This window comes from Coffea arabica, chromosome 8c (genome assembly GCF_036785885.1).
Source record: "Coffea arabica cultivar ET-39 chromosome 8c, Coffea Arabica ET-39 HiFi, whole genome shotgun sequence".
Lineage (NCBI taxonomy): Eukaryota > Viridiplantae > Streptophyta > Magnoliopsida > Gentianales > Rubiaceae > Coffea > Coffea arabica.
The window spans coordinates 33839184-33910107 of record NC_092325.1 but is presented as its reverse complement, the minus strand read 5'-3'; the positions used below and the strand labels follow the sequence as shown (position 1 = coordinate 33910107).

Genomic DNA, 70924 nt, shown 5'->3' with positions numbered 1-70924 from the left:
TATCTGTCTTGTCGAGGAAGAGGATTCAAATTATGACCATGCATTGCATATGCTAGAAGTAGTTAAGCCAAGCGCTACTGATGTTTTAGTGTTGAGCCTGTAGCACGTCTATACCTTTAAGTATTGAACATGATTATGACCAGTGAGGAAGTTAAGTTTCATAAAGATCAAAGCTTAAACATTAGCTATCTTTGCAGGAAAATAAAGTAAACAAGCATGAAAGCTGAAAATAGGAAACATCATTTTCCAAAGGACTTGATTATCCATATTCTTGGTAGTAAAGTATGATATTCAGTTACTTTTTGGCAAGCTGGACCTGGAGCTCATGATGCCAATTTTACAAGGCTTGCACAAGACTTCCAGGGGCTTTGCCTTGGGCATGGTTAGGCTAACATACTCCATCATTTTAATCTCGTATTCACCAACTTTTTTCCACTCAAAGGACTAGATCAAGGCTCCCAGAGTTGAGGCTATTACTCGCCTACCAAGTGCCCATGTCAGCCCGAGGACAAGCTCGCATTCCAGCACCAAAAGGATGCATTTTATATCCTTCACCTTCCTTTCCATCAAATCTCTTTAGCTTGAATTTGTCTGGCTCATCCCGCAGCTTTGGATCCCTTTGGATTGTCCATAAATTGGTTAATACCATGGCGCCTTTAGTATCTCATATCCAAAAACAAAACAATCTCTGGCTGAGGTATGAGGTAGAAGAAGAGGAATAGGAGGATATGGCCTTAATGTTTCTTTGATGATATTGTTCATATAATTCAGTTTTGATAGGTTAGTTTCATACAACATTCGATCTTTTCCAATACATGTCTCTATCTCAGCCAATGCTTGCTTCATTGCTTCGGGATTGTTAAGCAGAAGTGACATTGCCCACTCCAAGTATTTGATGTGGTTTCAGTCCCACCGGTGAGTAGTGACTACAAATTAAAGATCATCATTATATGAAGCAGTACTTCAATATACAATGTTCGCTTTTTTCCCAACCTTTCTAGTTTGATAATCTCTAATGGATATTGCACACATTATCAAGCATAAGATAGAAGCAAACATTACCAGTATTATAGATTTGATAGTGATATGAGTAAGAAATTCTGGTTCAGTATCTAGTAATGGTATCAAAATATCAATCAATGTGTTTGTAGTTTCTTTCTTTTGGCTAGAGGCATCAGATGACTGAATTGATCCACTCCTAATTTTGTGGCACTCATCAAGATCGCCATCCTTTTCTTCAGTCCTTTAATGTGTAACCAATTAAAAGACTGGAAGGTAATCTTCCAAATGCACAATTCCATGAAACTCCACAAGCTCAGAATTCACTTCTTGAAACCGTCATGTTTCCTTTTTCATCACATTTTTTTTTTCATAATAGCACTTCCCAGCTATCATTCTCATCATCATGATATTCAGAGTAAGGTTCGAGAACTTTTCCCTTACCTTGATGGGCTTCAAGTCATGCGATTCTTCGGACAATTCCTTCAACAAGAAAAGGACTACTTCTTATTGGATATTTATAAACTTTGCAAGGCGGATTTGGGAAAAAATCACTAGTGTTGTGATGTGCCTTATATTTCTCCAGTGGTCACCATAAGAAGATAAAATAACTATCAAAGAGTTGTAACTCCGCATCTAAGCTGCAACCATTTGAGGTCAATTAGCTAAAATAACATCATTTCTCATGAAGCATTCTTCTGCTGCCTTTGGCGATGAAACCACCACCACTTTACGTACTCCAAACTGTAGAAACATGACATCTCCGTACTTATTGGAGGGTTCATGCAGAGTTTTGTGAAGTGGTCTTTTCAAGAGATGGAGATGACCTATGATAGGAAGAGCCTTTGGACCTGGTGGTAGATTTCTAGACTTTATGCTTCCAAGCAATGTGAAACTACTGATCAAAACAATGAACAATATGCCTAAACATTGAAGCCAATTGAAGTACAGATTGATGTCGATCTTTCCCTACTCTGAGCATCACTAGCAAGTCATAGATGATTTTATGAATTCATCCTAGACCTAATGGTCTGTTGAAACATCATCTTGGCCGGCTTCACTAGTAAGTCCTTGACTACTTTATATATTCATCCTAGGTTAAAACTGTTAGAATTTCAAGAGTAGGACGTTGGTTTGATTTGTAAATTAAAATTTAGACATAATTCGAAGAGTAGCATGGAATTTGATAACAGCAGCATGCTGTTAGCACAGTATGTAACACGTATACATACCACTTGTATGTATATATATATGTAACACATGTACACATATATAATTCGAAGATATGTGTGTATATATAATACTTATACATATATATTAATATATAAATGTTACAGAATAGCAGTCTTTAAAGATGAAAGCAAAAAGATTTTATGGACATATGGCATAGAAATTAAAAGCCGTATTACCAAAATATTCACCTGCGCTAGGATATAGGAAGCTCGTTGCCGTAAAACTCACTAACGATGTAAATTTGCTTAACTTCAACTTTGTCTGGCGCCTTCAAGTAGGAAGAAACCATGCGTTTATAAGCAATTCATGGTATAGACTAGACAATTCTCAGAGGCTACAGCTATGAATGGACACGATGGACTGGATTTGAATAAGCCTATAAATAGTACATCGCTTGTCCTTTACCACTGAGTAGACGTATTTAACCAAATAAATGGACAAGCAAAAAGGCTGCCAAACTTATCTCTATCATGTCACTATTGCCTTATATTGTATACATATAAATATCTTTGAACAAAAAAAGGTACCAAATTGATATCCTTAGGCACTAGTGCTCCTAAATTAACCTATGACAGATGAAAATTTTGCTTGGCCAATATTTCAATGAAGGCAACGGTGATACATACTGTGTTGAGCACATCGGAGAAACAAAAAGCTACCAAGTTCATTCCCTCAAACAAAGACCCATGTGCATTTCCAATATATATGTATTTGTATATATATATATATTAATATATATGTAAAAGTATTATATATATGTATATATATATTTGAATATATATATAAATATATACATATGTAGGCACATGTATATTACCTTGGGAAAATGTTTAGAACATATCCAATATATCAAAGCTTGGCAGATATATATATATATATAAAGATTTTATTCTTGATATACTAAAATTCATAGATACACACACATATACAGACATATGTATACATATATATGTATGTATTTGGGGCATTTGGCTTAATATATGTATAAATTTATATGCATAAAATTTTTAGAACTTCATCTTCTAAGGGCATTTCGCTTAAGAAAACAATAGCATGAGATATTTGTACTGTCATTAGGTATTCAAGTTTGAGGAAATATCGCTTAAGTCAAAAAGCCAATGACATTCCTAAGAAGGTTGTGGATCCTCAATGAAGCCTAATAAAAGAATCAATCACAATTCACTTTCTTTATACATACCACTTACAACGCATGTAAATCAGCTTCACGTGCCACTTCCTAAAGGTTGTAAAAAGCAAGCCACAACCAATCACAATAGGGATGCGGATCTACATAAATAGTTGGTGTCTAGTTTTAATGAAATGCAGATGAATCCCTGCTTGAGGAAATGAACTTGGCAACTTTTTGCTTCCCTCATGTGTTCAATACAGTATATATCACTACTACCTTCATTGAAAAATTGGCCGAGCAACGTTTTCATCTATCGTAAGTTAATCTAGGAGCAGTAGTACCTGAGGATATCAATTTGGTACCTTTTTTTGTTCAAAGATATTTATATGTGCATAGTATAAGGTGTTGGAAACTTTTCAAAATTTGTGTGATGTACATACATGTAATTAATGTATATTCATTCATGTTTTGGTATATGTATAGTATTGTAAATGTTTATAAAATGTACATTCATTTATGAATGTGTTCATGTATATGGGAATCTTTGAATGAAAGGATAGATTCATGATTTGATCTTTAAGATTATGAGATGCATGAATTAAAGTGCATGAATTTATACACAATATTTTGAATCTATTCATACAAGTATTTAATGAGTTCCTTTGTTTCTTAAACAATCTTCCTATATAAAGAGGTCAAATAGAGAGTGGTTTGCTGCAGAAAATCACTTTTCTATTACTGTATATTCTCTCAAAAGCACTCCTTAGTTCAAAAGGGTTTGTCTTGCTTTGTGCAAGAGTGTAAGACAAACAAACTTCATCTTATCCTAAAGGATATTTGTCCAAGGTTTTTGAACGTCATACTGGACAAATAAAGCCTAAAGGAATGTGATCTTCTATCACGATTTGAAGCCAATTTTTGTCACAACATTTGCCAGTTCGTTGCAATTATTCCCAACATAAGGCAGCAGTGACATGATAGAGATTAGCTTGGCAGCATTTTCCCTCGTCCATTTATTTGGTTACTTACGTCTACTCACTGATAAAGGACAAGCAATGTACTATTTATAGGCAAATTCAAAGCCAACTCGTCGTGTCTATTCATAGCTGTAGCCTCTAAGAACTGTCTACACCATGAAATGTTTAGGGATAATTTCATAAGCCTCCTCTGAGGTTTTATGAAATATCACCTAGCTCCCTTGAGGTTTTCAAAATCTCACTTAGCACCTTTTGAATTGACATTTTGGTAACATTGGAAGCTCTTCTAACCAAAAGTAATATTAAAAAATTCATGTTTGAGGAGAAAGATTATTTTAGTGCCTTTAATACCCTTAGGCTATAAAAAAATGAACATTTTACAAACCAAGGAAAAAAGCTACTAAATTGGAACCATCTTAAAAATGAAGAGATGAAAATTGGTAAGATTTTATGTTACAGTCAATAGTCATTGCTACAATAGGAAGAGATAGTAAAAGCAAATAATATTTTTTAAACCATTTCTACAAATAGAACCTTTCATAGCGTTGAAGGTAATTAGCACGTAAAATCATATATTTGAGCAAAAAAAACTTAGTAATAGATGAAATTTAAAAAATTTACTCAAAATAGACAGACTTTTTTTATGGGTGTGAAATATGAAAATTTTATTATAGAAAAAGTCAGAATTTGAAAAACTATTTGGAGTTTCAATTACTTTATTTCTCTTGCGCTCTACAGGAATAGGAATAAATAAATAAATAAATAAAGTTGTGAAACACCAAAAAAGAGAAAAAAAAAAAGAACTTGCAGTTATTCTTCTCTAAATGCATTGAATATTTCATTGACATTTGCAATTCAATTATACATACATATATATATGTATGTATGTATGTATGTATGTATAGACATTGTTAAAGAAAAGTAGGAAATTTAGAGTAAGAAAAACAAGTTCAGAAAATTTAAATATGAGGGTATTATTGACAATTCATCACCTTTGATATTAGTATATGACCCTCTTATCACTTCAAGGGTGCTAAGTGAGATTTTGAAAAGTTTAGGGGAGTTAGGTGATATTTCATGAAACCTCAAGGGAGGTTTCTGAAATTATCCCAAATGTTATAAACTCATGGTTGCTTCCTACCTGAAGACGCCAAACAAAGTTGAAGTTAAGCAAATTCATATCGCCAACGGACCTTAGGACAACGGGCTTCCCATATCCTAGCGCAGGTGAATAATTTGATAATACCGCTTTTAATTTCTATGCCATATGTTTGTAAAATCTTTTTGCTTTCATCTTTAAAGGCAACCATTCTGTAACTATAAGGAAAAGATTCTACAAATACAATCCAATGCACATGCTTCTAGAAAGAGTTTGTTTTCATCTTTTCATAATTTAAAGGAGACAATTTATGTGTTTTGTGAACATTACGGTAATTTACTGTCGAAATAACATTACAAGGGCACATTTTGAATTTAAGCTTTGTTTCAACTACACAAAAACATTATTGATCAAAGAGAATACGTGACTTTAAGATAAAGGTCGAATGTTAGTGAAGTCCTTGTGCACTTAAAGTTCAAATTTATGTTGGACTGCGCAAATATAAGTCTAGTTGTGAACCTTTATTGCTTGAAGGTTACAAATACACAAATAATTCTTCTAGCTGTTAATTTTTTTTAGGCATGTTCTTGTTGTTAATCTTTTTTTTTTTGGTAGGTTCTAGTTGTTAATCTTTTTTAGCGAGAAATCTTATCTTGGTCCAGACTAACTATTTGGTAAAATAAAATTGTGGATTCATTCTGTAACCATAGCTACTCCCTTAATAAATTATACTGCAGGTTTCATTTATTGTAACATCAAAAGCATGGATGGCAATTGGAATACTTGGAGATCCTCATCAAATTATGATGATGATAACAACTACTAGCAACTAATCCAATGGGCAATGATTATACTATTCAACCCTATGGCTGAATGAGTTGTTGGATATATATTGCCTCTATCATGTAGAAATAGCATGCTACAAGGAAGAGATTATGTGTAAGAAGTGATTCACGGCCATCCAACAAGAGTACTAGAGAACTGAAAGATCACATTGGATTCTTTCATGCGTTTATGTGAAATTCTTATCAGTGGGGGATATGTCCCGCAACACCCCCAGAAAAGAATCCTTATAGAAGAGGCAATGTGTATGATCTTAGTTTTGTTAAACCACAACTATTGTATGCGTTGCCTTGCTGAGCGATTCCAGCATTCCCCGAAGAATATATACAGGAACATTCATGACATACTATAGGGGTTTTGTGAGTTAGGGAAACATCTCATTCATCCAAATGTCAGAACAAGATTTATTCAAAGATTTACACGGATCAGAGATTCGCCCAGTGATTTGTGGTAGTTTAATTTTACATTAATTTATAATAGTAAAATACAATATTACTATTGGATAGAGCAAGAATATATTCTAGGTGTTCAAGCACATATATACAATTATATACATTGCAACTAACCCATATATCAAATCTATAGAACGCTATACGTGCTATGGATAGTACATATGTTCCAGCACATCTTTCACCTAGAGAGCAAGTGACATACATGAATAGGCATGGGCAAGAACTCAAAATATATTAGTCATTTGTGATTTTCATATATTTATGCTGGCTGTGAAGAGAGTGCTCACGATACATATGTCTTGGATGAAATACTAACAGGACCTATACTTTTTTTGATGTCTCCACCAGGTACACTCGTTTTTTTCTCAATGTTTTGTGCAAATATAGTATGTGAATAAATGAGGTCTAAAGTCAAGTCATTTTTTCTGTCCTTCAATACTTGTGTTCACAGAAAATTACTACCTAGTGGACCCAGCATACAGAAACATTCCTGGATTTCTTGCAACATATCGTGGAACATCTCGACAAGCTGCACAAGGTCAACGTGGATTTTCCTCACCACAACAACTATTCAATGGTCGGCATTCATCGATTCAAAACGTAATTGAAAGATGCTTTGAGGTGCTAAAACAGAGATTTATCGTCTTACGCGGTCCTATATCCAATTTTTATATGAGTGCACACATAAATATGGTCACAGCTTGCTGCACTCTACACAACTTTATCAATATAAGTAGATAAAGAGCAAACTAGATTTAGCCAAATTCTTTCGTCGTCCTTCCACATGCTGCACACGTCGCTCGCCCCTTTTTTTTAATATGTTATGTTCTTTGCACAAGGTGCAGAGCTTAGGGTTTTTTTAACACGTTATGTTCCTGCTCTACTTTGGAGCTCCGCAGCCTCCGCTTCCTTTTCTTTCCTTGCCTCTTCTTCTCTACGGAACAGAAAACTTGATTATTTCCTTCTTCTCGACTACCACTCCTCAGATCCCCCAATTCCCCCAAACCACTAACAATAACAACCACTACCACCTCCACCTCGATCATCCCTCCTACACAAATATCATTTTCAGCCCGCTCAACAGTACCACTGAAGCCAACAACCAAGTCCCAACTAACACTTAGAATACTTGGCTTCATCTTTTTCGAGATCTTCCTCTTCCAGATTCGTCTTCGTTCTCATCAATCATAAGAAGATTGTTGTTAGGAGATTGATTGACTAGGGTTTGAGGTATTGACCCAAAACTTTCCTCCGCTCCCTCCTTTCCCTTTCTCTTCTCGGGTTTGTCACCGCTTCAGCCTCACTTGCACTTGGTATTTCTATTCCTCCTTTGCTTTCAAGCCATTGCATAGATCATTTTCGGCTTTATTTTGGGACCATTTCCTTAGGTTAACCATCTCATTGCTTTTGTTCTTATATTCTTTTTCCATTCTGATTTTTGCAATCTTTTTACTGGAATTTGGCTCGTCAGTAAGAAGATTGCTGCTATAATCCCTATGTGTTTCAAGTTGCCTATTGTTTGTTCATCGTTTGTTCTTGGTAGGGATATCTTTGATTATGCTAATTTGGCGTTATTGCCTTTTAAGCCTTCGATAAAATTTGGGAGGATTCATCTTCTCATGTCTATTGTGGTTTCATATCGTTAAATGTGATTTTCTCCTTTCTTTTTCTTAACCTTTAAAAGACTAACCTGAACATTGTTTTTGGTGAAGAATATTACAGATTTTTGTGAACCAATTTTCTTTATTCTTGCATCTATTTTGTGAGGCAAAATAAGTTCTCCCCTGAATTACTCTGATTTTGGAACTATTTGCGTAGGGTAAATATTTCTTACTTCCCTTTTCATTTTGATATTTGCAATTGTTTTTCTTTATTTTTTCAGGATTTTTTCCTTACCTTTTTATCTCATCTGGCCCTTTGGATTTGGGTCAACCAAAACAGAGGCACCATAATAGAATGCATTACATTTTTTTATTAGTTCTTTAGCTTCTTATGCATTTATTTTTTTCCTTGCCTGCTGATTTTTTTCATGGTGTCATGTCTATTGTGGTTTGGTAACGCTAAATGCCATTTTGTCCTTCCTTTTTGGTAAAATAGCCAACCTTAACAATACTTCTATGTATTAGGCGAGAAAGTGAAGAATATTATAGATTTTTTAAATCCCCTTTTCTTTATTTTTTTTTTCATTACCTTAGCTAATATAAATTGGCCCCTTGGTTTTCAATCAACCAAAATAAAAGCACCATAATGGAAATATATAGCTTTTTGTTTTGCTTGGTTCTTTAGCTTCTTATGCTTTATTTTTTTTGCCCTACCTACTGATTTTTTAAAATTATTTTTTACTCTTTATTTAACCTTTTTACCTTGGCTAATAATAATTGAAGCCTTGATTATACTGTTTTTCTACCATTGTTTTGGGTCAAACAAGATGAAGTATCTTGTTTCTGCCAATAATATACAATTTCCTTACTTAGTGGTTTGGATTCTCATGTACTTGATTTTGTGCTTTTTTTTCTGCTAACTTTGCCTTTTAGTATTTTGCATTTTGCTTGTAGTAGAAAGTGATTCCTTGTATGTGAAGCAATTTTTACAGTTTGTGCTTTCCAAATTGACAGAACTTGTGGATGTACTAAATATGCTTTTAAAAGCTTTACTAAAGTGTAATTCTTCAATTAACTTTAGAATGTTTTAGTCTTAAGGTTCACTGAGGATTGGTGTATATTGGGACTAAGAAGACACTAAACTTTAAAATAAATTTTTTTATAATTCTAGGAGGTGAATATTATTTGTGGACTTTATGTCATATTCTTGGTTAAATTGTGTAACTGGAGAATCAATGTTTCTAAACCATCCCATTGAAGGAAGTGTGAGGCAAAGAAAGGGAAAAATTGGATTAAATAGCACCGAGTATTTATGCTAGTACAGATCTAAGCTTCATTTGCATTTTCCCATTGCATTTTCTCTTTATGATGTTAGAAGTTGTGAGAGCATACTCCTTATGTACAAGTAGTTGAAAGATTAGTACTCATTTCAAAGCTGATTGCTATTTGCGCATCTTTTGTTTATAGGACTATATAAGAGATTGCATAGAATGATTTTCTCTTAACTAGAGAGTTCATTTATCCTCCATCAATCGTGGTAAATTTTCTAGAACTACTAGAATATCCACTGCCCTTTTTTTCCTTTTAACTATTTGACTTTTGTAATATTAGTTCACTATAAATGAAACTTTTACCGCAAAAGGTAGTTTTGGATGAAGAAAGTTGTAGACCTGAATGCAAGATGGAAGAAATTGAATATTTTGAGCCAACAGAGGTGCAGCAGCAAGACTTCATGCTCAGGTCAATATGCTTCTTTAAATGAAAAATTGTGGAAAATGGTTTTGCATTTGCTGTGTTGTTCAAACTTTTAATAGTTTAATAATGTTCAAACCGTTAATAGCTCATTATTAAGTGTATTTCAAGAGTATTTGGATAATTTTGTTTGTTGCATGTTTATAAGAACTAAGGTCATGCTTTTCATTCATCATTGGTCATAGTGTTCCTCTAATCAATTAGTCAGTTATATGGATATTTGCACCTGTCATTGCCCTTGTTTGTCTTCTGCAAAGTCCTTTTTTGTTAAGAAATTAGTAAACATATGTTTTTATTTAAAAATGTCGTTTGGTTGTATTTGATTTATTTTCTTGAACTGCAGTAGATACTTACCATAATTTAGTTTGAGATAATGATCCGAAATTAAGACAAAACAAATTTTTCATCTAGGAAGATTCATGTAAGAAAAGGTCCCTGCAGAATTCCAGATGACGACATTTGGTTGTTCATTGGCTAAGCACCGCAAATCTGCCACATTCTTCTACATTTGGGTTAGTTTTGGAATTCCATTCATGGTGGTTGATCAAATGCAAGTTTTAATATTCTGTCAATGCTTTCATTCAAAAAGAAACTGGAATATGACTTTCCTGGGATTCAGTGGAGATGAGATTATGATAGTATCATGGTATGTGGGCACGCCAACAATGGTTCGAGTGACCGAGGGGCTGAGGATCGCGTACTTGCTCGAAGCGGATCCATTACTAGGGCTTGCGCAAAGAGACTTTGTGAGCAACTCAATGTACTTATTCAGGCCATACACAAGTCCTTTGAAGGATTCATACACTCAAGTGAAGGTGATCGCGGTCCGGTAATGAGCATTGAAGCCACACCTGAGGATTAGGGTTTTCGTTTTAGCATCATAGTCAGTTATTTTCACATTAGTTGAATAACTTGAATAATTGGCTAAGTGCATGTTGCACGTAGAATCGCCAAGGGTAGGATTGCTATATTGTTCATTATTATTCGCTAGAGTGGGCTGCCCAGGAAGGAAAGCCCACGTGAGGCTCAACCCGTTGAGGGTCGAGCCCGTAGCTTCCGTTTCCATTTTGTCACTTATTAGGGCCCATATCCACCGCACCTTTAGTCCTTTTCCTTACTAGATTAGGGTTTCTTACTTGTAGCCTATATAAGGCACTACATTACATCGAGAAAGGTAAACACTTTTATCATAAAAACCTAGTGTGAGAATTTTCTCCATAGCTTTCGAGCAACCCTTGAACAACTTAGAGTTTTACTCTAATGTTCTTGTTTGGCTTATCAATTCAAGAACCACACTTGAATTGTGGCGCCTTCTACACTTGCCTGAGGTTCGTTAATTCGTTTGATTACGGGTTGAGATAATATCAACAAGTTCGTAGTCACGGGGATTAGAGGAGTCGTAGGGTTTCCGCTGCTACCGTTTCTTGCATCCGACATCAACTCCAACAAGCGATCTTGGATCACGAATCTCTTCCCCAACGAGATTCGTATCAGCTGGCATCAAAGCCAGGTTGTTGGTAACATCGCTATCCCTCTTTTCGTGCCTTAATTTGTGTCTGTCTCGGTAGTTTAAAAAAAAATTTGTGTACGTTGCATTCTGGCCGAGAGTTCCTGGCCGCGAGTTTCCTTTGCTTTCAAGTCTGGTCGTCATTGTTTGGTTCTGTCTTGTTGTCATCTTCGATTCCTGGAATTTCTGTAAGTCAAGTGTGTTGTGTTTGGTTTGGTGGTGTGTGATTCCAGCAGTTGTTAAAAAAAAAAAAGAAACCAACCCATACCGCTAGTGTTCTTATTGTCGCTTCCATATTTCTGTGCCTATTGAACCTTGTGCAATCTGTGCCTTGTTTTTGCCAATTTTTGCTGAGTCTCATGTGAATAAATCTAGTCGTGTCTTGCTGATTGTTTTCTCCACCGCTTGGGACCAGCAAATTGAAGAATCAAATGGTGCTAGTAACATCAAGTCATAGGAGTTCGGTCCGTGCCGCACTTGCTTTGACAAGTCTGTCCGAATGGTTCCCTGATTGTTTGTGCGTGTCCATTGTTCAGTTTTTGTGTCTATTGCTTTTGTGATTAAGTCTCAAACCTGAGTCAAAAAAAAAAAACAAAGGGGGGGCAAGAAAATTCTAGTTAGTATTCCTTCCAAGTCGCGGAGTTGCCGTTTTGGTAGTTCCCAATTTCTGCTCGTGTCTCTTTGTCGAGTTGCAGTTCGTTCTAAAGATGTTTTGATCCGTGTCTTAGTTATTCATTTATTTAGGAGAATATTGGTACCTTGTTCTTGAATTTCGTAAGCAAAACTTCACGATTTCTTGGAGTTCTTGAAGTGATTCTTGAACCTTTGAAATCTGGAAAACTTGCAGCGACGTTCTTGAAGCTATTTGCTGGAAATTTTGTGTTTGATTTGCAACTCTTGATTGCTAAAGGTTGGTCTATACCTGGAGCTGAACCTTGACCCGTTTGGGAACCAAAACCTAGCCTACCTATTTACCAAAAAAAAAACCATCAAAACAAGCCGCACTTAAACTCGGACCGACCTGGGAAATTCTGCCCAACGAAAGCCCGTGTTCATCTGAAATTGCTGTTGCGCAAAAAAAAAAAGAAAAAAAACGAACACAGCAGCCAAAGGAACGTTTGTATCTTAGTTATGGTGCCATCCTAGAGCACTTGGGAAGAGGAACATAGTCGACTGAACATCTAGAAAAGCAAAGAAACAAAAAAAAAAAGAGAGAGACAGCCGCTGGAAGACTTCCAATCTTGATTGATTTCTAAATCCAAAGGGGTTTCCATTCTTATTGCTTCCTGATTTGTAGCCCCCACTTACCCATATTGATACCTTGGCATTTGAACCGCACCTCTGCACAACAAACAGACCCCAAAACAGCCCCAACCAGCCGCACTACACCTTGTTATCTAGATAGCCGCACTACAAACCAGCTCCCTAAAACAAAGACCAACCGCCCACTAGCTCTTGTTCCCCACGTCGGTTACCATACCTTGTGAACCATTATCAATTACCATCAAGGAATACCACCTCCCTACACCTGAGCATTCCAAACAAGCACCAATACCCTATAAAACCCCCAGTCCGAACCCAAGGCAGTAGCAAGACCAGATTCCAGCAAGCCAACGTCCATAGTGTCTCATCTAGGCTTCGTAAAATTCAGGCTTGAGTCATTTATTGAGTCGTTTATTGAGCCGTGGTCAGCCTTTGAGTCGTTTATTGAGTCGTTCATTTTCTCCGTTCAACTAACACGCATGTGGTAACCTTGGTTGGTAAGCTGACCGAGGAATACAACACAAGCGAAAGGACCAACTTTCGTGTCGGTTAGAGTCTTCGAGTGTCATTCTTAATTTTTTTATAGCTTTTGTGTCAAGTCTTTCTCCAATGTTTATTCTTGAATATATTCTACCACTCCATTCTTAGTGCCCTAATTTTGTTCTCCAAGAAAAATTTTCACTCTTACGAATCTCAAATTCTAGTGTGAACTTGATTTTTGAACTACACTTGAGCACTTGAGGAATTCTAATTTCTTCAAGATTTGCAAGGGGCTGTGAGAAAATCTTTGGTGAGAACATTAGAGTGATCTGAGTGACCATACACGAGTGTGAGAGTATACACTTAGAGAGTGAAGTGAAAAGAAAAAAGAGGGGAGACAAACATTTCTTCTCTCTTTTCCCTTTCTTTGTTACTAACCCTTGCAGGTACATTCGAGACTCCATGTCTAGTGGAAACGAAGGAGTATCCTGTCCCATGGACTTTAAACAAATGATGGAACAAATGGAGAGGCGTTTCCAACGCATGCTAGAACCCATTCAAGATGAGTTGCTGCAACTCCGAGCATCTGGAACACCATAAACTTCTAAGTCCATGGGAAGGCGAAGAGACGTAGAGGAGTCCGATGGTTCCAACAATGATGATGATGACGAGGAACCTCGCATTCGGCCAAGGTAAAGGAACCCAACTGGACCTACCGATGTATTCAAGGGGATCAAAATGAAAATCCCTGAATTCAAAGGGCGGTCCGATCCCGAGACCTTTCTCGAATGATTATCCAAGATCGAAATGGTCTTCGCTTGGCAAAACTACATCGAGGAGCAAAAGGTACAGTTGGCAACCATGGAATTCACTGGGTACGCGGTGGTTTGTTGGGACCAAATCAAGAAGTCTAGAAGAAGAAATGGGCTACCTGAGCTCGTTCCATGGCCCGAGTTTCGAGCCATGATGCGCACCCGCTTTGTTCCTGGACATTATACTAGGGACTTGTACCACCGATTACAAATCTTAGTTCAGGGCAATCGGAGTGTGGATAAGTACCATAAGGAGATGGAGATCCTGATGCTTAGGGCGGATGTACAAGAGAATCCCGAAACCATCATGGCGAGATTCTTGAACGGGTTAAGACCTGATATTGCTGAACGAGTGGAACTTCAACACTATATGGAGTTGCATGAGCTTGTAGACAAGGTCATTAAGGTCGAGCAAAGGCTCAAGAGAAGGAGTACTACTCGTTCGAATTTCAACGCTACCACCTACTCTACCAATCACCCATTCCAACCACGGAATGATTCTCGGTCTTCGCCAAATACTCCTATGCCAAAGTCGAGATTCGAGAAAAATAAGGTGGGCAATTCTAGTGTTGGTAAACCATCCTCTTCTACTCCAAAATTTGAGGAGCTTAGGGCACAAACTAGAGCGCGTGATACTCGATGTTTCAAATGCCAAGGTAGAGGCCATATTGCTAGTCAATGTCCCAATCAAAGGACTATGATTATGATGCAAAATGACGAGATCGTGAGTGAGGATGAAACTGAGTACGAAAGCATACCACCACTTGAAGGAGGTAGTGATGGTGAGTCACCAAATGAAGAGGAATTTAGTACACCCGACGGTCATTTTGGGACCGCCTTGGTTGCAAGGAGGGCATTAACTGCACGTGTTAAGGAGGGCGAGTTTCAACGGGAGAATATCTTCTACACTAGGTGCTTCATCAACCAAGCACTTTGTAGTGTGATTATCGATAGTGGGAGCTGCACAAATGTAACTAGTTCACTCATGGTGGACAACTTGATGCTGCCTACAAGGAATCACCCGCGACCCTACAAACTCCAGTGGCTCAACAATTCTGGGGAGGTTCGAGTAACCAAAAAGTTTTTATATCCTTCCAAATTCATAAATACTCTGATGAAGTATTATGTAATGTAGTACCTATGCAGGCTAGTCACATTATACTGGTAGGCCGTGGCAGTTTGACAGGCAGGTAACTTTTGATGGTGTGACTAACAAGTATAGTTTCTTGTACAATAGTAAGAAAGTTACCCTATCTCCCGTTTCTCCAAAACAAGTGCATGAGAACCAATTGAAATTGCAACAAGAGTTTGAGAAGTATAGTGTAAAAAAGAAAGAAAATGAGAAAGCCGAGGCAAAAAAAGAGAGGAAAAAGGCTATAGATAGCTCGACAAGTGAGGTAAAATCCGAGGGAAAACAAATGCTCCTGATAAAAGCTAAGAAAGTGAGGAAATGAATGAGGGATGAGCAACCGTTTCTTATGCTTGTTAGCAAGAAAGTAGCTCTGAATGTGCATGAATTTGATACTAACATACCTCTTGAGGTTAAGTCTCTTTTGCAGGAATATGCTGATATCTTTCCCGAGGACGTGCCAAGTGGATTACCACCACTTAGAGGCATTGAGCACCAAATAGACTTCGTCCCTGGAGCTTCGTTGCCAAATCGGCCAGCTCACAAGAGCAACCCGGAGGAAACTAAGGAGTTGCAAAGGTAAGTGGATGAATTGCTTGGCAAAGGATGGGCACGTGAGAGTTTAAACCCATGCGCTGTCCCAATCACTTTGGTGTCCAAGAAAGATGGTACGTGGAGAATGTGCACCGATTGTATAGCCGTAAATGCCATCACGGTAAAGTATCGCCACCCTATACCTCACTTAGATAACATGCTTGATGAGTTACATGGGGTTGTATTTTTTACCAAAATTGATCTCAAAAGTGGATACCATCAAATAAAGATTAAGGAGGGGGATGAATGGAAAACTGCCTTCAAAACTAAGTATGGATTGTATGAGTGGTTAGTGATGCCTTTTGGGCTAACTAATGCATCTAGTACATTCATGAGGTTAATGAACCATGTTCTGCATCCATTCTTAGAAAAATTTGTGGTTATTTACTTTGACAATATCCTAATATATAGAAAATCTTATGATGAACATCCAGAGCATTTTAGGACTGTTATGGATGTACTTCGACGAGAGAAGCTCTATGCCAATCTCAAGAAGTGCAATTTTTGCACTAATGAATTTGTGTTTCTAGGGTTTGTTATAAGTGCGCAGGGAATGAAGGTGGATGACCAAAAGGTGAAAGCTATCCAAGAGTGGCCAACACCAAGATCGGTGGGTGATGTTTGGAGCTTCCATGGACTTGCGGGTTTCTACAGGAGATTCGTGAGGGACTTTAGCACCATTGCTGCGCCCTTAACCGAGTTGATCAAGAAGAATGAGAACTTCCATTGGGGAGATTCTCAAGAGCAGGCTTTTCGCGCTTTAAAGCACAAACTCACACATGCACCTGTACTTGCTTTACCTGACTTTTCTAAAATATTTGAAATTGATTGTGATGCTTCAAGTATTGGGGTTGGAGCTGTGTTGAACCAAGGTGGGAGGCCTATTGCCTACTTTAGTGAGAAACTTAATGGGGCTGCACTGAACTACTCAACTTATGATAAAGAGTTGTATGCCCTCATTCAAGCACTACAAGTGTGGCAGCACTACTTAAGGCCTAAGGAATTCGTGATACACACTGATCATGAGTTCCTTAAATACCTTAAGGCCCAACACAACTTGAACAAAAAGCATGCAAGGTGGATCACTTTCGTGGAGTCCTTTCCATACGTGATTAAATACAAGGCTGGTAAGTCTAATGTGGTTGCGGATGCATTCTCCCGAAGGTACTCTCTACTCACCTCCTTAGATGCTAAGTTGTTAGGGTTTGAGCTGATTAAAGAGCTCTATACCCAGATAGTGACTTTGCTGAGCTTTACACTTCTTGCAAACACACTGGGCAAGGTAAGTTCTTCATTTCCGATGGTTACTTGTTTTGTGCCAATCGGTTTTGCATCCCACATAGATCACTTCGAGAACTCTTGGTAAGGGAATCCCACTCAGGTGAACTTATGGGACACTTTGGGGTTGATAAGACTCTTGCCATACTGCAAGAACACTTCTATTTGCCGCACATGAGGAGAGATGTTGCACAGGTGGTGGAACGATATTTAGCTTGTAAGAAGGCTAAATTCAAGGTATACCCGTATGGCCTTTACACCCCGTTACCTATTTCTAGTGCACCATGGGTCGATATTTCTATAGATTTTATACTTGATTTGTCTAGATCCAAATATGGTCATGACTCCATTTATATGGTAGTTGATAGATTCTCTAAAATGGCACACTTCATTGCTTGTCATAAAACAGATGATGCATCTCATATTGCTAACTTATTCTTTAAAGAGATTGTGATATTGCATGGCATTCCTAGGACCATTGTATCTGATAGAGATGTCAAATTTTTGAGCTATTTTTGGAAGACACTTTGGTCTAAGTTAGGCACCAAATTGCTATTCTCTACTACTAGCCACCCTCAAACTGATGGTCAAACTGAGATGGTGAATCGTACATTAGATACCTTGTTGCGCGCCATCATCAAAAAGAACTTGAAGTCATGGGAAGAGTGTTTACCTCATGTAAAGTTTGCTTATAATAGGGCTGTCCATTCTACTATTGATTTCTCTCCATTTGAATGTGTTTATGGTTTTAATCCGCTAACACCACTTGATCTAGTGCCATTACCTAGTAATGAGCGCGCACATTTGGATGGTAAGAAACGTGCAGAGTTTGTTAAGTAACTGCATGAGAAAGTCAGGGTCAACATTGAGAGAAGAACTACTCAATATGTCAAGCAAGCTAACAAAGGTCGCCAAAAGCTGATTTTTGAGTTCGACGATTGGGTGTGATTGCACATGCGCAAGGAACGTTTCCCTGTTCAAAGGAGAAACAAATTATAACCACGGGGTGATGGTCATTTTCAAGTGTTGGAGCGCATCAATGACAACGCCTACAAACTTGATCTTCCTGGTGAGTATGGAGTTAGTGCTACATTTAATGTTTCTGACTTAGCTTCTTTTGATGCAGATGATGCGTTTGATTTGAGGGCAAATCCTTTTCAAGGGGAGGGGAATGATAGCATCATGGTACGTGGGTACGCCAACAATGGTTCGAGTGACCAAGGGGCTGAGGATCGCGTACTTGCTCCAAGCAGATCCATTACTAGGGCTCGAGCGAAGAGACTTCGTGAGCAACTCAATATATTTATTTAGGCCATACACAAGTCCTTTGAAAGATTCATACACTCAAGTGAAGGTGATAGCGGCCCGGTAATGAGCATTGAAGCCACACCTGAGGATTAAGGTTTCCGTTTTAGTATCATAGTCAGTTATTTTCACATTAGTTGAATAGCTTGAATAATTGGCTAAATACATGTTGCACGTAGAATCGCCAAGGGTAGGATTGCTATATTGTTCATTACTATTCGCTAGAGTGGGCTGCCCAGGAAGGAAAGCTCACGTGAGGCCCAACCCGATGAGGGTTGAGCCCGTAACTTCCGTTTCCATTTTGTCACTTATTAGGGCCCATATCCACCGCACCTTTAGTCCTTTTCCTTACTAGATTAGGGTTTCTTACTTGTAGCCTATATAAGGCACTACATTACATCGAGAAAGGTAGACACTTTTATCATAAAAACCTAGTGTGAGAAATTTCTCCATGACTTTCAAGCAACCCTTGAACAACTTAGAGTTTTACTCTAGTGTTCTTGTTTGGCTTATCAATTCAAGAACCACACTTGAATTGTGGCGCCTTCTACACTTGCTTGAGGTTCGCTAATTTGTTTGATTACGGGTTGAGATAATATCAACAAGTTCGTAGTCACAGGGATTAGAGGTGTCGTAGGGTTTCCGCTGCTACCATTTCTTGCATCCGACGTCAACTCCAACAAGCGATCTTGGATCACGAATCTTCTCCCCAACGAGATTCGTATCAGATTAAGATGTACAAAAGGCCAGTAAAACATTTTGATTGCTCTTTTTGTGCTAGCAGCCTATAACTTATTTTGCCTTTGGAGTTTAACATGAAATATATACACTTCGGTCAAATTTTGGTTTATGATATAGCTTAAGAGCTTTTCTGATGCTAATCATCTTATGGTTTTGCAGTTTATAACTTATTTTGCCTTTGAAGTTTAATATAAAATTTATACACTTTGGTCAAGTTTTGATTTATGATATAGCTTGGAGAGCTTTTCTGATGCTGATCATCTTATGGTTTTGTAGCTTACAAGTGATATTCATAGAGCACAACTTGCAATGGTATGTATTGCTTCATTTTCTATTGTGATTGCAGGCACTTTTCCATGTGTATACATGAATTCACACCGAGAAACAACATTAACTCATATTTTTTTGACAATTCCATCTCCTCTGGCAGATTAAGAAATCAGTTTTGGCAGGTGAGACATTGAATTCTAGGGACTCAACTGGACAAGTGGATGGATATCCTAAGAGTCATTTAGCTAAAGGTCCTACAAGAACCAAGACAAAAGGACGTGAACCTACATGAGCAACCTTTGAATTGCTAGTTCCATGGGTTGGAGTATGTTGTCACTTTTCTTAAGTTTCCTGAGTGAGTCAAACTGTTTCACCACCATGAACCTAACCTTCTAACTAAAAAGGAATCAAGTTTATTTATGCTTCGTGGTGTGATTATTTGGGGATTACATTTTCATTTCTTCTTTATATGATGTGATGTAGCCACATAAAAGTTAGGCATCAACATTAGAATCGTGATTAATTGCCTAAATTGCAACTGTTGGGTATCTTGTCTTGTTATTTTTGCTATCAATAGGTCGATGTATATATTTCTTTCATAATTTAGTCTATATATGGCTACATTGTTATCCTTTGTGTTATTTTTTCTATCTACGAGGTTGTTCATCATTTGATCTTGCTTGACTTCGCTATAAGCAAAACTGTGTCATAAGGAGCTCTAATTGACCATATAAAGTAAATTTAGCTAAACAGGGTCTAATTAACTCAATTTTAATATAGCATTACTCACAAATTATGGAATGTCACTATTAGAAAAAGCTGTTTTTGTGACTTGTTAATGATAGTCATAAAAGGTTCAGAGAGTCACAAAAACTTTTTGTGACTACATTGTGACATGTATATGAAAGTCACGGATTTAATAGTCACAAATTTTTTATGACTTGAATATGAAAGTCACATTATCAATTGTGACTTGTAAAAATACTTTTTATGACTTGCATTTTGAATGTAATAAAAAGTCAAAAAAAACTAGAATTTATTTGTGACATGCAAGTAATAGTCATCAAAGATCTTTTGTGTCATGTTTTGTTGGTCACAAGTTCTATCGGGACCCACTAATTAACCATTAAAAGTGAGACCCAAAAACCTTGTGACTAGCAAAACTGCAAGTCACAAAAGCATCTTCTTTTTTTTTTTTCTCCTTTTCAACCGGTTTTCATATTTTTTTTGAAAGCCCAAAACTAGAAAGAAATCCAACCATAAGCCTCACGTGATGGACAAATAAGAAAAAGACAATTTATTTGCAGCAAAATAAATGGTTGATTATTAATGCCAACCCAACATGGCACTGCATAAATGGTTGGTCTACCATAACAAAACAAACTATACATATCATAACAAAGCAAACACTCAAAAGTCTAACCATCACTCAAAAGTCAGCACCTTGCACTCACTAGAATCTGCAGATAATCATAGTCTATGGTCCTTGGACAAGCAAGAGATTGAAAAGCATCCAACTTTGCTGCCAAAGATTTGGCTGATGTCTCAGTTAAGGCATCTCAAATTGAGTGAAGCTAGTTATTTGCCTAATCCTGAGAAAACAGAAGATAACATGCAGCAATCAGAACATCAAGTTGCAACAGGGTGGTATTCAACAGCAAAGTCATGAAGAAGGGAAGAGAAAATCTAAAAGTACTTACCAAATCTATCACAAGTTTAATCCTCCTTGATTAGTAGACTCAGCTAGACCCTTTAAGATATTAGTTTATATTAGATACGTGGATGAAATGAAATACAAACATGACAACTTTCTGAAACTTCGTTACCTGTCGACTAGGAAAAGCACCAAAAATCCAATCTAGAAGCATGGGTAAGGCATTAACATCCAAATGCGACATTAAGAAACTAATGGTCTTCTGCATATACTCAAATTGTGCACTAAACTCTACTCTTATCTCTTCTCTCGATTCATGTGAGGTCATTCCTCTAACTTGCTGTAATACTTCCTCTCGTACCTCCTCAACAATCTGATTTTTTATTTCTTGGATAATCGCCTTCCTATCATTCATTGGTACATGCCTTTGGCCCACAGAGGTATACTTCTCCACGCGTCTAACGTGACCTCGTGTGTCCAGTCCCCTATGCTCAACCCACACATTGTTCTTGAATGTCTCAGTTTGCTCTTCCTCGGGCACTTGAGACAAGCTGTCTTTAAGTTGTGTCTACAAGCAATTGATTAAAACATGAAATCCATAAGAATAAACAGTGACATTGCTAACCAAAAAAAAAAAGAAAATGATGGCAAAAGAATAGGTAATCTTACAATTAGATTACGTGTATCTTCATCCCTGGTAGGCTCACGTGTAACACAAAAAAGGTTCACAAGAGATGTATCCATACCTTCGGCTTCCACCTAGGCTATTAGCATGAGTTAGAACATCATTTGGAAAATGCATAGAGAACATGAAGACTAAACAACTAACAAGGTACCTTTCTCTTTATATTCTTGAAGCTAGTCCTTCCTGTCCTATGAGGAAAATACAATTTTGTCCTACTATCTTTGTTTCTCCTTGCAATTGCCTACATGATCATCCAATTAAATTAAAGAGTAACCACATTCTTCTCCAAATTATTTCGTTTTAACATGTTTGCAATCATGTACACATAAATTACTTGTTAACAATAGTTGCTTGCATAGACCATAAAAAATTGTCACTTTGTTATCATACTACTAATCATGTACATATTAGCTGTTTACTCTAAAAGGTGAGTCAAAAGCTAAACATTAAAATAACCTGAATTTCCTCCTTTCTCCAATATGAAATCAAGATTCTCCATTGTTGAGGTTCAATCCTTTCATCAGGTAGCTGTGCTATTCTCTCAATATTGTCTTTGTTTGCTAGATACATTTGCTTCACTCGGTATTTCCAATTCTTCCACTTAATGCCAATACTACTCAGAATCAATTCTCTAGCCTCATTTGGCAAATCAGTATTGACCTATATAAATATGTTATTAATATAGATATGTATATAAAGACTTGAAAATTCACACTTTTTTAAAGCAAAAACTAAACTGACTTGCATCTCTCTCCAAAGATCATCTAAAATATTAATAGGCACCTCTGTCCAAGACGGGTAAGTCAAAGGTACCCTATAGTCATTTCGGGTCAAGATTCCAAGGTTACTATATAATGACCCTTTATCTGGTCCTACAATCTCTCCTTCCTCAGTTAAATACACAATATGCTTCTCTTTTGTGTTCTACTTGTTGGACTATTTAGTTGGACCCCTTACACCTTTATTCTCATTCATCTTATTCATTGAGGATGTACTTGCACTTGTGCTAGCTCCTATTTAGTATTTTCAGATTGAACTGTTCACATAGAAGTGAAAAATTTGTGTCAGTTATTTTATATCACACATACTCTAGAAACACAAAAAAAGATGTTGAACCTGATTTGAAACTTGTTTTCATACTTGAATTATTAATGCCATATCTTGATGAGCTCTGGGAAAATGATTGTAATTGGCTATGCAAAAGTCAAACTTGAGATGTAAGCATTTTGGACTGAGACTGAGACCTAATCACATGATGCTGAATAGGTTGAGACATAGAAGTATTGGAGAAAGGTGCACTTCTCTGATTATAGGCAATGACCTATAAAATAATATTTTTTCCAATGCTTCAAACGACAAGACTTAGTGTCCTCTGCACAACGAGGACATGCCTTCTTACCCCATGTACTCCAACCCGATAACATTGAATAATCTAGAAAATCACTTATTGTCCATAAAAGAGCAGCTTTTAACAAGAAAATTTTTCCAGTAGATGCATCATAGTTTTGTATACCAACATCAAACAATTATTTTAATTCCTTGATCAACGGCTGCAAATAAACACCAATCTTGTTTCCAGATCCTTTGGGACTCTCAATAAGCACAGATAATAGGAAAAAAGGTTGCTTCATGCATAACCAAGGGGGCAAATTATAGATTATAAGCATCACTGGCTATGTGTTATATCTCAAATTCATTCTACCATATGGATTGAAGCCATCAGTAGCTAGCCCAAGTCTAACATTCCTAGGATCAGCAGCAAAAGATGGATTTTGTTTATCAAATTTTTTCCAAACTTGAGAATCAGCCGGATGTCTAAAGATCCCATCATCCCTACGTTCGTCTACGTGCCATTTCATCAATGAAGCAGTCTTTGAAGACATGAAAAGTTTTTGAAGTCTTGGTTTTAATGGAAAGTTTCTCATTCGTTTTGCAGCTATCTCTTTACTACCTTCCTTATATCTAGAGCTTTCGCATATGTCACATCTATCTTTCATTTCATCTTCTCCCTTAAACAACATACAATTGTTAGGGCATGCATCATATGTCTTACAAGTGAAACCCAAGTCTTTAGTTATCTAATTAGCCTCCTGATATGAATTTGGTAAGTTAGCCGGCTTTGGAAGAGCTCTCTTGAGCAACCTAAGAAGTGTTGTAAATGACTTGTTGGTCCAATTAGATTCAACCTTCAATTGCATCAAGTGTGTGATGAAAGAGAGTTTTGTAAATTCTTCACAGCCTGGATACAATTCTTTTTCAGAATTTTCTAATAATTCAAGAAACTTTGTCGTATCATTGTTAGGTCCGACATCGTCTCCTAAGGTTTGACTTAAAAATTATCTATCAATATGCATGCCCATTCCCTCCTCAAGCATCCCAACCATATCGTCTTCCGAGTCAAAATGAGACATAGATTCATGGTTTTGATTTTCATGTAGAGATGCATACATTTCCTCATGATATACCCAAATTTTATAAGCCTTATGAAATCCCCAAAGACAACAATGGAACTTCACATCACTTATGCCTTTGAAGTATCTATTTTTACACTTAATGCATGGACAACATATAGTTGAGTTATAATCTGTCAAGTTTTTTTGTAGCAAATTCCAAAAATTTCTCAAATCCAACAACATACTCTTTTGAGCGAATATCTCTTATGTCGATCCAACTTTTATCCATAGAAACTGCCAAAACTGTTATAAACAAATTAATTGAAAGAGAATGAATTTAGCATTCTTGATGGAAAGACAGAAAACCAACGAAGTTATGAAGCAAGCTCACAAAATTAAGTAAAACTCCTCGTATTAATAAGACATTGACAAATATCAGCTACAAATATGTTAGATGTTGATAAATAATCTCTATATTTCATAAAGGCTTTGGCACTTAAGAGAAACATTACAACAGCAATTTCACTTAATTGAAACATTCAATTCTAAGCTAAGTGACACAAAATAAATGCCCAGTAGTTAGTTAGGAATACTTAAAAACATACACATTTAGAGCTGCACAATACATGCTTACAAGGCATCGATATAGTATAAGTTATGCTTTCGAAACAAGGCAACATTACATTTTGCCTTTCACGTCACTACTCTTAAACATGTCAAGAACTGATCCATAGGGTAGGCCATCATGTTGTTTGTTTAAAGTTTAATACTGTACTGGCAAGCATCTTTTGATGATTTGAAAGAAATGTTCTGTACAAGAAATAGCTTGTAGCCAGAACAAGGTGTTCCACAGAAGTATTCTTTTTTGACAATTTGCTACTGCTTCCTTTAAATCATAAAGTCAAACAATTGTTTATCAAGCAACTTCAACATTACTATCATGGATTAAAATAGTAGTTTAGTAAAGAATGGGCCAAGCTAAATTAAAGAATGAGGATTTTGCCAATGTACAAGCAGGAATATGCTAAGCCCGAGATATGCTAAATTTTCAATATATCCAATAGTTATTTTTCAGAGCTCCATTTATTTGATGAATAGTCAAAGTCTGATCCTCAAGGCTTTGCTGAAATTAAGCCTGACCAAAGTGACAGAGTTTAAGGTAACCTGAAAATATAGCTACTTAATTTTATGGAAAAGAAAAAAATTACCTGAAACGCTTACTAAAACTTCACCTCCAAATCTAGAGTACGCAAAGAGTAGTGTAAGCATTTTATAATATGAGATGCAATGTGGTTCAAGCAGAGCTCATGTGGCAAAAAAATTATAGTAAGTGCTAAAGATTGAATTAGAATTTCAACAATTCCAATGATAGATTAGATAAGCTGTACACTAGGCATAACTCAAAACCCTGGAAGAAATCTCTTTAAGAAGCTCTTGCATAGGGAAACTTGCATCTGAGATCACCTTGAAAAGTAGAGATCTGGTTCTGTACTTAATTCACAAAAACTATGATTCTAAATCTTTGATACTTACTAATGGAAGCTAGAATATGAATGTAAACATCAGCAGTATGGAAGCATAGCATGCCAGGGAAAGTGCAGAAAAAATCTTACGGTCATAGGCCTCTTAAGCAAACCAGCACTAAATCTTCAATGCAAATCTCACAATGCTCCTGCAACCAACATCGCATATATGAAATACAAAGAAAGTTAAGAATATCTTTGATAGTTTTGGAGTCAATTCTATCAAATGAAGGTTATTACTACTGGTAATAACAAATTCCTATTTTACAAATTTACAGTGTGATCAAAAGTAAAGAAAAACAATTGAAATTCAAGGAAAAAATAGAAAAAACAAACAAAAAAAAGATTAATAAAAATGAGCTTAAAAACCTAAAGAATCTCGTTCCGTATCCAGATTCAGGAAAATTTTCAGCTCAACTCCCAAGCGTCCACTGCAATGGTTTCAGTTCAACTCAAAGTGAAATCGATCAAAGGAAAGTTGAAAAACTCTCAGAGTTGATACAGAGGAAAATTGGAAAAGGTTAAGAGGAAAAAAGAGAAAATTTGAAAGACGGAATGGTCGTGCTTTATCTCTGTTGTGCTGGATACTTACCGTGCTTTTTTTTTGAATAGAGGGAAAGGGAGATGTGGAGATTGATACGGCAATTGAAAGAAGGAATGGCAAAATGCAAATGAGAAATTGAAAGAGGGGAAAAGAAAGGCAGAACATTTTCTATTTTATTTGGTAAGGGGAAAATATGATAAGTGAAACTTTAATGCTTTATTTTTGTCGTTGGATTTTTTTTTTGACTTAGCAAAGAAATAAGATAATGTTGGGTTTTTTATGACCTGAATGGGTATTAGTCACAAAAACTTGCTAAACTACGTAGTTTTGTTCCTCCTTATGTGACATGCTTAGTGGTGTCATAAAAGATTTTGTATTTATGACCCTCATAATATTACAAGTCACAAAAGGCCATCTTTACGTGTAGTGTGTGAGGTGCAATTGATCATTTTATCTTGACTGATAATTGCTTATTATTTGTTAATTGGCATACTCTTTCAAAGTATGCCGACCCCAAGACTATGGGAAAGTAAGATTCCAACTATTGATGATGCAATTAGGCACAAGATATATAGCCTTGGAATGGGTAGAAGAAAATTTGACCAGAACTTGAATAGATTTGCCACTGATCACAAACGTTGAAGTGCTGAAACACTTCTTCTAATTCCAGAATCCAAGATTTCTTTAGGCATTATCATCTTTAGCCAAAAAGGAATTGAAAGAATGGAATACATGGCATTTCAATTTCAATATTTAAATTGTCTTTCAAGACTTTGGTCATTGTGCTACTCATAATTTCAATTCATGAGCTTTTTTTTTTTTGGAACTTTAATTAACCTTGTCCTTCAAGATATTTATTCTTTTCTCTTGTAAACTTTAATTAGTAGATTGTTCGCTAAGTGTTAGTAGTAATCTCTTGACAGACTTCTTCAAAGTATGCCGTCCCAAAACTATAGTAAAGCAAGATTCCAACTATTGATGATGCGATTGGGTACAAGACATATAGCCTTGGAATAGCTAGAAGAAAATTTGACCAAAAGTTGAAGAGATTTGTTACTGATCACAAACGTTGAAGTGGTGAAACACTTCTTCTAATTCCATAATCCAAGATTTCTTTGGGCATTATCATCTTTAGCCAAAAAGGAATTGAAAGAATGGATACATGGCGCTTCAATTTCAATATTTAAATTGTCTTTCAAGACATTGGTCATTGTGCTACTCGTAGTTTCAATTCATGAGCTTTTTTTTTTGGAACTTAATTAAACATGTCCTTCAAGATATTTGTTCTTTTCTCGTGTAAACTTTAATTAGTAGATTGTTCGCTAAGTGCTAGTAGTAATCTCTTGATTCTTCTAGTCTTGCGTTACATTTTTTTACTCCAGTTTCTTATGTTTCAAATAATAGTAATGTCTTTAGATATATAGGTATCTCACAGCTATTTATGCTAAATTGGGCATACACATTTTGTGCAATTTATACCTCCTAGTACAAGATGAATTGCTGGAGGATGACATCATCAATGATCATGAACAAGAGATGAAGGTCGAGGGAGAAGGTAGGGTGCCACCAATGCTAGAAATTTAACCCCTAACTACCTCCCAAGAAGAGGTCAATGAATGGTATGAAATGAGGGATGAACTGGCAAATGGAAAGTGGAATGCGTATCGAAGTGCGAGACGAAGACAGTAGGATGAAATTTGTGACCGTTGTGTTTTAATTTTAGTGTGATGTGAATAAGGTTAATGTATTCAATACAGTTGTATTTTAAATCAACTACTTTGCTTGTTTCCGTCATGTATGGATATGCTTAATTGGTCCAGGTTTGGTGTGCCAGTGTGTGACCAATTCTTTGTATTGAATGTAGTTAAGTCGTGAGAAATGAATTCTTTTTTTTTTTAATAACACTTTAGGCAGCGGGAAATTATATGCACTTAGCGTAGTTGTTGGTTGACTGAGATTGAAATTTTATTACAAGGTGATGTGACAAATTATGGTGGTGAACTAAAATAAATTAATAGTTGCAAGTATAGAATATACAATCCAAACGGGAATCCTAGATAGTATTCTCACAAAATTGACTATCCAAACGAGATTGGGTTGTTTTAAAACGATCAATAGCTTTGACCAAATAACAAATAATTATTCATTAGAATACTACTATTCCAAACATAGTCAGTGCTACCTGACTCAACATCATATTATCCTTAAAGAACATCAAGTCAGACCAACGATATCATTTGAAAACTAATTGTGGGTTTGTAAAAATCTCACAATAGAAGAACAAATGAACCATTGGAGTGCATGACAACTAGCATATGATATAATTGAAGAAAATGAAACTCGTTCACAATGGCCTCCAATTGCACTAGAAGATGATTTTCAGAATATAATTTGTGGATGAAAATTTCTTGACATAATATTCTTACAAAGAATTCAATTAGAAGATTTGGTAAATTTTCAAACAAAAAAATTGATCAAGAAATTCAAGGTCCATACATAGATGAAGACTACAATGAAGAGGAATAAGGATTAGTAGACATCATTAAAAACGATGAGATGTATAATCTAGAAAACATGCTTGATTAGTAAAAAAAAAAAAATCAATCATTCAATCAGAATCAGTTGATAGTCACCAAATTGACCGAAACCACAATAAACTATAAAGCCACAATAATGCTTAATAATGCCTGAGGGGACATCATGGACCCACAGCAATTATTAGACAAACCAACAAATAACATGGAAGTAATGACTGACTTAGCCAGTAACCATGTTAGGAAACCTTATGAGGAAAAGAAAGAAACAATAATTCTAGTAAGCAATAGGAAAATTCTAGCAACTATATAAAAGGGAGCTAGAAAGTGAAAAAGGACATAAGCCCTGAGAGAGAATTAAAAGTAGAGGTGATAAAATGGGCGGAATAGGTTGGATCTGTTTGGATTTGAAATGGAACCGAGTTATATAAATTTAGGTCCAACCTTACCCATATGTGTTTTGGAACTAATTTGGATGGAATCATTTTGGGATGGGTTTAAATTGAACCCGCCCAATACTTAAATCTATTTCCTGTATTCTTTTTTCCTTTAATTCTTTTATATTTTTTAAATAATTTTAATATTTTTATTTATTAAATTTTGCTTGATCTTATTGTGAATTCATATTTTTTTGAATTCTTTTATTTCTTTTCAATGTATATATATTTTTTTAATCTTTGATTTCCGATATTGCTAAATTTTAGTTGAGAAAAAATAGTCCTATAAGAACTTAAGAGGACTTGTATTTATGATTATAAAAAAAAATGCCATTGTATGGACTTGTATTTAATGCTACTGAATCTTGTGGAAAAGCATGACTAGTGAAATTAGTTGTAATCCAACAATAAGGTGCAAGGATGAAAGTTTAGTTACATTAAAACTTTTCACATATGTTCTAGAGACACATAAACCACATAAACCTGAATGCTTTATGCTACTGGAGCATATGGAAAAAGCATGGTTAGTAAAGTTAGTTGTAGTCCACCAATAGATGCAAGAATGAAATTTTAGTTGCATTAAGGGAAATTCATTCAAAACATCCCTCACATTTTGCAAATGACTTTTTTTATCCCTCACTTTCAAAAGTATAATTTTACGTCTTTTACAAATTCACATTGATCAAATTTCGTCCCTACTTAGATTTTTATTAGTTTTTATCGAAATTTATCACATGCCTTGCACGTAATCATTTTTAAGGGTAAAATTGTCAAATCAAATTTTACATAATTCGATTCATAGTCCCTCACATTTCACAAAATGAATTTTTTCGGCCCTAACATTTTACAAAATGAATAGTTTCATCTCTCATATTTTACAAAATGAATATTTTCATCCATCAAATTTTTTAAAATAGATTTTTCATCCCTCATTGATCATGTGCACGAATAATTTTTTTTCATTAAACTTATGTTTATACCTATTTGATTTCACCTGAATAGCACGAATAGCATATAATATATTTCTATTTGATTTCACCTAAATAAACTAATCGTAGTTATATACATGGTATTCAATAGATATATGTAGGAGTTTAAAACTAATAATTTTATTTTAAACTCATGTATATATCTATATGATTTCACCATATGAACCTATTCAATATTTGTGACTTTCTCTTTTGATAATAATTTATTTATTGAATTGTATAATAAGACGATCTAATTAATGAGTTCTAATTCGAATTCTATAATCGTGCTAATAAATTGCAATTTAAATCTAAAATTTCTACTCGTCATTTTTAATATCAATAGTAGAATATTTGCCTTATGATTGTCTTCAATTTAAAAGTGTCAATCACTTATTTTTTTTTTTGTCATACTTTTCCTTTGTTTATTTTTCTATCCAAATATAATTTGATATAAATATTCGATAATGTTTATAATTAAATGTCTGATTTGTTTTCAATTTTTGAGTCAAAGAAAATGAATATGGGTGAAAAACTAACAATTTATTTAAATCCATGTACATATCTATTTGATTTTACCTGAGCAGTACAAATAGTATGAAATATATCTCTATTTGATTTTGTTTGAAATCAAATAGATATATACATGAATTTTTAAAAAAATTATTCGTACACATGATCATTGAGGGATCAAAAAATTCATTTTGAAAAATGTGAAAGATGAAAAAATTCATTTTGTAAATTGTGAGAGACGAAAAAATTCATTTTGTTAAATGTAAGGAACTCTGAATCGAATTATGTAAAATTTGATTTGACAATTTTGCTCTTAAAAAATGATCACGTACAAGGTACATGGTGGATTCTGCCCAAAAACTAGTCGGAAACTTAGGTAGGAACCAAATTTAACCAATATGGATTTATAAGGGACGTAAAATTATATTTTTAAAAGTAAGGAACGAAAAAAAGTCATTTTGCAAAATGTGAGGGATGTTTTGAACGATTTTCCCTAAAACCTTTCACATATGTTCCAAAGGCACATAAACCTGAATGATTTAACTTGAACAAGTAAAAATTAACACAGTTTTCTATATTTTATTTCACTTAATGGCCAATAATTTTTTAGAATCATTATGCCCAAGTAATTAGATGGTCTAATTTAAAAGTTAATTTATAATTATTATCTTAATCTCTTTCCCTTGCAATATAGAAGAGAAAGGAGAATAATGCTTGAGAATAAAAGAATCTCTAACCACATGACTCTACTTTTTTAGACAAAGGGATCCTCTATCCCCGTATCTATTTTTGATTTATGCTGAGGGATTTTCTAACATAATAGATAGGGGAATCAGAGTGAGACGAATCGCAAGAATTAGCATAAGTAGAAATGGTCCTATTATGTCTCACCTATTTTTTGCAAATGATGCCCCCCTTTTATGCTATAAAGCCAGTCTTAAAAATGTTTGAGTAATCAAAGAAATTCTGAGCCAATATGAAGTAACCTCTAGTCAAAAAGTCAACTTTGAAAAATCTGTTGTATTCTACAATAGAAACATCCCAACAGAAACAAGGATTGAAGTGTGTAGAAAACTAGAAATTATGAAGGAGGCTACTAGTGGCAAATATCTTGGATTGCCAATGGTCATTGGCAAAATCAAGAACCAAGTTTTTGGCTATGTCAAGAGCAGTATCAACAGCAAACTCCAGTGCTGGAAGAATAGACTTTTGGGTTTAGCTGGCAAGAAGATTTTAATTAAAATCTGTCTTGATAGCCCTACCCAATTATATCATGTCTTGTTTCAGGTTACCAAAAGGATTATGCAAGCAGATCTACAAGAAAATTGCATCATTCTGGTGGAGTGGAAATGACTAGGAGAGGAGAATGCATTGGGTAAGATGGAACAAACTGACGGATACAAAAGAAGAAGGAGGAATGGGATTCAGAGAGTTGGAACATTGCAATACAACTTTTCTAGTCAAATAGTTGTAGAGACTTATAAGCCATCCTAACCTAACAGTCAGCAGAGTGGTGAAAGCAAAATATATTAGGGGAATGGCAGATTAAAAAAAAGAATACCCAAAACAACATCTTGGGTTTGGAAAAGTGTAGCAAGTTGAAGACATCTGACATGAAAAGGGATGTGGTGAAGAGTTGGAGATATGAGGAGAATTGAGAAATGGAGTGATAGGTGGGTTACAGGAATAGAAGGGAATATCTCAGGGAAAAGTAATACCCGTATACAGTGGGTAAGTGAGCTGCTAGAAGAAAGAAGGTGAAATAGACGGTTGCTATCAGAATTCTTCAGCCTACACAAAGCTGATAAAATAGCAAGTATCCCCCTTAGCATATACCAGAGGAAGGACAGTGGGTGTGAACATTTTCAAAATCTAGGGTATATACTATCAAATCAAGACATGCACTAGCAAAGCAATTAAACCACAATACTGTGTTAGGAAATTAGTTTAATTTCTTTTAGTCAAGATCCCTATTTGATATGGGAAGTAACTAGTTTTCTAATTGGATTTAGTTACCCGAAGTAGTAGTCAAAGAAACTCCTATTTGGTTTATAATTTAGATGTTATTTCCTATTCTACATAAGTCTAGGAATTAGTATTAGATTCCAATTGTTATTTGATTTTTTGGCCAAGTAATATTCTCTATAAATAGGTAGATTGACATACTACAAAGATACACAAGAAAGGAGTCAGAGAGTTCTTATTGGGTGAGAGGATTATACAAGAGTTGAGTTTGGGAATCAAGTTGTAATCTTGTGATGTTTTTCTTTCATAATAAGAACAAGTTTTTCTCTCCGTGGACGTAGGGTTGGTGATTAAGTCGAACCACGTTAATTCTTGTGCGTTGCTCATCGTTCGTGCTAGATATTGTTTTCTATTAAATTGTTGGTCTTTTCTTTTTCAAATAGTTGGCTTGATACCCTAACAAGTGGTATCAGAGCTTCATTGGGATTTTAATTAATTATTTGAAATTGAGTGAGTGGTAGTATACAATGGGGTTTGAAACTATACAGTTTCCAATTCAACTGTTTAATGGAACTACAAGTTTCACTCTTTGGCAAAAAAGAGTGAAAGATGTTCTAGTTCAACAAGATTTGGCAAAAGTGTTGAATGGAAAGAACAAGAAGCCAAAGAGCATGAAAGATGATGAGTTTGAGAAGTTGGACGCAAGGTGTGTGACCACGATTCGACTCTATGTGGCGGACAACATCATAAATAATGTGATAGATAAGGAAGATTCTGCAGCAGACCTCTGGAAAAAATTGAAAAAGCTTTATTTGGTTAAAAGCTTATCCAATAAGTTGCATCTAAAACGGAAACTTTATGCACTAAAGATGGAGGAGGGTGGCAGTCTCATGGATCACATGAATACTTTCAACGAAATTTTGGACCAATTCCAAAAGGTTGGCGTGGATATTGAGGAAGAAGATAAGACCTTTTTACTTTTTATCTCAGTCTCTGATTCTTACGAAAGTGTTGTGACAACCCTGTTGTATGGGAAGGACACTTTAGAGTTCGAGAATGTACAGTTTTCTTTATTGGATCATGAAAAACAAAGGAAGGCAAACCAGGATATGACACAAGAATCTGCGTTAATTGCTCGAGGTGAGAATAGAAGAGGAAAACAACTTGGCTGTGAATCTAAGGCAGATGATTCAAAGGTCAAGAGAAAGGATGGAGTCCAGTATTTTGGTTGTCATGAATTTGGCTATATCAAAAGATATTGCACTTATCAAAAGAAAATGATGAGAATGACTATGATGGTATTACTGGATATGTATCGGGTGGAGATATTCTCACAATGTCCAAAGGTAATAATACTTCTTATCATGATGGTTGGATTTTAGATTTTGGATGTGTTTCACATGTTTGATCCAAGTTAGACTATTTTGATACTCTCCAAAGAAAGAAAGCGGGTTTTGTTTCCTTGGATGATGGATCTACTTGTCAAGTCAAAAGTGTTGGAGTGGTGAAAATCAAAATATTAAATGGAGAGATTTGTTCTTTGGGTGGTGTGGCTTATGTCTCAAAATTACGAAAAAATCTAATTTCTTTGAGCCAGTTAGACTCCGAGAGTTACCATATTTTCGCAGCAGATGAAGTCTTGAAAATCACACATGGCGAAATGGTCTTGTTGATGAGGAAGAAGTATGGTAATTTGTACCATTTGAATACCTCAATGGATTGGGAGCGGAAGGGGATTCAGGAATGCTCTCAAATTACAAATGGTGGTGAGAGGAAATGTCCTGCTATGGGAGAGACTGAATTGAGACCCCTCTCACGAGTCAACTAGATGTTGGATTCGGTTAACTATACACGTTCATTTGCCGATTGAATCAATTGAAAACAAAACCATCTTGATTCGGGTGTGTAGTTAGGCACCAAGGTATTTGGTGGAAACAGGCAAATGGAGTTTTTTGGATGGTTTGCTGTGTTTGCTAAAAGAAATATTCGCCAAGGTAGAGATTTGTTAGGAAATTGGCTTAACTTCTTTTAGTCAAGATCCCTATTTGATGTGGGAAGTAACTAGTTTTCTAATTGGATTTAGTTACTTGAAATAGTAATCATGAAAACTCCTATTTAGTTTAGAATTTAGATGTTATTTCCTATTCTGCATAAGTTTAGAAATTAGTATTGGACTCCAATTGTTATTTGATTTTTTGGCCAAATAATGTTCTCTATAAATAGGTAGATTGGCATACTACAACGTTACACAAGAAAGGAGTGAGAGGATTCTTAGTGGATGAGAGGGTTATACAAGAGTTGGGGTTTGGAAATCAAATTGTAATCTTGTGGTATTTTTCTCTCATAGTAAGAACAAATTTTCTCTCCATGGACGTAGGTTTGGTGATTAAGTCAAACCACGTTAATTCTTGTGTGTTACTCATCATTCATGCTAGATATTATTTTCTATTAAATTATTGGTCTTTTCTTTTTCAAATAGTTGGTCTGATACTCTAACATACTGATATGAGAAAGGTGAATGCAGGACAGACAAGCTGGGATGGCACTAAAGGAAAGCTTTGGAAGTCACTATAGGGGTTAAATGTAAACTATAAACTAAAACACTTCATGTGGAGATACTTATCACATAGTCTGCCAATTAATGAAAAATACATAGCAGATCTAGAAAGGGAGAAATATGGTTTAAGTGCTGTGGGGAAGAGTCAGGAACAATGGAACATATATTCTTCAATTGTAACAGTGCACAAATAATCTGGAAGCTAGCTCCTGTTAAATGGGATGGTCCGATAGACAGACCTACACGTAAATTTCTGGAGATGGTAGGAAGGAATATTGCAAGCAAGAGAAAGGCTGAATAGATAGGATCATGTCGAGTTAACGATCAACATTCTCTGGCAAATCTGGAAAGCTAGAAACATGATGCAGTTCAACGGCAGGAAACAAGATGAATGGCATGCTGTACAACTGGCACAACAACATTAGACAGAGTTCAAGGAAGCTATGGAAAAAAGGAAAGATTGAACATTACAGAAACAACACAATACCAAGCTCAGAGGAATTGGAATCCACCAAACTCAGGCTTACTCCTAATCAACACGGACGCAACCATCTTCTCACACAAAGCAAGACTAGGAATAGGAGTCATTGCAAGAGACTGGCAAGGGAATGTCATCAAGGTTTGGGCAAAGGGAGAACAAAAAAATAGTTTACCATTAGAAGAGGAAGCACTGGAAGTCAGATGGGCCTTACTAAAGGCTCATGAAGCTGGATAGAGTAACATCATAGTGCAAACGGATTGCAAGAGTCTGATAGACAAAGTTAAGAGCAGAGACACCAATGATAGCTCCATTGCAACAATTTTAGAAGACATTCTGGATTTGGAGCAGATATTTCTGAAATGTTCATTCTCATTCATCTATAGGGAAGGAAACACATGCAATCACAAACTAGCAAATTTTGCAACATAGCTAGTAAATGAGGTAATATGGGAAGAGAGTTTTTCTCAGTGGGTAGTAGAATTAGCACAAAATGATAGGAAGACAGTGGCTCATTTTTGTACTTAATACTTGTACTATCAAGTGTTAATATTGATATAAATGATATTGGAGGTGTTTGGATAGGTGATATTTGGAATAATATTTCAAATAATATTGACCTTTTCCTCAAATAATGAGACATAGCTGAAATAATGTTTGGACCATGAAATCATCCTATTCAAAGAAGTCAATGGTGCTATTTGCTGATTTGGACATGTAGTTTGACTCTGACGATAATGGAAGGAAACCCAACTGCCACGTAGATGTAAGGATAAAACTTTGCTAGCTATTCATCAATTAGGACAACCACGGTGCTTGGTAACTTTGAAGAGCATGCTGAAGGCTGGGATTCCTAAAACATACGTTCGGGGCCCACTACTCCTTTAGGGAGAACTAAGCCATGCAAAAGGGAATTTGCATGTCGTAAAATCAAACACTTCCAACTTTGCTGTGTTGGGTGGCCATCTCTTATTGCCCAGGACTTTGCTTAGGACTTCTGGAACACTTCATGCAAATTTGGTCCGATTTAAGTAATGCAAAATTCATCGGAAAGCATAGGAGGAGCACAATTTATTGCAAACAAGCTTCTCCATTTAATATAAGCAACTGCATCAAACTTGTACTAAGAACCACATGTTGATTACAGAGAGTTAACAGCGAAACGCATTCAACAGTTTATTGCTACAGTACGCCTCACTATTGAATATTTCTCCACCCTTGGCCCTCACATCGTCTAATACCTGTGTGGGTATTAGATTTTTTTTATTCTCATTCACCTACTGTCTCCGCCTTCGTGACGCGGCATGCATTTGATTAGCCATTTCTTCTCTCATTCCCTTCCATTCTTCTATTTCTTGCGGGGACGTCAATGGTTGAATTTGTGGATATGGAGGAGCTCCACATTCGCCTTCGAATAACATGTACTCTTGCTCGTACATCATGAAGTGATCATCTGAAGGCTAATTTTCCCTAAGAAAATTATGTAGTGCGCCACATGCAATAACGACATTGATTTGCGTTTGCATATATGAATACGGAACCGGACCCCTTAAATAGGCAAAACGTTGTTTTAGGACACCAAAGGATCGTTCAATTACATTACGAAGCTGAGAGTGACGAGTATTAAACAGTTCTTTCGGCCCTTGTCCTCGACCACGTCCTTGTCCAACCCTTACGTTACATCATCCCTTGAACGGTGCTAAAAAACCGGGCACCATCTTATAAGCCGCGTCAACGAGGTAGAACTTGCCTGCTTCCAAATTAAGTTTAGGACATTAGGGAACCTTGAATAGTTACCCTTCCTAAAATATTTATGTAAGGCATATTAATAAAAATCAAATTTTTTATAACCTTGGGGGGGAAATGGAAAATCGGTGTGCATTCTCATTGCATGTTCTAGGACCCGTGCATCGTGTGTGCTGCCTTCCCATCCGGCATAGACATATATGAACCGCATATCATGGTCACATACAGCTAACACATTCTGGCTTTGAGTCCCATGCCTATTTGTGTAGGCCATCTGCTCGTTCACCAAAACTGTAGCAGGGATATGTGTGCCGTCCAAAGCACCCACACAATCCTGCATTTATTTCATAGAGGATCATAAATTTGAGATAAAAAAATGCATTATAATATGCCTTACTACGGCAATAAATTAGCTGTCTAGACTTTTTTTAAAAATGCCTTGAATCATCTCGTAGCTTTTGATATCTGGTTGGACCATGAGACAGAAATGGGAGCTTTTGCATTTGAGTCCATGCTTTACCTCAATCAATGGGTGGTGAAGAAATGCGGGTAACTGATTGATGAATGTATTTGTGGAGTTTGGCTATCACAATAAATTTGGAAGACTAGAAAATCTTCCTTTCACTATTTCCAAAAGTAGAATTCAATTTAAAGTTATAGCACACGAAAAATAGAGAATACCTTGAACCAAGGATAATACTTGCTGCTATATCTTATTTTTGGATGTACTTCGTCACTTTGTTTTGGTTTAATAATCCTTTGTGCAAATCGACATAACCCCAACAGCGCTTCTGCTACATTTCTATGAATGGTTTCCGTTGAATGTTGAAATCTTTCAGCTACTACACGAGTTTGCGTGCTGTGACTTAGCATAACTAAAGTCATGGCTAGCGATTCCTCAATTGAGACATGCGTGTGTGGATTCTGAGGTACGTAGTTATTGCCTACTAGAACATCACAAAGCCGCATAAAATTATCTACTGTGATTCGGCAATTCTCCAAAATACGTAGTGGGTAACCTGTTATTAGCTCTTGAACCCACTTCCAACCAGGCATGTCAGAATTGCGGCAAGGTATTTTAATTAGAGGTCCATCGTAACGTTCGGCTTCCGGCGAAAAAAGTATCATAGCTGCAGCATTGAGAATAGCCTCTTCGTCTTCTTCAGAGCGTGAGCCAGAAGAGGAGGAAGCGAAGTACGGGTTGAAGTTTGCCATGCACGAAAAGTAGCTAAAATCCTGCAATCGTATAATAAAGTGTGTTATTACTTAATTAAAATGCAGTGTGAAATCAGTACTTTAGTAGGACTGTGGAAATAGAGGCATTGAATGCAAGAAAAAATCGAAGGCCGGCCGATGGGAGGGAGAGCATTAACCCACGACAGGGCTTTACGTTAGCTGAAGTGGTAGTGGTCCCTTGTTTGCTAGGGAAGGGAAAAGCTGATAAACCCACTCCTTATGTGATTTCAGTAACGGTGATGAAGAATGGGGTTGCACTTCTTTTGGAAAATAAGAAACTTGGATGGCCTTCTAAAGTTTTGCAGGAGATGTTGCGAACTCAAGGTGGTGTGAATCAGGTATGATGTTAGGGTATATATATAGGGTTGAATTAGTAGGTTGGAAGCTTTAGTCGGAGGCCTGCATAGAAATTTGATAGTCCCATGTGAAGTTGTACTAGTTTCCCATGTGTAACAGAGAGAAAGAGATGCCTAATCTGTTCATACTATGCCTTCCTTGGAATCTCCTGTATATTTGCTCTAATTATTTGCAAAAGCGAAAAGCATTACAGGCAAGGTAGTGGGCTTGCTCACTTTCGGTGATTTGAGACAAAGGTTATCGAATATACATGCATGAGGTACAATCATCCTACTGTCGAATTGGCAACAAACGTCCGCTGCTCTCATCCCACTTTGTTGACAAACACAAGCCTATATGTATGTAGTAGGACTCAAATAGAGTGCTTTTTTATTTTGGATTACGTGTGTGTGAGGAGATGTTGAGATAGCACGCGTGACTTTTCTTCCCAGGCATCATCCGGTAATACTGCATGAAGCAACCTGTTCTTCGTGGCTTTCTGTAATGATTCCAACAGCCCATTATTGTAGGACTGTGTTCTAGTTTGCAAATGGATTCATTCATGCACGAATCCGTGCATTACAAGGTGATTGATAAGGCCTCCTGATAATGGAAAAGTTACTTGTTTTGCTTCTTTGGACTAAGCGTTCAACTAATGGAATGTTTTTTATTCGGTTTTCACAAACCCGCGATTGTTATTCAAAGGTTTCTTTCAGCAATTAAATGAAAGGCTCATTTAGTTTTTATGTCAAACATTTATGAGAAAGATGATATCCAAAGTAATTTGCAATTTCCGTAATCAAAAGATTTCAGTTAATTTGGTAGTTAATGATTAAGTTTTTGAGCCTAATATTTATAGTTGAATTTAATTTCAACTGATGTGTACTGGTAATTAATTTTGGTAATTGTACATTTTTTTTGCACACATTTTTTTTTTCGGTTGCAAAATATATATAGTACTTTAATTTTCCCGGGATTTAATTTATAGAGCCGTGAAATTTGGAATAAGAGTTTCGGTGAAAGGAATTTGGCGTTATTTTGCAAACTGGAAATTTGCTTATTACTACAAACTGTTATTTTTAGTTATTTTGCAAAAGATGTCACTTAATCTGCTTAAAATCATTTAGTTCATAATGGAAGCTCGGTTCATTACGAGCTACTCAAATACTAGAAAATAAATTACAAATGAGAATTGCAATAGTACAATTGAAATGCGGTTTTACATTAAACCAATCCATATATAATTAAGTAACTCTTAATTATAAAGACAAACTCCTGTATAAAAATTTAAATAACAACTGAAAACACAGACTACTTTTTATTTTTATTACACTACTGTATCAAATGGCACGTTAAAAAAACAACTTTCAATAGCTTCAAAAGGGGAACAGACAGAAATAGCGGTAGCCAAGTGAAAAGCTCGGTCCATGACATGTACTGAGCCTAATATGAACTGCTCTCCTTTCGAACTAGACCATGGAATAACTAAATGTAGCGTGAAATGTGAGAACTACAATCACATGCAAATAAATAATAAGAATCCCTCCAAAATAGAGAGAGTTTACGGAGGCTCAAGCAGCAAATAAAAAACTAGAACTGGAGGAAGTTAACTTGGGCAGAAGCCAGCAACAAATTCCAGAGTAAGATGATATCTAACATACAGCCACAAGCACGTTGAATCCAGCTAAGACATTTATATAAAATAGCTCACTCACAACGTAACTAAACCAATTTATAGCTCTTAACACATTCTTAATAAAAGGTGGCATCTCCTTTAAAAAAACTCACTACTGAAACTAGTAAATCTATACTTAGTGGACATAACCAGCTATGCAGTCATCAGAAATGACGCAAATGGGCACACAAGGAATGTGGTGGTCAAAGCTACATAAAATTCCACCACTTGTTACAGCAACATATAATGAAAAACACAGGGAAACCAATTGTCCGAAATAAGCAATAATAGAGGCACAACAAAAACACATCTATTGAAGTTACTCCCAGGGGATTTAGGTCCCTTACTTGCCGACGATCTTTGGCACGATGAACAAATTAATCCATGTTATCTGCTCACTCTCACTGAAGCTAATAAATAAAGCCCGGAACTCCCCATCCAACAATTCTTTCAAGACATACATGTGTACAGTATCGTCCAACTTCAGGTCCTCAACTGCTTTCTTAGCAACCTCAATTGAATACTTCTCCTTCGATTCTCTTTCGGAACATGCAATCGAAGAAAATCTATTGAAGTTGCTCAGTGCCTCTTGGTAGTTCTCCGAACCCGACCTTCGGGACTTGGTTCCTCTTGAGTCTTCATTCTCCGAACTTTGTGAAGCACTACCCAACGGTCGTTTGCCGGGATTACTCATAATTGGGCTATCAGTATCGTCCGATGTGCCCTTAGAATCTGCTGGGTTGATGACAGAACTAGAGGCAACTCCTTTGCCTTTGAGGGTCGAATCACCCCTACGTCTACGGATACGAGGAGGCACAAATTGGGGTGGCACGAATTGGGCCAAAAATTGAGCACGGGTGCCTGTGGCATGCTTGCCGTCCATCACCTCATCCCATAGGATCATCAAATCAGCACTATTTGGGTGCTGGAATTCCACATAACTTTTGTCGAGCTATTAGACAAACAACAAAGAAAAGACAGTTCATTAAAATACCATAACACTACCCAACAGGAACCATTACTCTTGCTAACAGAAGCCATAACACATGGTAACAGAATTTACAGCAAACATAAGACAATTTATTTAAAATGCCAGGAAAGATTAACAGAAGCAAACAGCAGTCCACAATGTTTCAGGAATCTAGTATATGCCGGTGTTTGCTATATAAATTCCAGGCTACTGAATAAGTGACACTGCATTGAATAAGTGATAACAGAGCACTCCAAGCTTAAGACCAATGTATTTCTAATGCGACATAGTGTATGTCGAAGCAAAAACACGCTCTCCACTAAAACTACAATCATTCCGGCACTAAAACCATTCAGACAGGACACCAACAGCCTTTCTTATATGAACAAAATGAAGAACAAACACACACTTCAACTAAACCAAAATGTGTACTACCAGTTGGGTTCATTTTAGCTCTTTCGAAGCACAAAGGTGCAAATTTATTTGCAAATATAGTAGAAGGCAGAGGTCGAACAACATACCTTGTACAAATATCCCCATTGCTCTTTTCCAGCTACAAAGCATCTATGTTCCTCGTCCCATCCTATCCCCGTCTCTGCCTTGGCAGAATCACCTCGGAGGTGTGTGAAGAGTCTCCATTTGTCGACCACACGATAGAACTTCGACTGGGATTGAGTTCCAGTGCAAATAACCCCCAATTCTTGGGTCAAGTAGGCAGCCATTGCAGTGTGATTTGCCAAGGTTACCTTCCATCTTTCTGCCATTCAACATACGTTCGGATGTACATCTCCTTTTCCTAGTCTTCCCAGTGCTTCTTTTCAGACATCTATGATTGAGGACAAGAAAAGGAAAGTCAATGGATTACATAGATGCAAAAATAAAGAGGAAACATCAATGTTGCTTTCATTTTGATCGTATAAGAGGCCAGGTGAGAATTTATGGGCACACCTCAAAGTAGTTGATTAGGCTTTCTTGAAAGTCGTTTGAGTCGCAACAAGACTTTGCACTGACCAAACTAGTCACACTTGATGGGGATACTGAGGAAATAAGGAACAGAACAACCATTGAGCAAGAGTTAACTACATAAATTCAAAACGGAAGATAAACCGATGAGGATGGTTAGGTCACAAAACAGTGGTTTACCTGGACTTAAACTTAATTTTAACCTTTTTCTAGTGGGTATTAACACGTCCGACAGATTAGTTTTCCCGAAAACTTTGTAGTTTCCGCTCTGCGAAAAAGTGACATATATAGTAATTCGAAAGAGCATAAGCAAGCTCATAAAAAGAAACACGTGAAGATGGTATTCCAAGAACAGAACAAGATTCAAAGGCATAACGCAAACAAGCAGTAGATCGAACATATTTCTGGGATTCTAGTGTTGAGCTACGGTTTACATACAAAAAACAAGCTTTAGTCCAGTCTATATGGGATATCTGGCTACTGTAAAATGATACGTTTAGTCCATAAAATAATCGGGGAAATAAATGTAGTTATATAAAGTTAAGACGCCAGACCCACTAATTTTAGTACCCAAACAAGCACTTGAAAACAAGACAGATGCTTAGAGAAAAGTTTAGGAAATCAAAGGGACAGAGCCTATCTATGGAAAAGAAAATACCTTAGGGTAATGAAAGTACAGGCAATATTTCAAACTTGATATAGCATTTGTACATTCAAAGACCCAATTAGTTACTCAAAGTTTCTACGCTGGAATGAAGCACTCTCCTACTTGGATAACAGCCATCAATGGCCATCCTCCAACAACCTGATATCAACGTATCATTGATCTGGCCAAGCATTATAAAGTTCTAAAAAGTGTGCAAGAACGATAGCAGTAGGCTCGTTCGCAAGGATCAAGACCTTACAATTTCAAATCCAGAGCCAAAATCTCAAAATGTACCCAACTCGACAAAAGTCCTGCCTAAACCAATTCAGCATCAAGGTCAGTCATTATCAGAAGAACAACTATGTGTTATTACTACAAATGTTTTTCCCATCGACATCGGAAAGCATAGAGTAGAGGATGTTGTCTCAGCTCTAGCAAGAAACAGACAAAAAAGATGCTCCTTCTTGGGGTATAATCCAACTTAAGGACCACAGAACATGTAAATATAAAAGCACTCCTCAGTGCAGGATGGGTTACGATTCCATATTGCCAGAAATGCAGGCATCAGTCAATGCGAGCTGTATCACAAAGCCAACTGAGATGTGTAAATGTCATTTGAGGGCTACCAATAGAGAGTATATACCTTTTTTAGGCCAATCAAACCACCTTCATGAATCATGCATCATTCGGGGTTCACAAGGAGTAGTACTAACACAAGACTATGGGTACAATGACTATTTCCCCGTTATACGGTGAAGACTATCAACAATAAAATAGAGAGAGTACTAACTGGAGAGAGTAATGCCTATTCAAACGAATCCTACCTGTTGACGTACTAAAATAGGTTTAAGCCAAATTCAGTCCACAAGCCAAACGAGCATCATGACAATTATCAGGAAACCATAATTCTAAAACAGGGAGTAGAGTATTTATCATAATACAAGAGTTCCAAGAAAATTAAGAAACCAAATATTTATACTGCAAAGCAAACTTAAAGTCATTCACAAGCAGAGTCGAGCAGAGCAGGGAAAGGATTTAAATAACTTCTACATACATTACAATTCTGCTCAAGTCCTATCAAAATAAGCAACGATGTATAAAGAAAGCAAAGGGGGAGATCCTCCGCTCCTCAGAACCTAAGCTTGGTAGAGAACTAGCGGTTAGGGAAAAGGACCAGTGTATGCTTGGTAGTAATTTATTTCACAAATCTACAAAGTGTTCTTCCACACAACCACTCACATTAATTTGAAAGTAATGAGTAAAAGAACAAATCGAGAGAACCCTAACATAGAGAGCTCTAATTTCATCAGATTGTAGTTATCAGAACTGCTAAATTTTTGGTACATTATGGTAACTTGTCCAGACATCCAAATAGAGACATAACTTAAACAAGAAAGTGCAGTCGGTATCGAGGATCAGGATTGCTTACCGAATTCAATTTGTCACAACCCCTCAAATAAATGCAAATTGTTCAAGCTTTGTGTTTATGCTCGAACGCCGCTGATGAAAAGGAAAAAAGCAATTGAAGCACGGTGATGAACCGTGCAACGCAGGACACGGCACCAAATTTATGCTCCAAAGACTTTGCAGCAGCTCGATTTATGTGAGAAAAGCTGCTTCAAGGAGAGGAACTGTAGCGTGTTGCATAGCTTTCAAAAGCACTTTCAGTGGGTTGCTGTCGTAGTTTCAGCTAGATTTGATAGTTGCGAATCGAATCCAAGATCCGAATTTGCTAGATATATGCCCGTGATGCAAGATAAAAGCCGTATCTGATTACTTCTGGATGGGAGAAGACAGTCAACTACGAAATGAAGGAGAAAAGCAAAGAGAATAAATTCTCTGCAGGTTTGGAAGAAACCGGAGCAGCTTTACCTTTACTCTTCGTCTTCAATAGCACCAACGGTAAAAAATGCACAGTGTTCTCCAAATTCCCGTCTTACACATTTGCTATGAGAACGTGCGTGGACCAGCCAGGGGTCCCAAGGAATTTCCACGTGGATGCACGCTTCAGCACCAGCGTTGGTAACTGATTCCACGTGTGCAGGAAAAGTTTTGGCCTAATCCCTCAATTATTTGTGTTATTTGAAGTGTTATCCAAACACTTTTTTGTACCAGTATTTCAAAAAACCCAAAAAATTGTCTATCCAAACACACTCATTATTGTTTGACAAAAAAAAATACTGAGAGGAGAGAGAGAGAAGAGAAAGATAAAGATAGAAGCACACAATTTCTAGCATGCGGCGGTTTCAGGTGGTTTGAAAAAAAGAAGGGGAACAATTATTTGAAATAATTACTATAACAGTATGTTTGGATAGAGAGTATTATTTGAAATAAATACTGTAACATTTTTTGTAATGTAATGTATACGAGATAAAAAGGTGGTTAAAAAAATAAAAAAATAAATTAAAAAATATGTTTATGATACAAGCAAAATATTTTGTGAAATAATTCAACAATCCAAACACTCACAAATATAAAAAAGCATTTATTAATTTTAGCCTTCAGCAATTTTTTTAAGCAGAAACACATGCCAGGATGACCCCAAATTGTCCAATAGGCTACTGACACGTCAGAAAATGGAGGAGTTTTGGCACACCCACCTAGTACGTGTCAATAATCACTGACGATGAATGGAAAACTAGACACAGTAGCCCTCAACAATGGCGACCGCTATTCTTCTCTGGATTCCTATAGCTGCGATCTCCACGATTCTGGCCTTAATTCTAAAGCTAGCATCGACCATCTTCAGTTGCCGGAGATATAGAAAGAAGGCCATCGGACTTTTCCACCCTTTCACCAACGACGGCGGCGGAGGAGAGAGAGTTCTCTGGTGTGCCGTCAAAGCTATCCAAGAAGAGTACCCCGATCTGGACTGCGTTATTTACACTGGAGACTATCGTGATGCCTCTCCTGAAAGCCTCGCTGATAGAGCTCTCAAACGATTTGGTGTCCAATTACACCACCCCCTTAAGGTACCCTTTTCTTTAGAGCAATGTTGTCTTTTTTTTTTTTTTTGTTATTGGGAAAGCAAGAATCAATGTTGCTTAATTATGTAACTAGTACTGGTTAGGGTTGGAGAAAGCTGATACAATTGTTGGGTTTATAGGCAAATTTGTGAATTGGGTCTTGGCGGAACTTATCTTTCATATTTTAGTTTTATTCTTTTATATTTTCTTGACAAGATATTTCTACCGGTATTCCCTTCTTTTTCGTTATTCTTGGGACTATTAGTGATTTAAATCTTTAATATTACGTAAAAATGTATGTGCTTCTTTAAATGTTGGTGAGATATACAGATTTTGCAGTTAAAATTTTGATTTTTTTTTTTGGTTAAAGATGCAGTAGAAATCAAAGAACAATCCTATTTATGGGACAAAGCAGAAAATGGAAAAGAAAAGGAACCCGGGGGGGGGGGGAGGGTGGAAGGCAACTTTTAGATGATTCTGCTTCGATAAAAGAAAATATACCCTCGAAATAGGATTAGGTCGTTTTTATGAATTTCCAGTCAAACCAACACTTGTGCATTCCCCCTGTTGTTTATTTGTCTGACATAAACTAGAGGTGTCTTTTGATTCTGCAATTTTCGTCATTTATTATTCACGCTCTTTGTTTCCCTGTAATGGTCCTTTATTTGCATGCCCATGGACGAGCACTAGGCATTAAATGGGCAATTGATACTTCACAAAATGTATAGTCCTAAGACCTGAGAATGATCCTGTAGATTATAGTTTTTGGGGTTTTGTAGCCTTTATAGGATATAATTTCTTAATGGATTTAGTTATTGACTGGAGTGTTCTTTTTTAGGTGGTGCATCTCTACAAGAGGAAGTGGGTTGATGAAGCAACCTATCCACGGTTCACTATGATTGGACAAAGTCTTGGTTCAGTTTACCTCTCATGGGAAGCTTTATGCAAGTTTACTCCTTTGTATTATTTTGATACCTGTGGCTATGCCTTTACTTATCCAGTTGCCAGGGTATTTGGATGTAAAGTGATTTGCTACACACATTATCCAACTATCAGTTTGGACATGCTATCTCGTGTTCATGGACGGAATTCTATGTACAATAATGACACACTGATTGCTAAGAGGTATGCATGGTGATTTATCATGCACATGAAACGTCTGATTAAGAGATTTGGTGTTATTATTGTTTTCTTTTATGGTTCTTGAATAACAAGATAGGCATTTGCTACTGAAATGTGTTGTAGTTTTTGTTGAGAAATATTTAGGTAATTTGCTTGTAGTTTTCAACTTGATCTTGTCAAAAGTGTGTGTCATCTGTCTTGCTCCTTTTTATAGTTATTTCGTTTGGAAAGCTAAAGATTAAAATGATAGGAAGGAAAACACAATTTTTGTTTTTCATTTTCTAATTTGTTAGAATCAGATTGAATTCCAATTTGCTCATTACACTAGTGGCTTTAGTCTTCACTAGAACCAAAATGACATTCATTCTCCTTCGGAATTGTTTGGAGATAAGTCTCAATCTTTTCTTGCCTCTCCAGGTTTTGAATATTGGTTTTCATGTGGATCCTTTAGAGAGTTCATACTTCAATTGTTTACGATGTTTTTTCTGTCCATGATCATATCTTGTTTGAATTGTACATCTTTCCTGTCTTGTTTATGAAAGTTATCCATGGATCCTTGTATCCTGATCATGAAGCACCTCTAAATTTTTTTGATAACAGTTCCTTTCTATCCCATTGCAAAGTCATATACTACATGCTTTTTAGCTGGATGTATGGCATTGTTGGCTCATATGCACACCTTGCAATGGTGAATTCTTCATGGACAAAGTCTCATATTGAAAAGCTTTGGGGAATTCCAGATCGCATTCAGCGTGTTTACCCTCCTTGTGACACTTCAGGGCTTCAGGTTTTGCTTTGATTAGTTTATCCTCTTCATAGTGCTTTGGGTGGCCCTTTAATTTAGTTGTTGACTATTTGTTCTTGTAAACAATTTAAACTATATGGGTATTATGTTACTTGGCTAAACCACTCTTCAGGCCTTCCGTCTCTGTGGCATGTCTGTTGGTTTGTGGTAGGGCCATTTGACATTCTGATTTCTGTTAGTTGAAAATACAGATGCTTTTTTTTTGTTTTTATCATTGGGAAGGATGTTAGTATCAAAGTTTAACTCCCCCCCCCCTCCCTCTCTTCCCGGGGGCCCCTTCTTCCTCCCATGAAATTGCAAACTCAAATTTTCATCTTTGCTAGTTATATTTTTTCTTAAAAATATTCTTGCTTAATTGTATAAATCTCTCTCTCTCTCTGGGGTTCTGTGTCCTTTGCTACCAACTACAGAGATCAGAATGGATGTTATACAGTAATCAGAAACTAAAATCTCCTAAATAGGCTTCTGGTGGTGTGGCTTTAGACGATTCAGTATGTGGTATATTGTGGTTTTGCAAATTAATAAATTTGACACCTCATATAAATGTTATAAATTTCCTTACTGTGTTGTCTGTCTGTTTCTCCTGGAAATAGTTGGTGTGATAATCATAACTACTCTGGAAGCTAAGCTTTATGCCTTGTTAAGGATGGAAAGGAAAGAAGTGAAATATTTTTGATCCAATATTGAAGGATAAAAAAATCAGAAAGGGCTGCATGGTCTTAGCTCTGTTGTTCGATATCATTTTGCTGCTTATATTCTGCTGATTTCTGTACATAACTGCCTGCATAGCTATTGTCATTAGTGGGAAGTGCCTTGCCAACATTTACATTGATCAAAATTTCTGCTAGTAACTAGAGACAGATATTAACCTAATTTATATGAACAGGCACTTCCATTGGAGAGGCCTATGACACCACCCAAGATTATTTCTGTGTCTCAATTTCGGCCAGAGAAGGTGGGGATATTTATATAATAAAAATGAAAAGTATTTGAACTTTAGCAGTTACTTTCTACCTCAGGCCAGTCATGGTCTCTGTGAGTTATCCTTAAGTTACTTCTTTGGGCCAGGCACATCCTATTCAGCTGGAGGCATTTGCTGTTGCGATTACAAAGTTGGATTTAAATCTTCCAAGGCCCAAACTTCAGCTTGTGGGTAGTTGTAGAAATGAAGCAGATGAGAGAAGGTTGCAAGAGTTGCAGGACCTAGCTGTTGAATTAAAGGTGGCAGATGATGTGGAGTTTCATAAGAATGTGATGTATAGGTTTGTGCATTTTAACGATTGCTCAGCATTGTATTTGATACCAGACCTCGTAAGAAAGTATCAAAACAAGAGATAATCTGAAATTAGGTATTGATTCTATTTCATGTTAAGAAAGGATTCAGGAAAAAAGAGATTTTCTTATGATCTGTGAATGACCATGCACTATGTAGACATTGAATTCTGTTCTCTTTCTGCTTACTGAATCTTATAAGTGTTTGGTTGTATCCTTTCCATTCAGCATATGGCTGGGGGTTCATTAAATTGTAGTTCTTGATGCCTACTTTAGCTTTATGTTTGAGTAGTTCTTACACGTTAGCTTTTTAAGTTTTGCTGTGCATCATTTTTTCCACTTTTTTTTTTTGGCAATGAGAGAGTCTTAATTCATTTCTCTATTTGATTAATATTGCAGTGATTTGGTTAAGCTTTTGGGTGGTGCGGTTGCAGGAATTCATTCAATGATAGATGAGCATTTTGGAATATGTGTTGTGGAGTACATGGCCGCTGGGGCAGTACCAATAGGTCGGTTGGCTCTTTACACAGTAGTTATGCCTTCTCTTTATCTACTTAAAACTTGGAGGTGGGTGTGAATTTAACTTCTTTGCTTTTGGATTGCTCAGCCCATAATTCGGCTGGCCCCAAGATGGATATTGTGTCAGCAGAAGATGGGGAACAAACTGGATTCCTTGCCGAAAATGTGCAAGAATATGCAGAGGCCATTTTCAAGGTCATTGTGATGCCTGAATCCAAGAGATGTGTCATGGCAGCAGCTGCAAGGAGAAGGGCCTCAAGGTTCTCAGAGGATAGATTTTTCGAGGACTTTAGAGCTGCTATCAGACCTATCTTATGCCAAACTTCAAGATGATACAAATACAATTTTGTTAATGGATGCCTATTACCCGCTTAGTTTAGTGTTCAAATGAGAAATGTATGAAAATCGTCTTGGGCTAATGTACTCTTTCCCTTCTTCCCTCCCTAACATTAACACAGAGATTTGACACATCATTTATGTCCCTGCTGGAAATTTTAGAAGGGAATTTTTGTTAGGACTTGATGCTGAGCAATTGTAGAAAATTGTATACATGGAATTTGAGTGGTTGGATCATTTTGTCGTGGTTGCCAGTTGATCTGCTTTCTCGTTGCCATTAGCAGATGTTAACAGCTTAGTTTTCCCATTTTAATGGATGAAACCACACGCGCATTAAGAGGTGAACTCTGAGCTCCGAGATGATAAACAGCTTCTGTTTCCTTCTTTGTCATTGGTTATGCTGTTCCTAAGAGTGAGCGGATTTGTCTCAAAGAGGCTTCCAAGCCTTTTGTCATGATACTCAGTGTTTGAAATCAATATCTGATATCTATCTTGTGGGCAGGAAAATCACACCAAAGGAACGTTTGTCAAAATTAAGAACGTCTATTGTTTACAAGGATTGCAGTAAGATTCCTAACTATGTTGGAAAAGCATCCTGTTGCACAATCTGAATGTATGGTAGCTATAAATAAGTGCTATCCCCCAGACATGTCAATCTAAGCAAGGCAATGGGACTCTGATATATTTCATCATGCCATTGTGACACAACATCGTCATTAATAGGTACATATAACAGGATGCATTTCATCTTTATAATCACCAAGACACAAGCAATACATATTCCCAATCCCCCAGTATTCGCCCTCATAAAACAAGCTATGCAATAAAAAACATTCATCTCATAGAGAATTGGCAATGCTTTAAGACACAACTAAGCAGATACTAGATAGGAGAAGAATCCCAAACAATCTACTGCAGAGTCAATACGCATAATGTACAAACAACTAGGGAAGTTTAAAATTCCCCACTTTACATAATCAGCTTGTTAAAAAGACACAATCGTCTAAAACTAAGTTCTAAAGTCTCTAAAATTTACTCCCTGCTTAAGTGGCAGTGCATTTCCGTTATAACTTCAAAGGAGAAATTTGGGATGAAAACACTCCAAGAGCCTGAGTGCATTTAAAGATTCAACTATATTGGTTCTTCCCCAAGCTTGGAGAAGTTAGGCAGGTGACTGCAACATATGAAATATGTGCAAGAAGCATCCCCTAATTGAAGAAAAGCCCCCAGAAACTTCAATGTTCATGTAATCCTACATGGAAATTTGAAATAGGAAAAGAGAATCAGTAGAAAACATCTGATATCATCAGCTTTTACAACATAACTACAACAAATGCAGGCAATATACAAGGGGTGCAAAACAAGAATACAAATTCTTCCTCCTCAATGTTCTGTTTTCAGAAATAATTTCAAAGCTTTACCAAGCACCTGCCTGCTGTACGTTATTTTTTAAATTAACTTTTTAGCACCATGTACCTATTACATAAGATTCTGCCTTTAGAAAGGGCAAAAAAAAAATTTCCTACAAAACATGATTGAGGACCAAATTACACCAGTTAAAAAATTACGAGTTAAGCCTGCCTAAAATGTTCCAAAATGTCCTAAAGAATAGACACACTAATACACATCTAAAATGGAACAACCTGGAAGTGAGTTGTTGGAAAACAGAACACTATTCAATCCCAATAAAAAAAAAAATCATACAAAGCAAATGGCAGTAGTGGGTTCTCAAAGGTGGGAGAGTGAGAATAGGGGCTACTAGAGGGGGTTGTGGGAGTAAGGACATTCATTGGGGATGCAGTGGGTTAACCAGAGAAAGTGGGCTGCAGCACTGGCAATTGTAGGAGAGTGGCAGAAGTTACCAGTCAGGTTCACAGGAAGGGGACGGACTGCAGCTCTACTTGGGAAGTAGTAATGCTAACTATTTTTAACAACTAGGATAGAGTATGGTGATTGATCTTTTGACATTAAATAAGGCTGAGTAATAGGTGTTTCAAGTTTTGGAGGAATTTTGAGTGCCAAACAATTTGCCTCTAAATATTTCTTCCCTGAGTAAGCTCACTTGCCTACATTCTGTTTACCCTGAATATCAAGTCCTATTGGACCGGTATCAAACATTCAATGTCTTTCCTGTTGTTCACAGGGAATCAGTAGAAATTTCATCAATTCCAACCTATTTTGTAATTGATCTCTAGGTCAAGCTCCACACATCCACAATATGACATATATCTCATTTTACGTACAGAAACCTTAGGATTTTTTCAAAATCACCTTCCCCCATAAATGGTGCACTGATTTTGGTTGAAATATCATTAATAAAGGAACTAATCTTCTTGCTAATAATCGATGTGACATTAAATCACCAAATTACAATTGATGTGTGACATAGAACCATACATTTTGGCATAACCAAAAATTTCAATGATATAGCCCACAAATCTTTTTAGCTAAATTGCATAAAGATAAGGCTAGCTGTAATTGTTTTACTACCTTATTTTCTAGTTTCGTTCTCATTCCAATGATTTGTTTTCTCAATAAATACTCTTGTACTAGAGTAGTCAGGATGAATCAATCAAAAAATATTGAATTTTACGAAGTTCTTATGTGTAGTACACTCAGGCCGTTTCTCTAGTTCCCTGAGGAACAATTTTGGAGAAGACTAATGGCTTCCAACATGATGTCGGCCAGCATTAACAATCAACACTACAATGTTCCAATGCAGCTGCCACTTCAATAAGAAGACAATATTTAGGGCCATCTCTCATTAGATTTGTCACAGATCATATTTCAGTCAATTCATTTACATAACCAAATTCAGTGTTATCAAGACTGCTATAATCTGCTAGGGGTTCTTAAGAAAGTGCTTAGTCAAAAGTGTTGCTTAATCTCTACAAAACTTAAGTGCTTCTAAAATGATGTTGACAACTATTAAGCACTTCAGTAGTCACTAATCATGGCTCCAAGCAATTTTAGACACAATTTAACTTTTTGTCGTCATCATATGCAAACATTTTGTTATCAATCCCCACAACCCCAGTCACCACTTGATAATGCCATTTTGACAATTCTAGGCAACTTCATGAAATCAACAATAGTTTACTAATCCACAAATGTGAGTAAGGGTTTTTAAAAAAAAATCAGCCTATTTTAGAACCACAATACAGTAAGCTCACATAGAAAAATATCTCTGCAAGCTTAAAAGACTCCATGATTTAGACAGAAGGGCAAGATTGAGAGAGTTGATAGAAATGTTGCTTGTGCATTATTGTAGGAGAAGGACCTACAGTAGTCTTTGGGAGAGAAATGACAAAATAGAAAAAAAAAAAAAAAAAAAAAAAAAAAAAACTCAATGTAGATTCGGTCCTCTTATTAAGAGAGACATTTTTAATTTTAGCATTCACACCCAAAAGCTGTTAATTATCCACCTAAATAAGACATCATAATATGAAGGAACTTGGCTGTAAAACTTGTAATCTTAATGCAAGTTTAGCAGTTTCATTGATAATAGACTAAATAAGGTGGTACTGGAAAACAGAGTGGAATAGCAAAATCAGATTCTACAAAAGGAATTTTCTTAACCTTCTCCAATCACCTTTATCAATACAATAGGGCATAGAATCGGGGCAAGCAAACAGGGCTATTTTCAGCATTCAGCAATTTTTAGTTCTGGATTCTTGTAGCACTTAATGTCATCCTTAGTCTTTTTGGCTTATGAATTCTTTCTCCATAAAAGTCAGAATCACAAACATTCAATATTCCCCAGTCGAGTAGCTTTTAAAACATTGCAAGCTTACTATACAAGCACTGTGATTCAAAAAACTCAAAGGTGAATAAACCATCTTTCAGATTTTGCATAATTTGCTGTATGATTGCATTATTTTTCAGTTGAGATTCTTAAAGGGTGTCAAAGAAAATCTAAGATATCATGATATCTCTGGTTACTTTTTGGTTTCTCTTCTTGCTTTTTCAGAAGTTCTTGAAATACACTGCTCTGAGAACTCCTAAATTCAAATTTAGAAGCTTTCCTGCATCATTGTTTTATTAGAATATACATTTCCTAAAGATGCTATTGGGTCCAATTTCATCAATTCTACATTCATGAAGGATGAACTTGGTCTTCTTACCAGCAAGATTGAATAAACTCCTAATTTAGATTAGAATATCTAAATCAGAATAACAGGAAAAGCAGTCATTGAAGCACAAAACTAAAGTATGAACAAAAAACAGCGGTCATCATGTAGAAAATTCATGTTGAAAGTTGGAGTAAGGCTATCAGAGGTGAAAGTGTACCACACTCAAAAAAATTAGACAACCAAAAAAAAAAAAAAAGGCAAAGCAACGCAGAAAAGACGAACTCATACCCTACCAGAATATCTAAATTAGAATAACAGGAAAAGCAGTCATTGAAGCACAAAACTAAAGTATGAACAAAAAACAGCAGTCCTCATGTAGCAAACTCATGTTGAAAGTTGGAGTAAGGCTATCAGAGGTGAAAGTGTACCAAACTCAAAAATATTAGACAACAAAAAAAAAAAAAAACAAAGGCAAAGTAACGCAGAAAAAACGAACTCAAACCCTACCAGAATGTCAATTGACATGTTGGCCATCATCATCTGAATCATCAATGAGTACAGGTTCATTTCTATCAGTTCTACAGTCACCAAAAAGCTCATCTATCTCTGCATCTGAATCCTCAAGTTGTACAGGACCCTTTAAACTGCCTTTATTATCACCAAGAAGCTCACGAGCTGCCTTCTCAAGGAATTCTTTGGCAGCAGTTTGAACAGGTTGCTTCTCTGGTGACCCATATTTTCTCTTCTTATGCACACTTCTTTCAGAATGCTTTATTGTAGTACCCTGTCTTCTACTGATCTCCCTCATGCTTTGCTTCTGCTCTGCAGAATTAATCTATTTTTCAAAGCCAAATTAAATGATAGAATTAATCCAATAAACCAACTGAGCACCTACCCCTGGTGAGATCAGGCAAAGAATGCTCAATGAAGCGGGTCGCTGCTTGGGCATTTATGGTGGCTGAAGGACGCAGTGGCGCTTTGAAGATGAACAGGGATTTTATCAGTGAATATATATCTCAATCAGTAGAGTAAACATATTAAACATGGTAAAGAATAAGCAAAAACTTCCATTTTAAGTTTCAAAGGGAACATGTTACAACTTGGAAAACACAGATAATGTGGAAAACCACTTTCATATTGTTCCAAAATCCAGATTAATGTTTCTCAATATTATCTTTAATGGGACAAACTGATACAACACCAACAAAGGAGAGCCTGCACGAAGAGTGGTTCATACTTTAAAAGAAAGAAAGAAGTTCATCGAAGACAAGGGAAAATTTGTCCAAGATATATATTGCTTGTTCAGCTAATTCCACATGCAATGTGAAAAAGATTTACAGGAAAGCTACCCACATAATTATTTGCCTTAGCAGAGAAAATCTACATTTTCTTCATCTCAAAATGTAACTTGCCTTCCATCTTAAACTTAAAATCCCTAGAGTAAATAAAAGGGATTATAAGTACCTTTACTCAACTCTATACACCGCTGAACTTTTTCCTGGTACAAGCTCAACCTCTCCTATAAACATAAAATAAACCATATCTGTGAAAATGTTACTTGAAGTTGAACCATATCTGTGAAAATGTTACTCGGCAAACAGTCCACAAACTTGAAGTTAAACCAAAAGCATCACAAATTGATAGGGATATATACCATAAGGCTGTAAACAACAACAAAGTCAAAAAGAATGAAAAAGCAACATCAATCAAAACATCACACAAAATAAGCTATCATTGCACAACCGAAATTGCTAGCATAACTCCTTAAATGAGAAAGGATTAGGTTTACATAGCCCTAAGGCCCTTGACCCTGCAAGCTACAAAGGCAATTTCTGGTTAATCACCCTGTTACCTTGAGCACGATGAAACATTCTTGTAACAATTAACAATTAAAACACACATGCAAGAATAAATCAGGGTCAAACCCTCAATCTACATTTCTAAGGAATATTATTCCCAATCACAAAGCAACATAAAGGCCCTTAAGCCTGCAAGCTACAAAGGCAATTTCTGGTTAATCACCCTGTTATCTTGAACAAAATGAAACATCCGTGTAACAATTAACAATTAAAACACACACGCAAGAATAAATCAGGGTCAAACCCTCAACCTACATTTCTAAGGAATATTATTCCCAGTCACAAGGCACAGATTTTAAACAGAAGTGGCCCCTTAATCACCTAATAAACACCCACAATTAAGTCTGACCCTCGGAACAAAATTCAACAGTCAGGAATAAAGGCAAGAACCATCTACCATTAACCAACAAATATACCCAAAAATTAAACAAAAATTGAAGAAGAATATAACACATACATGCTCTGACTTGACAGCGTGCTCGTCTGGGTTCACTCCATTGCATCTCAACCTCACTGCAAAACCACCAAAAATTTGACATCAAACTCAAATTCCAGGAATTCAATTAAACAAAACCCACAAAACAAAGAGCAAAAGAAACCATTTTTCGGCCAGTTTAGACATACAACTGAAAAGGGTCGTGGTAATTTTGGCAAGCAAGAGAAGGGACTGAGCCCTTTCAAGAGGGTTCATCTGGGACAAGACATCATTGTCACAGAGGGACAGGAAATCGTCAAAAAAGATCCCAACTTCCTCAATGTTGATTGAGGTTCTCTTGACTGCCTCCATGACTGATTCTGGTACAATTCTTGTTCCACCACCATCATTTCCACCTTCCATAGCCGATTTCTAAGTAGCAAATTGATTCTTGGAGGACTCTTGTTACGCTTTAACAACTATGTGAGAGTGTGTAGATATCAGATGACAGTGCTAACTAGTTGAGGGATTTGTTGGTTCTTGTGTTTGTTTGTTTTGGGTTTAGCTGTTTTTGCGGAGGTTGACGAATCCAATTGGATTTTGAAAATCTAGTGACCAGGTTTGGGGCAGCAAATCTGCCAATACATACCTGGGATAGTTACGCGGCGGAGGATACACTGTCTCCCCGTATAGACCAGAGCGAAGAGCAGATCGAACTCACAGAAGTTTGACAGCAGAGCATACTAAAACCAAAGGCGGCAGAATATCAGAGAGTGATGTAAGAGGCATTATCGGTTACGTCGTCGGATAATTTCACATGGAGTTAAATACAATTCCATCCTTATAATTTGACCAAAGTACCGCTGGACCCCTAAATCTCAAGATATTGCAAGTGGACCCTCTTGACTTTTTCCTTTTTTTTTGGAAAAATCATTCAAAACGTTCCTCATATTTTATAAAATGACTTTTTTCGTCCCTCATTTTTAAAAGTATAACTTTACGTTCTTTACAAATTCACATTGGTCAAATTTGATTCCTACTTATATTTTCAACTAATTTTTGATCGAAATTCATCGCGTGTCTTGCTTGTGATCATTTTTTAGGGGCAACATTATCAAATTAAATTTTATATAATCCGATCTACAGTCCCTTATATTTCACAAAATAAATTATTTTGTCCCTCACATTTCACAAAATAAATTTTTTCATCTCTTATATTTCACAAAATGAATTTTTTCATCCTTCATTAACCATGTGTACGAATAGTTTTTTTTTAAAAAAAAATCATGTATACATTTATTTGATTTCACATGAACAGGACGAATAGCATATAATATATCTCTATTTGATTTCACCAAAACAGACTAATTATAGTTGTACACATACTATTCAATAGATACATGCATAGGTTTCAATCTAACAATTTTGTTTTAAATCCATAAATAAATAAATATACATATATTTGATTTCACCATGTAAATCTATTCAATATTTGTAACCTTTCTCTTTTGGTAATAATTCATTTATTGATTTATGTAATAAAGTCATCTAATTAATCGGTCCTAATTCAAATTTTATAGTCATGCTGACAAATTACAGTTTAAATCTGAAATTTCTACTCGTCACCTTTAAGACCAACAATTGAATTTCTTATCATGTGATTGTTTTAAAATTTGAAAGTGTCAATCACTTATTTCTTTTTGTCATACATTTCCTTTGTTTTTATTTTGTACGTCGAAATTTAATTCAATATAAACACTTGATAATGTTTAGAATTAAATGTCTTTTTTTTTTCAATTTTCGACTTGAATGAAATGAATATGATTGAAAAACTAACAATTTTTTAAAATCCCTATATATACATTTATTTAATTTCACCTGAATAGTATGTTCAGATAAAATTATATAGAGATAAATTACATGTTATTCATATTGTTCAGGTGAAATTATATAGATATATACATGAGTTTAAAAAAAATTATTCGTACACATGATCAATGAGGGATGAAAAATTATTTTGTAAAATGTGAGGGCTAAAAAACTTCATTTCGTGAATTGTGAGGGGCAAAACAATTCATTTTGTGAAATATGAGGGACGAAAAATTTCATTTTATGAAATGTGAGGGACTATGGATCGGATTATATAAATTTCGATTTGATAATTTTACCTTTAAAAAATGATCACGTGAAAGGCACGTGGTGGATTCTTACAAAAACTAGTCGAAAACCTAGTTAGGGAGGAAATTTAACAAATGTGAATTTTTAAGGGACGTAAAAGTATGTTTTTAAAAGTTAGAAACGAAAAAGTTATTTTACAAAATGTAAAAGATATTTAAAATGATTTTCCCTTTTTTTTCGTTTTTGGCAGGGGAGAGTTAAAACTTAAGGAGTGGAGAAGGAGCAGGGAGATTTGAATTCATGATTTCTAATTCCTCACTCTCTTGACTTGTTGCTTTGAAATCTAAAATGATATTTTATTTAAGGTCAATTTCAAATATACAGCACCTATTCAATTCCACTTGTATGGAAGAATCCTTTCATTAACCGTATAAAATTGATTAGTTCTTTATAAATTACCTCAACTTATTATTTTACTATTTATTTCTTTAAATATTGGTTTTATCATCACAAATGATCCATTAAGATATATCGAGCCAATGCTTTCAAATCCAGACCGGAAACATTAGATGAGCTTCTTGTTTGCAACGGTGTTTTAATCAATCAGGTCAGGGATTCAACCTTTTCATCTAAATTTTGAAAATTTTGAAAAATAATATTTAAATGTAGCAAGAAAAAAATTCTTAGTGGTTAATTGATTCAATTATTCAAGGTTTATAAGCTTTAAAAAAATCAATCATTAGTCGGATATAACCATTTTTATTGTTTGGGTTTAATTTATAATTGGACAGTTATCATGACTGAATATTAATTTAGTCGATTAAATTGTTCGATTTGATTCAAATTTTAAAACACTACATATAGTCAGCCTATAGTTTGAATTTAATATAACCATGTTTTATAAGAAAGCAATCTCGTAATGGAATACACATTGTCATCTTATCAATTTTAAATTCTTAGAGTATTATATAAATTTGGTAAATTTTTTTCCCACTAGGTGCGTGATGTGCTTGCTATATATTACGTCTAAAGAAAAGTATGAGTTTTCACCTTTAAAAAGAATATATTTTTAAAAGATGAAAATAGAGGAGAGAAGAATCAATTTCAAATACTTATATAAGTTTCAAATAATTACAAAAAGCTGTACTATGGAAACTATTCTAAAACTAATAGATTTATAACATAATAAAATATTAACAAGGCTAAAGAATCTATGTAGAAATTTTCATTTAGGATGTACTCATATACAAATTAATTATGACCAGAAATAATCCAACATGATTTGACATGTAATTCATTACTAATACTATATTAGTTGTATGCATAATGTTTAAGAAGAAGCAAGTAGTAACATATTTGAAAAAAATAAAAAAAATTATTAAAAAAATACGAGTTTACAAGAAGTTAATCCTTCCATATTTTGGAATTTATGAAACTATTTTGTTTGTTACTTTGTTGTCAAAATTAGTAACATGTGTTTGTAGTCTTGCCATCACTTCATGTATGCAATTACTTTTCTTTCAAAATTTTTTGCACACAATTATACTGATAATATTTATTATTCTGTTGCCATAATATAGAAATTATAAATTTCATATCTTACACTTTTTAAGTTATTAATTTTTGTTTCATCCATGGACCGCAATCAATGGGGCATAGTTGGACAACTCCATTTTACGTTCTCAACATATCAATATCAGTACGTGGGTCCCATGCTATATGTTAGTGACGGCTGAAAGACAGCTCCAACACCTATTTGTTTTCCTTGCAGGTTAAATGTAAAAAAGCCCCAGGAACTTTTATAGTTGTTGCATAGTATACCCCAAAAGTATGTTTATAGGCACTTTGCACCTTAAAAAAACTATCGTTCACAGATTTAACAATGAAACAAAGCGCGTCTTGCAAGCTCTGTTCATTGAAGTTTCCTAACAAAATTGCCCCTCCTTCCAAACGACTATAAATGGCTATCTCCACCTATCATCACCTATCTTGCTTCTTATTTAATATCATTTTCTTCACAGTTTTTCTCCTTTTATTTCCTCTTCTTTCACAGATGCTGCATAGTCTTCTACACAGATGGAGCACAGTTCTAATAGTTGTAGCTCAAGCAATGCATATCAAGCAACAAACTTCAACTCAAGATGCAGGAGTGAAAAAATAGCACCTTTACGCACTACATGGACTATTCACAATCCAGGAAGAAAATTCTTAGGATGCTCTAATTATTCGGTAAGTCCAAACGTACTACAATTTCAGTGAACCAAAGATAATAACAACCACTTATTTTGGATTCTTTTGTAAATAGAATGCTAATGCATACGAATATTTTTAGTGGGTGGAACTTGAAGCATGCAAAAAAGGAATGGAAATTAGAGCATATTTTCATGGCCAAATGGAAGAAATGTAGGCAAGGATGAAACATCTGCAGCAACAAAATGATCAGAAGCAGTGGCCAAATATAAATGAGCTCTTAAAGAAAGAAGAAGAATCAACTCCAAAGGGAGGAAGCAACACTTTTTGATTCTAGTGGTACTTGTTGTAATGAAAGAAAAGAAAAATAAACAAGTGTATCTCCCATCATGAACACCATGTAATAGGAACCTTTTAAGTTAGTATAAAATTATGATTTATTGTAAAGTGCAGCACAGTGCTACTTTCATGTTAGAAAAAAAAAAAGCAATGTGGAAAAAGTAAACCGTATAACAGTAGAAATAATAAAGGTAGTAACTTCATAATCCACTCCATAGTTCATTAATGAAATACTATAAAGCATGTTGTATAAACCACCAGGAAGATCATCTTCCACCATATTAATACAAAGTACCAAAATATCATATTCTAGTGTTCAACCAAACAAAAAAGACCATAACTATCTAAACCCTTCAAAAGTATGTATTCATTACAAAAGAGGAATATATCCTTTCCGGGCTACATTATCATCCTAATAGTTAGATAAACCTTCATTAGGTGGTACCCAAGAGTGTTGATGGACATCTGTCCTAGTGCTAGAAAATTGACTAGAGAACAAAATATCACCAAAGCTTGTTGAATGCCTTTGAATCTAGTACAAATGAAAGCAAGATATTGGTCAAGGATATTTATATTACATTGCATGTGAATTGTATATGAACTGCAGTGGTATAGTATCTTGATTAGCATTGGTATTAGTGCTCAATTGTAAATCTCCAGTCAAGGGATTATTAGTCCACTAATTAAATAGGACATTAGTTTGTTAAAATGTAGATCTGATTAAGCAAATGTGTACTAAAATGCCACTGAAATACTTACCATTGGAACTGTCCAAGTTTCAATACTATATTGAGGCTGCATGGCCTTTTGAGCCACCTACCATTAATAAGAAAGATATTAATACAAGTTAAAAAGTTAAAATTGGCATGATAAAAATATACATAATGACTATGATAATATTAGATCACCACATTAGTTGTCTGCCATTAGACATGCCAATACTATTCTAATTTTCAAATCCAAAATGATGTGGAGAACATCTTGAAAATGCACCTCTCCTTCTTTTCCCTCGTTCCCCATCTTTAGATGATGATTCCCCTCCCCTACCATTACCTTTTCCCCTTCCATTACCACTGCCATTAGCATAATTTACTCTTTGTGTCTCCATATTAATTGTTCTCAGTCTTCCACCAACATTTCTTGGTGGGGCTATACCTCCCCTTTTATTTGTTTGAATGGTAGAATGCTGTCTAGTAGCACCTTTACCCCACAAAAGTAACCAAACCAGTAAATAAGCTAATTAAAAAAATTATTAAACATAAGGCATCATACACATCCTATCTTGGTTCCTTGTATGTCTTCTTATTGTGACTAGACTTATTACAATTGCTATAATGGGCTATAGTACCCTTTCTGAATATCATATTACCATTGACAAGCTCATATGCACATTTTCTTCGTAGCTTTCATGGTCTGTAAGGTCTTCTCCTTACTTTTGGTGGCTGAATAGGCAGTCCACCTATTTGTACCCATAGACTATCTTCTAGAATAGGAACCACCAGACCCTTATAAGCTCTACTGTAATACTCTACATTATAGTATGGATAGACACGATCTGCTAGTTCTTGATTAGGATCTATAATTGTTGCAGATACATGGACACAAGGAATGGCAGTTATATCCCACTCTCTACAAGTTATTGCATTCAGGTTAACAATTTTGTGCCCTGCCCTGCATAGGCTGTGATCTTCCATATGCCTTGATCAAATTGAATAGCTTTATATTGCACTGATTGTGCCTTTATTTTCTCCATCTTGTCATGGATTATTGGACAAAATTTTCCCTTGACCTTAGATGTGAATTCTCTCTTTTCTTGGTTTCTGCACATGATAAGCCTTTTAATTATTTCAAACATAGATAAAATTGGCTTCTCCCTTGCCTCCTTAATATATTGGTTAAAGGATATACTAATATTTTGCTCAAAAGATCACACTTTCATCTTGGATTAATGAACATGCATCTTGACCAAAGATGAGCTGGAATAGCACTTAACCAGTCATAAGCTTTTGTATTAGCAACTTGGAGTTCTCTCATTTTTATGTCCAACTATCTGGCTCATATGCCCTTGTAGCAATCTACATGATATCTCTTAGTGCCTTGTCCTTAAACTTGAGTTTGACATTGGCATATATATGCCTAATACAGAACCCGTGTTCCATCCCAACAAACAACTCATCAAATGTTTGTACTAGACCCTACAAAACAACAATACCATTGATCAGATTAGGTTTAATTATACAGCAGTAACAAACTAATATGAATATTGGAAAAAAGTAAATGGTAAGTTTAACTTTAGTATGTCAGAAATCAACACCCAATTCATGATGGCAAACAAATACGAGTAGTCAGAAGTTCTAGAAACTAATGCCAGCTTTCTTTACATTCAGATTCCACACATGCCATTACCATAGGATATATCTAATTGTTTCCATCTCTCTTAATAGCACACATTAGATGTCCCCCAAATCTTCCATTGAGATGGCAAGTATTTAAATCAATAACCGGTCTACATCCAATGGCAAATCCATTCTTTTGTGCCCTAAGCATAACAAACATTCTCTAAAATAAGGATTGACAGAGGCTAGAACAACTTCTATCATTACATAAGTTACAGAACTCGAGTTTTTTGGCATAATGGTTGTACAATAATTTATGAGTATAGAATATTGTTTCTTATGATTCCTACTTTCCATCTAGAAACTCTTAATTTGAAATTTCTTTTAATCGTGTTTCGAAATCCCTTAAGTCTGTAGCCAGGATCATCAACCAATTCCTTTTTGAAGTATTTGACCAACCATCTAGAATTTGCACTAACATGCTTAAAAGACCAAGGACACCTATGAAGGTTGCTCTTTATGCTCTTGACCTGTAATGCTTTAGTTTACCTATAATAAATTGCATATGTCCTCCAACCACATTCCTTTTTACATATTGCAATAATTTTGTTACTATTTTTTTTTTCAATTTCAGCTCAAAACCTTTGAGGAAGGAATACATCTAAATTGCCTTCCTGAACATATGTGTGGTTGTGAAAATGAGGCCCACCCTAATTCGTATCACTCAAGAAATTGTTATCTATTTTTATCATTAAAGGATTGAATGGCAGTTTTTAGTACTTTAGCATTAACAATATTTTCATGCTCAACAAACTTACCTCTTTCCTAATCGCAACAAAGGCTCTATACTCATCATTAATTAATTCAGCATCTTGTTAGTACTCTCCTAAGTTAATATTGTTGTCCATCCCACTAGTTACCTCACTAATATCATCACCAATATCACAGCCATCACTTAATGTGTCCCCATCTAAGAAAAAATCAAAATTTGAGTTATATTTAGAAGATTGCTCACTTTTAGGTGTGTATGATTCATCAAATTTTATTTCTGATTTATTTATATCGTGGTCAACCTCTGATTCAAGATTATTATTCACCCCACTAGCCCTTAAACCACGATTACCATTCCCAACTCACTTATTAGCATTCATATTGTCATTACCTACAATTCCATTATCATCTTGCTCATCCCCATTATCATTGATCTTTCTAACATGGATACGAACATGTGGTTCATCTATAAACATCCTAAACATTTCTGTGACTGTCGCTTTACTATTTAATAAGGCAAATTCACAATCTAACATTTTATAACAAACCTTTATAGGCAGTTGTAGTCCTTTTAGCATCTCTCAAATATCAAATCTAGACATAAAATCTGGGTCAATATCATTAAAATATTTTATATTCCTACCCGCATATGTTAGTCCTGGATTATGTACAAAATGAACCCCATAATGGATTTTGAATGAGAACTAGAGTTGTAAATGAACCGAATCAAACTAAATATCTCATGTTTGACCTTTGTTCGTTAAACTACTCAAACAAGGCTTGTGTTCGTTTGATAATATTCAAACTTCAAATTTGTATTCTTGTTCAGCTCGTTAAACAAAATCTGTGTTCGAGTTCAAAGTCGAGATCAGTTCGTTTAACACAAATGAGTCGTTCCTGAACAGGCTCGAGATGTTCAAATCCACTCTTTCTCTCATAAAATTGATACAATTTGCCTGTCTATAGTATTAACTATTAAAAATGACAACAATCTAAACTCCACTAATCCAGTCTTGGCATGCAGCATAAAATAAAAATATGTCATATAAATCATCCCCATAAACAACTAAATCACTAAGTCATTCCCATAAATCCCGTCATTCATTAACTACATGACAATATAACATAGAGATAATCAACAAAGTAACCGTCACGCCCCATTTTTCACGATGGAAAAAAGGATTTATAAAAGATGAGATTTTATTTAAAATAAGTGAAAAGAATATGTGAAAAGGGACCTAAAATGGGACTTTAAAAAATGCGACAGTTTGGGACCAAAAATTTAGTCAAAAGGATTTTAAGGAAAATAGGAGTCGCCACTTGATATTGAATTTGGGTGTACCAAGTCACCCCAAAAATATTTTTTGACAAAAATAAAATAAAATAAAATCCTTTTCGACAACTCCAGGTCTTTGAAAAACAAGAGAAAATGGGTTCGAGAGTCACGGTTGAAAAAAAGAAAGGCAAAGGTTCGATTAACTCAAACCTAAGGCATCCTTTTAATCTAGTGTAAGTTAGTGGCGAGATTTAGTCAAAATTTTCCTAATCTAACCCTTAATTTTATCACGTTTGGTTGTTTTCTACATGGATGCAAATCTAAATTTATAAAAATGTCGAGAGGGACAAAATATCCATTCAAGAATTTAATTGGTACCAATCGCATTAATTGCGAAGGCCAAAATAATTCCTCAAATGGGTCACGAGTATGCGAATGATGAAATTAAAAGAAAAAAAAGTTAAATTATATATATAGGTATAAGTGACCAAAGTATAGGATTGCAATATAATGGGTACGGGAAACAAAAACTCGTAACATAATTTTCTTATACAAGGATCGATGGGGTATTTAAACTAAAGAGTTATAATCACCCATATCCATGTTCAAAGAATAATTCTCCTAATATGAACAAGCAAATGAACTAACTTATTCTACAATTTCATAAATAAGATGCAATTCTAAATGATATGATTAACACAGATAGAGGATAAAGGATAATATAATAGGGAATATCATGCAAATGAGAAAAGATCCTGAAAATGAAAATATACATGAAAATGTAATGAATATCACACAAAGATGAATCTAATACATGAACAATCTAAGGGTCTAACATTGGATTAACCCATTTCTAAAAGTCCGTACTAGCATTGGACTAACAAGTAAACAGAGGGAGAAGCCACAACTAGCGTTGGACTAGTGTGATGATGTCATGCATTAATAATACATAATAAAACAAATAAGGCATAAATTAAAACAAATAAACACATAAGAGCACATAGCACGTAACACGTAAACATAATATCTAGATGCAAAAATCTTTTAAAAAGCGGATAAAACATATAACGCATAAACCACATAAACACACAACCTACCTATTACATCGGGGAGCCTATCTACAATCTAAATGGGGAAAGTATGAAATAAATCTATCTATCCTATCTATTACATTGGTCTATCTAATTACAATTTTTGTAAAAAAAAATATTACCTATCTATTACATCTTGAGGTATTTAAACACCTCTCAAATAATTAAAAAATTAACTAAACAAATATAAGAGAATTTGAATAAACATTTGAATCAAATAAATAACAAAACATATAAAAATTATATAGACACATAAGAGTACGTAATTGACATTTAAATGATAATAGGGGTACCTCCCTTTTGAAGTGGTGACTAAATGGAAGTCAAACTGCCCTATTTATACTCAAAATGAACAAAAGAATCATGACACCAATTTAATTGAAAATAATAATAATGATAAAAATACTAAATTCACATTAATATGTCAAATATAAAGAAACTTAAGAACATCTAAAAATTACAAGTTAAATATATTCAAAAGTAACACAATTAGCTATTAAAAAAATCAAAATAAAAAGAGTCAAAATTCACTAGGAACTAAATTGCAAAAAATTGAAAAACTTTTGAGGTTAAAAATATAATTTTCCAAAGTTTAGGGATCAAAATTAAATAAAAGATAAAGTTCAGGGGCCAAAGTGCAACTAATTTAAGAGCCTAAGTGAAAGAAATTTAAAATATTCTGGGCCACGGTAAAACTACTCCAAGATCAGGAGCTAAAGTGAAAATTTTAGTTTTTGATTTGGGCAAGAAAAAAAGGACATTAGGCCGGATACTACCTAAGCCCAACCGAAACCCAAAAGAAAAAAGTGGTCCAACCCATCCTTTTATCACTCAAGCTCGACCAAAAAAGCATGCACGCTGACCTCCTAACTCAAACCGAAACCCAAAAGAAACAAACCAAAATCCATCCCCAAAACCCAACAACAAATAACCATAAGCCGACTAGGAAAAAAAACATTTAAGCGTTTGGTATCCCATAGAATTGGGGTTTAGAATTGGAATTGGAACCCCAATTCTAATTCTTGTGTTTGGACGCTGCATTTTCCATAGAATCAGCATTGAATTCTAATTCCAAGAGGTTCCAATTCCACAATCTTAATTCTTTGCCGGACCAAAAGAATTCTAATTCCAATTCCACAGCTGAATTCCTAATCGGGTCGACACGCGGGTCTTCTTCTAGTAAAAACTAAAAAATGGGTCAACAATAAAACGGATGGAAAAAACGCAAACCTCTCTCCTTCCCTTTCAATTATCGATGGCCATATCAGAAGCTCTGATGGAGCATTCTTCGTCGCTGCCGCCGCCTCCTCCTCCAATTACGCTGAGATAGAGGCACTTTTGCTGCCGCTTCCACCCCTCCATGCCCCACTCCCTGCCTTTTGCACAACTCAAGTTGAAATTTTGGGGTTCCAATTAGTTTCTATTAGTCTTTTCCTTCCCCTCTTTGTGTTGACTTGTGCCTCCACCTCCGCTGGCCTGGTGTTGCCCACCTTTGTCGTCACCGCACATTCTCTCATCCTTCCTCTCCTGGATCGCTAATTCCTCTCTCCCTACTATTCCAGATTTTCCAGATAGATTTAGAGCTTACGAAGGTAACATCAAAATTTAATTTTGTCTGTTTTCCGGAGTTCCCTCAGCTATTACGGATAGATGATCACTCTGCATCGTGGCTACTCATAGCCCTTTTGACAAATCCACATCAACTGAAGACTCACCGCAGCTGCACAGCTAGTTCTGATCGGTAAATGGGCTCACTTTTTCTATCATTTACATTATACTGTTATGGGCCAAGTAATGGGCAAAATAATCCGTCTTTCATGTCTTACTTAATGTCACTTCCTGTTTGTTTAAATGCTTCAGTGAAGAGCGACCCCCTGTTCTTCACTGTGTTTTGGAATTATGACATATTTCGAACTCTTACTTGATCTGGGTTGTTTTTATTCTTCACAATCTGCCAAAATATTGCCTCTGCTTCTGGCGTTTAAACATCTCCTATCCTAGTAATTCCTCAGCCTATCATGGTTAATTACAGGTTAGTGCCATCTTCTCGCTATTGATGGGACCATTAGCTTACACCAATATATAACTATGTCCGGACTTTTCTGTTTCTTTCTTTTGTTGCAGTGTGCTGGAAAATCCTTACCAGTAGAAACACCAACATATATGAGCTCTGAAGCTACAGAAGACTCCAATGCATACGAGGCTTCTGATCATGGGAACTTGGAATTTCATGAAGATTTATGATGTAGGTTAATGCAAAACCATACAACATATTTGGCCGTCTGGAAGTGGCAATGTTCGTCAGTTGTAGATGCAAGCACATTGTTTTCCATTCTTGTTTGTACAGAAATCAAATTAGTGTAATATGTTCCAGGTTTTAATTTTGGGGTAATTTCATATGGAGGATGCCATCCTGCATAGCAAGAAAAACAGAGGAATGATTTGTATTTACCCTGTAGACTGGGTTTAAATAGTATGGATTGCATGTTTTAGTTGTATCTGATAACAGAAAAACATCAATAATATTTGAGATCTAATTATTATGTTAAGTGCTTATGGATTTTAATTAGGTTGTACAGTTAACCTTGACCCTATGTGTCAGAACAAGAAGGTGTATGTATGTTTTTGGAAATGTTCACCAAAGAAATTGATATGAGAGTGGGAAAAAAATAAATTATTAAAGGCACAAATTGGTTCTTTCTTTTAAATCTTTAGTAAAAATTAGCTAAATGTAAGAAAAAAAGAAATTATTATATAAAAAAGAAAAAAAAAGAAAAATTTTATGTAAGCAAATGTTTCATGAAAACAATTCTAATTCCTAATGAATTCTTCTCTCATACAAACAAAGAATTTGGAATTTCAAATAAATTCCGTATCAATTCTATGCATTTCCCAAACGAAAGAATTGAAATGACTTGGAATTTCAATTCATAGAATTCCAATTCTATAGAATTTCAATTCTAATTCAATTCTAATTCTGTAGAACCAAACGTACCCTTAGTCCAATCCTTTTTCTTTTCTCTTCTTTTTCTTTTCTTTCCTTTCTTCTTCCTCCCCTTCCGTTTCTTCTTCTTCTTGCCTAGCAACCTGAAGCTCCTCGTAGCTAGTGGCCATGGCGGCATCTGGCGGTGTCACTGCTGGACCGCCGCCAGCAAATTTTTCGATCATCAAATTTTCTCAAAATACACCACCTCACTCAATTTTTCGCGTAGATTCCATTTTTGAGTTTATTTTTTTACAAAAAATGAACCGAAAGTGGCGAAAATAGCAAAAGACAGCCCAATTTTTATTATTTTCAAATCACCATATCTTTTACAAAAAAAAAATAAAAATTATACTACAACACTCCTTATAACTTCTACATTACAACTATAATCTTATTTTTGACAAGAAAACAACAACAAAAGTCTAAATTAAGGCAAAACAGCCCCTAATTTTGAAAAAATTCATTCCTTGCTTTTGAGGTTAAAACTCAAATTGTGGACAATCAAACATATTTTTCAGGCCCTGTACTAGCTATGGGTCATCCATTTTAACAAAACTATGCATACAAATTCACTAATTTTGATTCTTTTTCATTTTGACATTTTTTTCAAACAGTTAATATGCATGTACAAAAACCTCTCTTCCTTAATCTAGCTCAAGCCATTTCCCAACAACATAATGATAACAAAACTAGCAAGAGAAAAAAACAAACTAACGTCTAGACATGCTTATAGTACGGGACATAAAGAACTTGAGTGACCAAGGAAAATTTCAGCACCAACTTTGAATTTAAGGCAAGGAACAGTAAGGAAAAAGCAAAAATGAGAGCCTTACCTTGTCTTGCAGTGGAGAAATTACACAGCGGTAGCAGCAATGGCGATTGTTGATGATGATAACCTCCCCTACTTGTTTTCTTAACCCTTCCTTTCTGTTTTCTTTTCTTTTCTCCTTGTACCCGAGAAAGAGGAATTGGGGGTTGTTGTTGGTGTTGAGAGTTTATGTGAAATTGGGAGGGGGAGAGCAGAGAGTGATTTGGGGCTTTTTCTTAGTTGTTTGATGGTGTGTTTGTCTCTTATGTGTGTTTTTGAGAGAGGATGTTGTGAGTTGAGAGCAAGAAAACCAAATGGCCGAGAGAGTCTTCTGGAGTGGAGTCCTCTTTTCCTA

At 35.7% G+C, this 70924-nt stretch overlaps 6 protein-coding genes and 2 long non-coding RNA genes across 12 annotated transcripts; 3 read left to right on the top strand and 5 right to left on the bottom strand.

Annotated features, from left to right (window-relative positions):
* The first annotated feature begins 14142 nt into the window (after nt 1-14142).
* On the top strand, nt 14143-18292 carry LOC113705910 (uncharacterized). The gene is made up of 6 exons (XM_072062787.1): nt 14143-15210; nt 15294-15337; nt 15637-15855; nt 16282-17152; nt 17284-17385; nt 18275-18292. The coding sequence occupies exons 1-6, from the start codon at nt 14143-14145 to the stop codon at nt 18290-18292; spliced, it is 2322 nt and encodes a 773-aa protein (XP_071918888.1).
* Nucleotides 18293-21054: 2762 nt separating this feature from the next.
* On the bottom strand, nt 21055-21884 carry LOC140013266 (uncharacterized). The gene is made up of 3 exons (XM_072062471.1): nt 21788-21884; nt 21291-21686; nt 21055-21214 (listed from the first exon to the last, which is right to left on the bottom strand). Exons 1-3 carry the CDS (start codon nt 21860-21862, stop codon nt 21173-21175), a joined length of 513 nt encoding a protein of 170 aa, XP_071918572.1. The 5' UTR covers nt 21863-21884; the 3' UTR covers nt 21055-21172.
* Nucleotides 21885-21952: 68 nt separating this feature from the next.
* Nucleotides 21953-26379, bottom strand: LOC140013267 (uncharacterized). The gene is made up of 3 exons (XR_011820344.1): nt 26089-26379; nt 25810-25868; nt 21953-22044 (listed from the first exon to the last, which is right to left on the bottom strand). It is a non-coding gene; the product is annotated as an uncharacterized lncRNA (long non-coding RNA).
* Nucleotides 26380-35554: 9175 nt separating this feature from the next.
* Nucleotides 35555-38676, bottom strand: LOC140013490 (uncharacterized). Its single transcript, XM_072062786.1, has 3 exons — nt 38143-38676; nt 37688-37795; nt 35555-35644 (listed from the first exon to the last, which is right to left on the bottom strand). Exons 1-3 carry the CDS (start codon nt 38674-38676, stop codon nt 35555-35557), a joined length of 732 nt encoding a protein of 243 aa, XP_071918887.1.
* A 2027-nt stretch (nt 38677-40703) lies between these two features.
* LOC140013262 (uncharacterized) lies at nt 40704-45320 on the bottom strand. Of its 3 annotated transcripts, XM_072062467.1 has the most exons (6): nt 45160-45320; nt 44717-45066; nt 42822-42909; nt 42627-42715; nt 42200-42504; nt 40704-41660 (listed from the first exon to the last, which is right to left on the bottom strand). In XM_072062467.1, the coding sequence occupies exons 5-6, from the start codon at nt 42440-42442 to the stop codon at nt 41052-41054; spliced, it is 852 nt and encodes a 283-aa protein (XP_071918568.1). In that variant the 5' UTR covers nt 42443-42504; nt 42627-42715; nt 42822-42909; nt 44717-45066; nt 45160-45320; the 3' UTR covers nt 40704-41051. The 3 variants fall into 3 exon arrangements, with proteins under 3 accessions (XP_071918568.1, XP_071918566.1, XP_071918567.1); XM_072062465.1 differs by having other exon boundaries at nt 44717-45320; XM_072062466.1 differs by lacking the exon at nt 42822-42909 and having other exon boundaries at nt 44717-45320.
* A 541-nt stretch (nt 45321-45861) lies between these two features.
* LOC113706846 (GDP-Man:Man(3)GlcNAc(2)-PP-Dol alpha-1,2-mannosyltransferase-like) lies at nt 45862-50547 on the top strand. Of its 3 annotated transcripts, none has more exons than XR_011820377.1 (7): nt 45862-46259; nt 47092-47378; nt 47976-48162; nt 49067-49135; nt 49249-49529; nt 49887-49961; nt 50060-50135. XR_011820377.1 is itself a non-coding variant. In XM_027228873.2 (7 exons), the coding sequence occupies exons 1-7, from the start codon at nt 45948-45950 to the stop codon at nt 50302-50304; spliced, it is 1404 nt and encodes a 467-aa protein (XP_027084674.1). In that variant the 5' UTR covers nt 45869-45947; the 3' UTR covers nt 50305-50547. The 3 variants fall into 3 exon arrangements, 1 of the variants encoding a protein (XP_027084674.1); XR_011820376.1 differs by having other exon boundaries at nt 49852-49961; XM_027228873.2 differs by having other exon boundaries at nt 45869-46259; nt 49249-49442; nt 49852-49961; nt 50060-50547.
* Nucleotides 50548-51126: 579 nt separating this feature from the next.
* On the bottom strand, nt 51127-57341 carry LOC113706847 (uncharacterized). Its single transcript, XM_027228874.2, has 6 exons — nt 56864-57341; nt 56697-56752; nt 55845-55899; nt 55276-55356; nt 54888-55202; nt 51127-51559 (listed from the first exon to the last, which is right to left on the bottom strand). Exons 1-5 carry the CDS (start codon nt 57075-57077, stop codon nt 54895-54897), a joined length of 714 nt encoding a protein of 237 aa, XP_027084675.1. The 5' UTR covers nt 57078-57341; the 3' UTR covers nt 51127-51559; nt 54888-54894.
* A 10604-nt stretch (nt 57342-67945) lies between these two features.
* On the top strand, nt 67946-69324 carry LOC113705282 (uncharacterized). The gene is made up of 2 exons (XR_003451846.2): nt 67946-68516; nt 68900-69324. It is a non-coding gene; the product is annotated as an uncharacterized lncRNA (long non-coding RNA).
* The last annotated feature ends 1600 nt before the right edge of the window (nt 69325-70924 follow it).

Bases quoted from the DNA above. Each gene is read 5' to 3' on its own strand.
- LOC113705910 (XM_072062787.1), top strand. From the start codon at position 14,143: ATGGTCTTCGCTTGGCAAAACTACATCGAGGAGCAAAAGGTACAGTTG. The intron at 15,211-15,293 runs GTTCGAGTAACC...GTACCTATGCAG, and splicing joins GGCTCAACAATTCTGGGGAG to GCTAGTCACATTATACTGGT. The intron at 17,153-17,283 runs GTAAGTTCTTCA...GGGGTTGATAAG, and splicing joins TTGCAAACACACTGGGCAAG to ACTCTTGCCATACTGCAAGA.
- LOC140013266 (XM_072062471.1), bottom strand. From the start codon at position 21,862: ATGGATACATCTCTTGTGAACCTTTTTTGTGTTACACGTGAGCCTACC. The intron at 21,687-21,787 runs GTAAGATTACCT...AATTGCTTGTAG, and splicing joins AAGATACACGTAATCTAATT to ACACAACTTAAAGACAGCTT. The intron at 21,215-21,290 runs GTAACGAAGTTT...AATATCTTAAAG, and splicing joins GTGCTTTTCCTAGTCGACAG to GGTCTAGCTGAGTCTACTAA.
- LOC140013490 (XM_072062786.1), bottom strand. From the start codon at position 38,676: ATGGCAAACTTCAACCCGTACTTCGCTTCCTCCTCTTCTGGCTCACGC. The intron at 37,796-38,142 runs GTATTCTCTATT...AAATAAATGCAG, and splicing joins AGTATTATCCTTGGTTCAAG to GATTGTGTGGGTGCTTTGGA. The intron at 35,645-37,687 runs GTATGTGACCAT...TTGTTGTGCCAG, and splicing joins AAAGCCAGAATGTGTTAGCT to TTGTACAGCATGCCATTCAT.
- LOC140013262 (XM_072062465.1), bottom strand. From the start codon at position 42,442: ATGGCAGAAAGATGGAAGGTAACCTTGGCAAATCACACTGCAATGGCT. The intron at 41,661-42,199 runs GTATGTTGTTCG...TTTGTCTAATAG, and splicing joins AATGGGGATATTTGTACAAG to CTCGACAAAAGTTATGTGGA.
- LOC113706846 (XM_027228873.2), top strand. From the start codon at position 45,948: ATGGCGACCGCTATTCTTCTCTGGATTCCTATAGCTGCGATCTCCACG. The intron at 47,379-47,975 runs GTATGCATGGTG...TTTTGATAACAG, and splicing joins GACACACTGATTGCTAAGAG to TTCCTTTCTATCCCATTGCA. The intron at 49,443-49,851 runs GTTTGTGCATTT...TTAATATTGCAG, and splicing joins CATAAGAATGTGATGTATAG to TGATTTGGTTAAGCTTTTGG.
- LOC113706847 (XM_027228874.2), bottom strand. From the start codon at position 57,077: ATGGAAGGTGGAAATGATGGTGGTGGAACAAGAATTGTACCAGAATCA. The intron at 55,357-55,844 runs GTACTTATAATC...TCATCTTCAAAG, and splicing joins GTGTATAGAGTTGAGTAAAG to CGCCACTGCGTCCTTCAGCC. The intron at 55,203-55,275 runs GTAGGTGCTCAG...TTAATTCTGCAG, and splicing joins TTTGCCTGATCTCACCAGGG to AGCAGAAGCAAAGCATGAGG.